General features: G+C 36.6%; 2 protein-coding genes across 2 annotated transcripts; both read right to left on the bottom strand.

Annotated features, from left to right (window-relative positions):
- Nucleotides 1–39,157: 39,157 nt before the first annotated feature.
- Nucleotides 39,158–46,684, bottom strand: LOC131150579 (tetraspanin-19-like). Its single transcript, XM_058101393.1, has 5 exons — nucleotides 46,313–46,684; nucleotides 42,112–42,211; nucleotides 41,279–41,359; nucleotides 40,422–40,526; nucleotides 39,158–39,442 (listed from the first exon to the last, which is right to left on the bottom strand). The coding sequence occupies exons 1-5, from the start codon at nucleotides 46,477–46,479 to the stop codon at nucleotides 39,191–39,193; spliced, it is 705 nt and encodes a 234-aa protein (XP_057957376.1). The 5' UTR covers nucleotides 46,480–46,684; the 3' UTR covers nucleotides 39,158–39,190.
- Nucleotides 46,685–47,612: 928 nt separating this feature from the next.
- Nucleotides 47,613–62,258, bottom strand: LOC131150578 (uncharacterized). Its single transcript, XM_058101392.1, has 7 exons — nucleotides 61,382–62,258; nucleotides 59,579–59,910; nucleotides 53,940–54,279; nucleotides 49,494–49,642; nucleotides 49,267–49,360; nucleotides 48,148–48,219; nucleotides 47,613–48,033 (listed from the first exon to the last, which is right to left on the bottom strand). The coding sequence occupies exons 1-7, from the start codon at nucleotides 61,931–61,933 to the stop codon at nucleotides 47,989–47,991; spliced, it is 1,584 nt and encodes a 527-aa protein (XP_057957375.1). The 5' UTR covers nucleotides 61,934–62,258; the 3' UTR covers nucleotides 47,613–47,988.
- Between the last annotated feature and the right edge of the window lie 9,831 nt (nucleotides 62,259–72,089).

Here is a 72,089-nt window from a genome sequence, read left to right as displayed (position 1 = left end):
AATGCATAAGATGTATGGTAATGCATGGAATGCATGACAATGCATGAAATTTAGGTGATGCATGAAATACATGGCAATGTCTGGTAATGCATGGAATGCATAGCAATATATGAAATTTAGGCAGTGCATGAAATGTATGACAATGCGTGAAAAATGCATGACAATGCATGAATCTTTTCTCTCAATGCGCTTGTGATCAATGACCTCATATTTGATCTGTACTTGAAACTTGCCGCATTTGAATGGATCGTTAACTGATCTTGGCTCAATCTTTTTGATTTATCTGACCATGGAAGTGATTTACTCGGCTCAAATAAAAATCACAAAATCTGCCCCAGTTGAATGGACCTACAGCTGATCCTGACCTTGATTTCATATTCCAATCTAATAAGAAGACGCTTGAATGGGACGTGCTGAAACTAAACTCGAAATTTGCCCCGGTTAAATTCATCTGCCACTGATCTTGACTCTATAGTTGGATTCTTTTGAATAAGCAGATTCTGACATAACATTTATCCCAGTTTGACTGCTCTTTCTCCACAAGGATCTTCTTTATAGAAATTTCTGAAGATTTTGAAACTCTTTGACTATCCATCCTCTTTTAATGCTCTAAAGAATAAGAAGGGTTTCTTTTTTTTTTCTTTTTTTCTTTTAAGGAACAAGGAATGATTATGCAATTATGATATCAACTCGCTAAATCAAAAGGCCATCTGCACTAAATAAATGTTTTACTATGTTTCAATGCTATCGTAGGAAAAGTTCATACCAGTATTCAAAAGTCATGTAACATTGATTTCCCAGCCTAGCTGACTGTTATTCTCTTCAACTTTCCCGGTTCCATCAACCCATGCTTTGATCTCAAGATGGTCTTTAAGACTCGGGACGAAACGTAGGCTTAGGGATGTAGGCTTTCAGAATAAAAGGGAAACTAAGGCTCAAATATACCACCCCAAATGATGTTTTATGCCCCCGGTTCGAGTTGAGGCGCTTTGCAAGCTGTTGACCGAACTTGTTATTTAAACAAGCTGCCTACGTACCTTTTCAGGATCAGGTCATTACGTAGTTCAGACTCAACATTGAGTCTGACAAATCATTTAAGACAACAATGTATACCAATCCGGTCAGGACTTTCATTTGGACCGTAATGTAGGCTAAGGATATGGGTTAAAGAAGAAAGGAGTTACATAAGGCTCAAAATCATCAATTTCATCCAGGGTAATTTGGTCAAAGATCACATATGTAGTAAGTCCCTTATTCTTTTTCTTCTTCCTCCTGCTTTTCTCTTTCTTTCTTTCTTTTCTTTTTTTTTTCTTTCATTCTTTTACTGCAACTTTCCCTTTTCCTTTTATAAAGGAATCTTGACTTTATTTTCATTTGAACTTCAATTGGGACGAGTCTTTAAAAACTGCCCCAGTGTGGGGTGTGGTCCTTTGACGGGATAATCAAGAAATGAATCTTTCAGGCTCAAAAGGAGTTTGCAAGGGATTTCTTCTTTGACTTTCTTCTGGGTAGCAGAAAAATGGCCTGCCATCCTTTTGGTAATGACTATTGTCTCAAATGATTTGCCAAACGCTAAGGGACCCAAACTCAGGTTGGATTTTTGGTGATCTGACTTTTAAGAAAAAGCTGGTTTAACATTCAGGCTCAATTTGGTTAACAAATGGTAAATCATTGTTTGGGTTCTTTTTAGGGATAACTGGTCGGCCAAAGAGGGTCATCCATCATTTGATCAAAACATGAGTGATTAATTGATAGGAAATTATCAGAACAGCCCCGCCACTTCGTTGAATTCCTTGGAAAGTAAAAATAATGTCTGAATTCAACGATTGTTTCATCCTTTATCATCTCTTTCTAGCTCATGAACACTGGCAATGTTACTTTCCTTATTCCAGCATGAAACATAAGCAAACAAAATTTGGCAACTGGACTCATGATGCAAATGAGATAACTAAATGCATAATTCATTTTATTGAATATAGAAAATATTCCGAGGCACTGGCGTCCACGGATTACAAAAAGCAAATAACAATGGAAAACAAAAGAACATCAACTGAAAAGGATTAGATAGTCAAAAGTTCAGCACTCCATCATTTTAGCCTTGGTGGATAACGACTGAAACCATTGATTTGGGAACCTCCTGGATATGTTAACCACTTCCTTCCTCGTGTTCGGGCAAAGGATTCCCCTGGACTCCCGGTTGCTTGTCATCGAATGCTAACCATCCAGCATCTCTTAATAATTGCACCTTATGCTTGAAGGCCCAACATCTGTCAATAGTATGGCCGGGAGACTTAGCATGGTACTCACAACGAACCCCAGGATCATACCACTGTGGAAGAGGGTTCGCAACGGGCGTCCCAGGGATTGCAGATACCATCCCCCTTTCCCGCAGCTGAGGAAATAATTCGGCATATTTCATGGGAATGGGGTCCACCCTTCGAAAGTTTCTAGTCACATTCCTATCTTGTGCTTGCTGATTCGGTGGACCAGAGTGAACAATCTGCGGCCTTGTGCCTGTATGCGCCGTTTGATTTACCATGGGCTCAAAACCAAAGTTTCTCTTGGGCCATTGGTTCCCACCTCTGGTGTACTGATTCTTCCAATTAAACTGCCCCTGTATCATTTGTGCCTCTTCTTCCTTCTTCCTATTAGTCCACCTTTTGCCCGAACCAGTTTCTGTGCCACTATCCTTGACTAGGCCTGCCTTGATATCGCTTTCAATTCTTCCTCCCGCAGCCACAATATCCATAAAATCATGGGGAGTTGCTCCCCGAAGATGTGTGCGGTAGGGGTCTTTTAATGTGCTTATGAACAAGGAGATGGCCTCTCGATCACTCACCGGGGGGTCCACTTGGATTGACATATCTCTCCACCTATAAGCATATTCTCTGAATGTTTCGGTGGATTTTTTCTCCATCTCTTGTAGAGTCATTCGATCAAGCGCCATTTCCGTCACATGACGATAGTGAGTAACAAAGGCGTTGGCCAAGTCCTTCCAAGTGCGGACCCGAGCCTTATCTTGCTGAATGTACCAACGGATGGCAGACCCGGTCAAACTGCTTTGAAAGCAATGCATCATTAGTTTTTCATCGTCTGAGTATGCGGCCATTGTTTGGCAGTACATCACTAAATGTGTTCGAGGGCACCGGGTCCCGTCAAACTTCTCAAAGTCTGGCATTTTGAACTTGGGTGGCAGGGTGACTTTCGGCACCAAGCAAAGATCATTTGGATTAATTGAATTGAAAGTATTAGAACCTTCCATTGCTTTTAAGCGCTCTTCTAATACGTCACAGCGACGCTCAGCCTCAGATTTGCTGATCCCCATATCAGAAGGTACTAATTGAGGAGTTCCTACTACTGGGAACCCCTGTGCTGGCATAGCAGGGATGAAAGGAGGCATATTTGGTGGTGGACCCCCCATGACACCAGGCGGTGGAATTGATGTTTGTCCATGATCTGGGGTGAACCCTGGGGGATGAGCGGGGTCCACATCTACTTCAGGATCAACATGCACTGCCTTTCCCTTGTTCATCAGTAACTCTAGAACCTTACTTATCTTGTCATTTATCTCTTATTGTCCTTGTTCTAGACCCAGGACTCTATTTTCCATTTGTTCACTCATTTCTCTCGCTCTTCGCCTGGTATTGTACTGATGCGTGGTGGTCTCAATTATTGCTTTATATTACTCAAACCACCTCTTTGATTAGGAACTGAAAACCAACAAACTTCCTTTTAGAATCATGAATGCATAATTATGTACTACATGAGTGAATGTGTTTTGATGCATGATCAGGATATGTAATAGGTGTTTATGTATGGATGCAATCAATGTACTTATACATATAAATAAAGACATGAGCGTGCATGCAGCCTATCATGCATGACTATGGATGAGATGAAGTGCATGAATACAATGTAACCTAAATGACAACTTAGCCAGGATTCTAGAAAAATTCCACTAATGAGAGATTTCAAGATTAACATGACCACTAATGGGCCGCGATTTCAATTCAAATCTTCCCTTAACCATTCCTTTCCTAATTAACGGTCCATGAACCTCAGGTTCTATGAAGGGTCAGATTATGTTCTGAGGTTGTGGCTGACCTAGGCTAGTCAACCTGTTGGATTTATTCAATGTGGACTTGTGGACTTTAGTGCGCACTTGGATCTCAAGTATTTTAAAATATGGGCTTCGACCTATTTCATGATGGGCTGAGGCCCTAGTTGAAAAGGAATTGGGCTTAGATTACTCGAAAAAATGTTGGCCAGAATTTTTAGGTGATAGGGTTGAAGCCCATTTTTTGAAATCTGGGTTTGACCCTCTTTGGAAATCATGTCTGGGCCAAGTTTTTACTTAGGAAAATGTCGGGCCTAGATTTGTTTTTAAAGAATTGGGCCCGATTTATTTGAAAAGGGTTGGGTCGACCCATATTTCATGATGGGCTGAGGCCCTAGTTGAAAAGGAATTGGGCTTGGATTACTTGAAAAAATGTTGGCCCGAATTTTTAGGTGATAGGGCTGAAGCCCATTTTTGGAAATCTGGGTTTGACCCTCTTTGGAAATCATGTCTGGGCCAAGTTTTTACTTAGGAAAATGTCGGGCCTAGGTTTGTTTTTAAAGAATTGGGCCCGATTTATTTGAAAAGGGTTGGGTCGACCTATATTTTAAAATGCTTGGGCCAAGTGCTTCATTGTTGAAAGGATGGGCCATGGTCTCATTATTGGGCTTTTTCAAAATACTGGCTAAGTAGTATGTAAGTCTAAAATGGATGCAGAATGCATGATATAATACAAGGTATCTCACAACATATATACAATAGACGGTATGGGGATAAGGATGTCCCAACCCAGGGTAGGTATGTATATACAGGGTTCGTCATGGCACTATCCTAGTTAAGGAAAACTATATACAAGTATGTGTGGGTAGGCTCTAACCCTATTGACAAAAGGTCCCCAGTTTGGAATCCCATCCTCCCCCATTGGGGTCCGGATAAAACCCGCACTGAGCGGAGTGGTTCGCGGGTCCCATCAAGCTCTGCCACGAAAGGACTGACGCTATTACACTCCTATCTAATCCTAGTAAGGAAAGCTCGGGTATAGAGCGTGAAAGTGTGTGAATTCAAATTTCAACCTAAGCCCACTATCCCCACATTTATTCACATGCTATAAACAATATGGAAACAAGATATCTACAGTTAATATATATATTCAAAAGATAAGGAAACACAATATTTGCAATTAATATGTTTATTCACAAAAAATTTGGAAACAAAAAATAAGGAAACAAAATATTTATGATTAGTATACAAAATATTTATAATTAATATGCTTATTTAAAATATCTACAATTAATACGCTAATTCAGAATATTTGGAAACAAAATATCTACAATTAATATTCAAAAAAATTAGGAAACAAAATATTTTTTAATTAATTAAGGATATTTACAAATTATGGAAGTAAAATATTTACAATTAATCAAAGTTATTTACAAATTATAATATTCACAAAATAAGGAGTAATTAGAAGATTTATTAAATTTGAACCTAGGAAAATTTTTAATTAATTAATGGCTCGACTCTCTAATGTCCCTAGCGGAGTCGCCAAGCTGTCGTGACGTCCCGGGAGCGCGTGTGCCCCGGGTGGCGAAATTAAAATTAATTTTAATTTTCAATTAAAAATATGAATGTCGGAGTCGCCACTAACCTTTAGTGTGGTTAGAACATGTGAGTACTACCCCGTTATGGGTAGAATGAGTCTACATTACCAGAGCTGGGGTCGGGAGTTCGGTTACGCGAGGGGAAGGTACGAGCACCCCCTACGCGCCCGTTCTTACGAACGGTACCTAATTAATTTGAAATTATCCCTAAGTTAATCTAATAAGTCTTTAAATTACTCCTTTTTATGAATGTATAAATACACATAAAATAAATAAATAAATAAATACAATATATACATATATATATTCCCTCAGAGCTTAAGGTACGTGAAGCCCGAAGGCTCATACCCCCGCAATAAAATCATAGGGATCAAAATCAATAAAATACTTAGGAAAGTACACTCCCAAATTTTGGAAACCTTATAGGATTTTTTTATAGGAAAATACTAATATGGGAGGTTTTAATGTATGGTAATAGAGTAATAAGTAACACATACCTACTAAAATACTATGAATGTCAAAATAAGTAACAAGATACCATATTACTATATACATATTAATATACTAAGGATACTATAATAAATCTCATCACATGTAAACATAATAGAAATACTATAATGTTATCACTATATATATCAAAATACTTAAAATACCATATATGCTTAGATCCTAAAAATTCTAAAAACACCATAAACAATATGAATTAATCAAAGCCCTAAGATATATACGCAATTAACATAGCAATAGGGAAAAACCCAAGGTATAGGGTAGTAATGCAACAATACTAATAATCCAAAAGATACCATATTAACAAAATCATAATAATAGTTCAAAACATACAATATTAACATGAAGTAACCGAAGCCCTAATATATTATAACAATAATACGCTACTTGTAACAATAACACAACCAATATGTATATATGTATATATATCATAGCACATAATTACCAATGATAAATGCTACTAGAATAATAAGGTGTATACATCATAATATTAATAACAATATAGGCCCTATATAACTTTAATCTAATCATAAACAATAATATCCAATAATAGGGAAGAAATCAAACCCTAAAAAGGAAATCAATGTGTAACAATATGGAAACAATAAATACACATATATGATAATATAGAAATAGTCAAGCTATGGAAATCGATACGTGATAAAATGGAAACTCTGTAAATCCAAATAAGGAAACCCTAAAAATGAATATGAAATTTAATACATACCCTAAATACAACAAAAGTATAAAGGTTAAAACAAATTCTAATTGTAACACTTCTACAAGAATAATAATGTTCATTAAATAATATGCACCACCAAAATACCAACAAGAACGTCAACTAACAAATTTTACGAACCCTACAACAATGAGAACAAATCAATTAATATTCACAATAAAAAAATATAGACATGGGTATTAAATATGAAAACAATTAAAAATATGGAGATGGGTATATATATATATATATATAAATAATTACAACCCTAAACAAATTTAAGCCTAAAATAATCGACATCCTAAAGTGAAGAAAAATCCTGCAATAAAAACAAATTGATGTTAAATATATATATATATATATATATATATATATATATATATATATATAATCTGAATTAATATTATAGCCAAAGGTGGAAAAATCCTGCAAAAAACATATTAATGTTAGATATACAAATATACAAAGCTCAATTTAAATGTACAAGAAAAATAAAAAAATAAGAAATAAATAAACTTCATGTGTATACATGCATGTGTGTGACAATGTGTGCTTGTGCTCGTGGACTACATGCAGTGGGGCTTACAGAGGGGGCCGGAGATGGGAGTCGTGGCTGGAGGGGGCTCGGTTTGCCTGGTGTGAGGCCAAATCTGCTGGTTCGTCAAGTATGGAGGCCGGGAGGTTGACTATGTTACTGGGTGGTGAGGTTGCCGTAATGGTTGTTGCGGTTCTTTTGTGATGGTCGCCGGAGATCTGGTATGGCCGGAGCTGTGCAGAGAGGGCGGCGGTCTAGTGCGGCAGGGGTACTGCTGTGGTTATGCTCTCGGGTGGTCTGCTGTGCTGTGGTGTTTCGGGTATGAGTTGCTGTGGGTGTAGACTGGATGGTGATCGGAGTGGGGATGGCTGGATTCGGCTGCTGGGACGGTTCTGGCCATAGCGTGGAGGATGGAACTGATTATGGGAGAGACAGAGGCAGAGGAGCAGCAGAGGAGTCTAGTGTCAGAGGTTGGCGATTGCAGAGGTTGGAGCTACGAGCAACGGACTGACGGCAACCGGATTCCTGTGTGCTCTGTTTTCTGTTGCTGCCCGCCGGAACTGGTGAGGGAACAGGCTGCAGGGGCTCTTCGCCGGGTGGCCGTGGGATGGATGGGAGTGTGGTGTTGGTTTGTTGCAGCAAAGGGGGTTGCTTGTGGGTGTGGGAGTCTGGCCGTGAGAAAGGGAACAGAGAGGGAGAAGCAGGAGTTGCAGAGTGGAGGGGCGGCGAAGAAGAAGAAGGAAAAGACCTAGAAGAAGAAGAAGCAGAATGAATTTTTTTTTTTTTTTTGCTGTGCGTGCTGCTATGCGCTGTGCCCCCCTTTGCTTTATAATAAAAAAAATGAAAACCCTAATACAACCTTCCTTCTTTGATTTTTTTTTTTTATTCTTTTATTCTTATGGTAATAATGAAAAAGGAAATAATAATAATAATGATAATTATCATAATAATATAAGTATCCATAAGATAATAATAATAAAAATAATACTACTATTAATAGTAAATAATAATAAATAATTATGGTAAAAATAAAAATAATAAAGATATTAAAAATAATAATAATAATAATAATAATAAGGTAATAATAATAATTATAGTAAATTAATAATAACAATAATAATAAATAATAAATAATTATAAAAGAGTAATAATAAAAATACTAATAATAAAAATAAAATAATAATAAAAAGGGAACCCCTTGTTCTATTTGGTTAGGGCAAAAATAGGGTGTCTACAATATAGCTTTAACCTCAAGTCTAAAAAACACTTCTCTCCAATGTGGGACAAATAATATAAAAAATTCAAAACCACCTTTTATGGTAAGGTGGAAGTATTCTACCAGAGTGGGACAAAAACAACAACAAATCTCCACCTTGATGATAAATTCAACAAAATTTTCAATCACCAACATTTTCTAGAGTTCCACATCATCGGCGCCTTCTAAAAATACTCAGATTTGTAGGATATTGATCAAGTCCAAACAATGTTTGAACTTGATTGTTGACACAATTTTGGTCAACATATCTGCGGGATTTTCAGTTGTAGCAATCTTCTGAAGAAGTATCTTCCCTCCATCAATAATATCCCGCATAAAATGAAACCAAACGTCGATATGCTTCGTTCGTGCATGATAGACTTGGTTCTTTGCCAAATGAATAGCACTTTGACTATTACACAACACAACAATGTGCTTCTGTACAACTCCCAAATTTTCAAGTAAACCCTGCAACCAAATAGCTTCCTTAATAGCCTCTGAAGTTGCCTTGTACTCTGCTTCTGTTGTAGACAAGGCAATGGTAGACTGTAAGGTAGATCTCCAACTCACTGGACCATTAGCAAATGTAAAAATATATCCAGTAGTTGATCAACGTTTATCCAAATCACCTGCAAAATCCGAATCCACATATCCAACAACACGTTGTTCAATAGTATTATTTTTTTCAAATACTATACCAATATCAATCGTATTCATAATACATCTCAAAATCCATTTCACAGCTTGCCAGTGTCCTTTACCCAGATCATGCATATATCTGCTCACCATACTAACAGCTTGTGAAATATCAAGTCTAGTACAAACCATTGTATACATCAGACTACCAACAGCACTTGCATAAGGAACATGTGACATATACTTACGTTCCTCATCTGATTTAGGAGATAAAGCAGCACTAAATTTGAAATGAGGAGCAAAAGGAGTGCTTACTGGTTTTGACTGCTCAGGCATGCCAAAACTCTGTACTACCTTCTTCAAATACTGTTTCTGAGACAAACTAACTCTTCCTCTCATTCTGTCTCTGCGAATCTCCATACCAAGAATCTTCTTTGCTTCACCAAGATCTTTCATCTCAAACTCTTGATTTAACTGACATTTCAATTTGTTGATTTCTTCCCTATTCTTTGAAGCTATCAACATATCATCAACATACAAGAGTAAATATATAAAAGATCCGTTTTGTAGTCTACAAAAATAAACAAAATGATCATGTTTATTTTTTATGTACTTTTAACCCATCATAAACTGATGAAAACGTTTGTACCACTGTCTTGGAGACTGTTTTAAACCGTAGAACGATTTACGCAGTTTACATACCCAATTTTCTTTTCCAACAACCTGAAATCCATCTAGCTGAGTCATATAGATTTCCTCTTCCAAATCACCATGTAAAAATGTAGTTTTTACATCGAATTGAACTAGTTCAAGATCAAATTGTGCTACCAAAGCCAATAAAATTCGAATGGAAGAATGTTTAACAACTAGAGAAAATACCTCATTATAATCAATGCCTTCCTTCTATGCGTAGCCCTTAGCTACCAATCTAGCTTTGAAGCAAACATTATTTGCACCTGGAAATCCTTTACATAAACCCAATTACAACCAATTGCTTTCTTACCCTTAGGCAATTGGGCTAGCTCCCAAGTCTAATTCTGATGAAGAGACTGCATTTCTTCATCCATTGCTTTTCTCCACTTGTCTGATTCAAAGTTCCTCATTACTTCTTTGAAAGTGTAAGGAACATTATCATCCACAACTGGAAGTGCATAGGCCACCATATTAGTATACCGAGCAGGTTTTCGAATTTCTCGTCTTGGCCTTTGAGAAACAATTGATTCTTGTTGCTGTGAAGATTCTCGAATTGAAATCTCCTCTTCTTGTACACTCTTCCCCACCATAACTGGAGAGTTAACTTGTGTAGTCTCATTTCTCACTGGGTTTCCCAAAATTGTCTCAACCTACACCTATTGTTGAGTACCACGGGTCTTCTCTTTAACTCATGACTCCTTGCGTATTGTTTTCTTCATCATCGCAAGTTCATCAAAATTTACATCTCTACTTAAAATCATTTTTTTCTTCTCTAGACACCAAAGGCAGTATCCTTTGACTCCTGCACTTATCCCCAAGAATATTGCTTTCTTGGCTCTTGGGTCCAACTTAGATTCTTTAACATGATAATAAGCCATAGTACCAAATACATGTAAAGAATCATAATCACTAGCAGGCTTTCCAGACCATGCCTCATAGGGTGTTTTTCCCCCTATTGCAAATGATGGTAGACGATTGATGAGATGATACGCATATTTAACAGCCTCAGCCCAAAACCTTTTGTCTAACCCAGCATTAGACAACATACATCGAACTTTCTCCAGTAAAGTCCGATTCATGTGCTTTGCCACCCCATTCTGCTGTGGTGTATTTCGAACTGTGAAGTGTCGAGCAATACCTTCATCCTGACATACCTTCATAAATGGGTCACTTGTGTATTCACCACCATTATCTGATCTGAGCCGTTTAATCTTTTTTCTAGTTTGAGTTTCATCTAATTTTTTCCACTTAAGGGAATTATCACACACTTCATTTTTATGCTTCATAGAACACACCCAAACTCTTCTAGAAAAATCATCAACAAAAGTGACAAAATAATGCATACCACCCAACGAAGCCGTTTTTGTGGGCCCCCATACATCTGTATGGATGTAGTCTAAAATACCTTCAGTCTGGTGGATTGCGGTGCCAAATTTCACTCCAGTTTGTTTTCCCAGAATGCAATGCTCACAAAATTCAAGTTTGCACACCTTTGCACCTTTTAACAAACCTCGCTTAGCTAATTGTTGCAAAGATTTTTCCCCTATATGTGCTAATCGCATATGCCATAACTTGGTTGTATCTGAACCCGCATCTTTCTCAGAAACAACAGCTGCTGAGCCAATAACTGTACTTCCTTGTAAATAATACAAGTTATTTTTCCTTATTCCTTTCATCACCACCAGCGCACCTGATTTAATCTTTAAGGTTCCATCTTTCAAAGTGATAGTGAACCCTTAGATTCTAAGGCACCCAATGAAATCAGATTCTTCTTTAGGCTTGGAACATACCTAACATCAGTCAAGGTCTTAATAGTTCCATCTTGACGTTTCAACTATATTGATCCTATTCCAGTTGTTTTACAAGTATTATCATTTCCCATAAAAACAACCCCACCATCTAATTCTTCAAAATTAGAAAACCATTCCCTATTGGGACACATGTGATAGGAACAACCAGAATCCAAAATCCACTCACCAATATAATGTGACGAAGATGTTCCAACAAGAGAAAAATCTGACTCACTTCCATCATCATTGGCTATATTGGCATTAGAATGTGCTTTACCCTTATTCTTCTGCTGTAATTTAGGACAATCTTTCTTCCAATGCCCTCTCTCACGACAAAAGGCGCATTCATCTTTAGCAGGTCTCCCATGAGATTTACTCCTCCCATGAGATTTACTCTTCCTTCCAAGCATATGACTTTGAGAACGTCCTATTGTTAGTGCTTCTGCTATTTCCTTATGGACCCTCTGATCCTTCTTTCTGCATTCAGTACTAATCAATGCAGTACAAACAGCATCATAAGTAACTTTATCTTTCCCATACAACAAAGTGGTGGTCAAATGTTCATACTCATCTGGGAGAGAATTCAGTAACAGTATGGCTTTATCCTCATCTTTCACCTTTTCATCCAAATTTAACAAATCAGCCAAAATTTTATTGAAAGCATTTATGTGGTCATTAATCGAAATACCTGGTTGATACTGGAAGCGAAACAATTTCTTTTTCAAATAGAGCCAATTTTCCAGACTCTTGGTCATAAATATATCTTCCAATGTCTTCCACAATTTCTTTGCAGATGTCTCCCTCATAACACAATATTTCTAATTTTTGGGGAGACACAGACGAATCGTACCACATGCCTGACAATTGATATTTTCTCAATCTCTGTCACCCATATCTACCAGTTTATCATCCAAAGCAATATCTAGTTCTTGTTGATACAAGATGTTCATTACCCCACATTGCCATATACCAAAATTATTGGTACCATCAAATTTCTCCACCTCAAACCGAGCATTAGCTATTGTCTTCGATGATGATGTCGAAGCCAAAGGGGTTGGAGTTTGTGTGGACAAAGTTTCTTCTACTGCTGCACTAGTTTCTGTCATCTTCTATATATTCAATAGCAACCAACAAAACAAAAGGCCTAGGGTGAATAGTATATACCAACAGTGTCTACTCAGTTTTATCCTATGAAATTCCGCTTTGACCAGGCCGACCTCCAGGGTGCGACTGAGCCGCAATGGTATTTGAGCACTCGCTTAGACAAGGTCTTTCTTAGGCGTCAAATGTGGAATCAAGGATCCTAACAGAGGAACACCTCCGTATCAACACTATTCAACCTAGCTCTGATACCAATTGTTGTGCCAGGCACCCCACTTGTGCCAAACGCCAATACTACAACTATTGCTATTGAATATAAAAGAAATTAAAGCAATGCAGAAACTAATAATAAAGCAATACCAAAAAAAAGACAAGAAATTAACGAGATTCGGTATAGAATTACCTACGTCCTCGGGCGCCGATGATCAATTCACTACTTCTTGACAAAGTACAACTTGGAGGTGTGTTTTACAAATGAAGAGTTGAGCTCTTTATATAGCTTCAACCTCAAGTCTAAAAAACACTTCTCTCCAATGTGGGACAAATAATATAAAAAATTCAAAACCACCTTTTATACTAAGGTGGAAGTATTCTACCAATGTGGGACAAAAAAAAAAAAAAACAACAGGTGAAGATTGCTGCAAGTGGACAGGAGTTTGCTGCCACAACACCACTGGCCATGTCATCCATCTCAACCTCTCCAATCCAATATTCTATCCATCCCCTATTGGTTATTATTATTATTATTATTATTATTATTATTATTATTATTATTATTATTATTATTATTATTATTATTATTATTATTATTATTATAGGTCATTTTCTGCTGCATACATAAGGTCTTGTTTGGGTGGGAACATAAGCGGCTCTTTGCTGCAATTGAAACATCTTTAGCAACTGGACTTGAGTCTCAATGATTTTTAGGGACTTCAGATTCCACAATTCTTTGGTTCCCTCCCCAATCTCGCTTATCTTAACCTTTCTTTTGCGGGATTTGTGGGCCCCATTCCTCCTTAACTTGGGAATCTTTCAAGCTTGCATTATCTTGATCTTGGAAGGAATTACGATTTGTACGTTACAGATGACGTAAGATGGATTTCTAATCTCTGCTCAATTGAATCCCTTGACATGATCTTTGTCAATCTTAGCTGGGCATCTAATAAATGGCTTCAGGCAATGAACATCCTCCCTTACTTATCCACGTTGCTCTTGAGTGGTTGTTCCCTCGGCCATAATCTTCCTCTTTCTCATGTCAATTTTTCTTCCCTTGTCGCTCTTGATCTCTCCTATAGCATTTACATGAATTCTTCCACATGTTTGGCTCTCTAGCTTCAAAATCAGCTCTCACATGTTTTACCACTAGCTGGGAGTCACTTAAAACTTGGAGCTTTCTCACCTCAAGTTACATTGAGAGCCGCAACCTTACCAATAAGGTTTCATACTCTGCATCATTATTTGTCATTGTGATTTTCAACCGTAGTGCATACTACACCTCAAATCCTTCTAAGGATGTAGGGATCAAACCTGCTCCCCCTACCGTTCCATTCGAAGATTCGTCCACATGCAGCACCCAAACTTCTATATCTTCCAATTTTCCAATGGTTTGCTCAACGATAAAATCAACTAGAACTTGGGCTTTGATTGCGGGCCTTGGCTTTTAAAGGATGTCAAATTCTCCTAATTCGACTAACCACTTCATCATCCTTCCTGATATCTCTGATCATTGGAGGGTTTGTCTTAAAGGCATGTTGGTTAATATGGTGACTTTGTGTGCTCGAATGTAAGGCCTCAGTTTGCTAGTTGTACAAAGAACCCCAAAAGAAGCCTTCTTTGCTGGTGAGTAGTATATCTTTGCCCGTCGTAGCACCTTGTTGGTGTAGTATATAGGTTTGTGCTGCCTGTTTTCTTCTCGGACAAGTGTTGAACTCACTGTACAACGTGTAAAAGCTAGATACAAGTATAAGTCTTCTCCAGTACCTGCCTTGGTCAAGAGGGGTGGAGAGCCAAGGTACTACTTTAGCTATGTAAAGGCTTTATCTTTCTTTTCACCCCATTGAAACTTCCCTACCTTGCATAGTGCCTGGAAGAATGGAAAACATTTATCTCTAGAGTTAGAGACAAATATGCTCAAAGATTCAACCCTTCTCATTAGAATTTGCACTTCTTTCTTAGTCTATAGGGCATGCATCTCCATCAAAGCCTGTATTTTATCAAGATTCAATTCTATCCCTCTGTGGATCACCATGAATCCCAAGAATTTTCCTACTGAAACACCGAATGTACATTTGGTTGGATTCAACCTCACCACGTACTTATGTAGCAGTTCAAATGTTCTTCCCAAATCCCCTTACATGATCATCAGATTTTAAACTTTTCACCCGCATGTCATCCACATAAGCCTCCGTAGTATTCCCCAAGTGATCCTTGAAAATCTTATTCATCAGCCACTAGTAAGTTGCTTCTGCATTTTTTAAGATAAATGACATTACACCATAGCATTACAACCATTTTTCTATGATGAAAGAAGTTTTCCTTTCGTCTTACGGATGCATGTGGATTTGATTGTAGCCTGAGTATGCATCTATTAAACTTAGGATTGCATGACCGAATCTACCAGCTGAAAAATTCATGGAAGAGGGAAGCTATCCTTGGGATATGTTTTTTTCAAATCCATGAAGTCAATGCAGGTCCACCACTTGCCGTTTGACTTCTTTACTAGTACTACTTTGCTAAGCCATTCTAGGTAGCTAACTTCCCTAATAAAGTTAGTTTTCAAGAGTTTGGTTACCACCTCATCGATTATCTTGGTTCGTTCAACAGTATGTTGTGCCAGGCACCCCACTTGTGCCAAACACCAATACTACAACTATTGCTATTGAATATATATAAGAAATTAAAGCAATGCAAAAACTAATAATAAAGAAATAAAAAGAACAAGACAATAAATTTATGAGGTTCGGTATAAAATTAACTACGTCCTCGGGCGCCGATGATCAATCCACTACTTATTGACAAAGTACAACTTTGAAGTGTATTTTACAAATGAAGAGTTTAGCTCTTTATATAGTTTCAACTTCAAGTTTAAAAAACACTTCTCTCCAATGTGGGACAAATAATATAAAAAATTCAAAACAACATTTTATACTAAGATGGGAAGTATTCTACCAATGTGGGACAAAAACAACAAATCTCCATCTTGACGATAAATTCAACAAATTTTTCAGTCACCAACATTTTCTGCAGTTCCACATCATTGGCGCCTTCCAAAATTATTCAGACTTGCAGGACATTGATCAAGTCCAAACAATGTTTGAACTTGATTGTTGTCACAATCTTGGTCAACATATGTGCGAGATTTTCAGTTGTAGCAATCTTCTGAAGAAGTATCTTCCCTCCATCAATAATATCCCACATAAAATGAAACCAAACGTCTATGTGCTTCGTTCATGCATGGTAGACTTGGTTCTTTGCCAAGTGAATAGCACTATGGCAATCATAGAATACAACCATGTGCTTCTGAACAACTCCCAAATTTTCAAGTAAACCCTGGAATCAAATAGCTTCTTTAACAGCCTCTGAAGCTGCCATATACTCTGCTTCTGTTGTAGACAAAGCAATGGTAGACTATAAGGTAGACCTCCAACTCACTGGACCATTAGCAAATGTAAAAATATATCCAGTAGTTGATCGACGTTTATCCAAATCACCTGCAAAATCCGAATCCACATATCCAACAACACGTTGACCAATAGTATTATTTTTCTCAAATACTATACCAATATCAATCGTATTCATAATATATCTCAAAATCTATTTCACAGCTTGCCAATGTCCTTTACCCAGATCATGCATATACCTGCTCACCATACTAACAGCTTGTGAAATATCGGGTCTAGTGCAAACCATTGCATACATCAGACTACCAACATCACTTGCATAAGGAACCTGTGACACGTTCCTCATCTGATTTAGGAGATAAAGTAGCACTAACTTTGAAATGAGGAGCAAGAGGAGTGCTTATTGGTTTTGACTGCTCAGACATGCCAAAACTCTATACTACCTTCTTCAAATACTGTTTTTGAGACAAACTAACTCTTCCACTCATTCTGTCTCTGCGAATCTCCATGCTAAGTATCTTCTTTGCTTCACCAAGATCTTTCATCTCAAACTCTTGATTTAACTGACTTTTCAACTTGTTGATTTCTTCCCTATTCTTTGAAGCTATCAACATATCATCAACATACAAGAGTAAATATATAAAAGATCCATTTTGTAGTCTGCGAAAATAAACACAATGATCATGTTTATTTCTAATGTACTTCTAACCCATCATAAACTGATGAAATCGTTTGTACCACTGTCTTGGAGACTGTTTCAAACCATACAACGATTTACCCAGTTTACATATCCAATTTTCTTTTCCAGCAACCTAAAATCCATCTAACTGAGTCACATAGATTTCCTCTTCCAAATCACCATGTAAAAATGCAGTTTTTACATCTAGTTGGACTAGTTCAACATCAAATTATGCTACCAAAGCCAACAAAATTCGAATGGAAGAATGTTTAACGATTGGAGAAAATACCTCTTTATAATCAATGCCTTCCTTCTATGCGTATCCCTTAGCTACCAATCTAGCTTTGAAGAGAACATTATTTGCATCTGGAAATCCTTCTTTCTTTACGTAAACTCATTTACAACCAATTGCTTTCTTACCCTTAGCCAGCTGGGCTAGCTCCTAAGTCTGATTTGATGAAGAGACAGCATTTCTTCATCCATTGCTTTTTTCCACTTGTCTAATTTAGAGTTCCTCATTGCTTCTTTAAAAGTGTAAGAATCATTATCATCCACAACTAGAAGTGCATAGGCCACCATATCAATATACAGAGCAGGTTTTCGAATTTCTTGTCTTGGCCTTTGAGAAAAAATTGATTCTTGTTGCTGTGAAGATTCTCGAATTGAAATCTCCTCTCCTTGAACACTATTCCCCACCGTAACTGGAGAGTTACCTTGTGTAGTCTCATTTCTCACTGGGTTTCCCAAAATTGTCTCAACCTCCACCTGTTGTTGAGTACCACGGGTCTTCTCTTCAACACGTGACTCCTTGCGTATTGTTTTCTTCATCATCGCAAGTTCATCAAAAGTTACATCTCTACTTAAAATCATTTTTTTCATCTCTAGACATCAAAGACGGTATCCTTTGACTCCTGCACTTATCCCCAAGAATATTGCTTTCTTGGCCCTTGGATCCAACTTAGATTCTTTAACTTGATAATAAGTCATAGTACCAAATACATGTAAAGAATCATAATCACTAGCAGGCTTTCCATACCATACCTCATAGGGTGTTTTTCCCCCTATTGCAGATGATGGTAGATGATTGACAAGATGACACGCATATCTAACAGCCTCAGCCCAATACCTTTTGTCTAACCCAGCATTAGACAACATACATCAAACTTTCTCCAGCAAAGTCTGATTCATGCACTCTGCCACCCCATTCTACTGTGGTGTATTTCGAACTGTGAAGTGTCGAGCAATACCTTCATCCTGACATACCTTCATAAACGGGTCACTCGTGTATTCACCACCATTATCCGATCTGAGCCGTTTAATCTTTTTAGCAGTTTGAGTTTCAACTAATTTTTTCCACTTAAGGAAAATATCACACACTTCATTTTTATGCTTCGTAGAATACACACAAACTCTTCTGGAAAAATCATCAACAAATGTGACAAAATAATGCATACCACCCAATGAAGCGCTTTTTGTGGGCCCCCATACATCTGTATGGATGTAGTCTAGAATACCTTCATTTTGGTGATTTGTTGTGTCAAATTTCACTCTGGTTTGTTTTCCCAGAATGCAATGCTCAAAAAATTCAAGTTTGCACACCTTTGCACCCTTTAACAAACCTCGCTTAGCTAATTGTTGCAAAGATTTTTCTCCTACATGTGCTAATCGCATATGCCATAACTTGGTTGTAACTGAACCTGCATCTTTCTCAGAAACAATAATTGCTAAGCCCATAACTGTACTACCTTCTAAATAGTACAAGTTATTTTTCCTTATTCCTTTCGTCACCACTAGTGCACTTGATTTAATCTTTAAGGTTCCATCTTTCAAAGTGATAGTAAACCCTTTAGATTCTAAGGCATCCAATGAAATCAAATTCTTCTTTAGGCTTGGAACATACCTAACATCAGTCAAGGTCTTAATAGTTCCATCTTGACATTTCAACTGTATTGATCCTATTCCAATTGTTTTACATGTATTATCATTTCCCATAAAAACAACCCCACCATCTAATTCTTCAAAATTATAAAATCATTCCCTATTGGGATACATGTGATAGGAACAACCAGAATCCAAAATCCACTCGCCAAAATAATGTGACGAAGATGTTCCAATAAGAGAAAAATCTGACTCACTTCCATCATCATTGGCTATATTGGCATTAGAATGTGCTTTGCCCTTATTTTTCTGCTGTAATTTAGTGCAGTCTTTCTTCCAATGCCCTCTCTCACGACAAAAGGTGCATTCATCTTTAGCAGGTCTCTCACAAGATTTACTCCTCCCATGAGATTTACTCTTCCTTCTAGGCATACGACTCTAAGAACGTCCCCTTATTGTTAGTGCTTCTGCTGTTTCCTTATGGACCCTCTTATCCTTCTTTCTGTATTCAGTACTAATCAATGCAGTACAAACAGCATCATAAGTAACTTTATCTTTCCCATACAACAAAGTGGTGGTCAAATGTTCATACTCATCTGGGAGAGAATTCAGTAACAGTATGGCTTTATCCTCATCTTTCACCTTTTCATCCAAATTTAACAAATCAGCCAAAATTTTATTGAAAGCATTTATGTGGTTATTAATCGAAACACCTGGTTGATACTGGAAGCGAAACAATTTCTTTTTCAAATAGAGCCAATTTTCCAGACTCTTGGTCATAAATATATCTTCCAATGTCTTCCACAATTTCTTTGCAGATGTCTCCCTCATAACACAATATTTCTAATTTTTGGGGAGACACAGACGAATCGTACCACATGCCTGACAATTGATATTTTCTCAATCTCTGTCACCCATATCTACCAGTTTATCATCCAAAGCAATATCTAGTTCTTGTTGATACAAGATGTTCATTACCCCACATTGCCATATACCAAAATTATTGGTACCATCAAATTTCTCCACCTCAAACCGAGCATTAGCTATTGTCTTCGATGATGATGTCGAAGCCAAAGGGGTTGGAGTTTGTGTGGACAAAGTTTCTTCTACTGCTGCACTAGTTTCTGTCATCTTCTATATATTCAATAGCAACCAACAAAACAAAAGGCCTAGGGTGAATAGTATGTACCAACAGTGTCTACTCAGTTTTATCCTATGAAATTCCGCTTTGACCAGGCCGACCTCCAGGGTGCGACTGAGCCGCAATGGTATTTGAGCACTCGCTTAGACAAGGTCTTTCTTAGGCGTCAAATGTGGAATCAAGGATCCTAACAGAGGAACACCTCCGTATCAACACTATTCAACCTAGCTCTGATACCAATTGTTGTGCCAGGCACCCCACTTGTGCCAAACGCCAATACTACAACTATTGCTATTGAATATAAAAGAAATTAAAGCAATGCAGAAACTAATAATAAAGCAATACCAAAAAAAAGACAAGAAATTAACGAGATTCGGTATAGAATTACCTACGTCCTCGGGCGCCGATGATCAATTCACTACTTCTTGACAAAGTACAACTTGGAGGTGTGTTTTACAAATGAAGAGTTGAGCTCTTTATATAGCTTCAACCTCAAGTCTAAAAAACACTTCTCTCCAATGTGGGACAAATAATATAAAAAATTCAAAACCACCTTTTATACTAAGGTGGAAGTATTCTACCAATGTGGGACAAAAAAAAAAAAAAACAACAGGTGAAGATTGCTGCAAGTGGACAGGAGTTTGCTGCCACAACACCACTGGCCATGTCATCCATCTCAACCTCTCCAATCCAATATTCTATCCATCCCCTATTGGTTATTATTATTATTATTATTATTATTATTATTATTATTATTATTATTATTATAGGTCATTTTCTGCTGCATACATAAGGTCTTGTTTGGGTGGGAACATAAGCGGCTCTTTGCTGCAATTGAAACATCTTCAGCAACTGGACTTGAGTCTCAATGATTTTTAGGGACTTCAGATTCCACAATTCTTTGGTTCCCTCCCCAATCTCGCTTATCTTAACCTTTCTTCTGCGGGATTTGTGGGCCCCATTCCTCCTTAACTTGGGAATCTTTCAAGCTTGCATTATCTTGATCTTGGAAGGAATTACGATTTGTACGTTACAGATGACGTAAGATGGATTTCTAATCTCTGCTCAATTGAATCCCTTGACATGATCTTTGTCAATCTTAGCTGGGCATCTAATAAATGGCTTCAGGCAATGAACATCCTCCCTTACTTATCCACGTTGCTCTTGAGTGGTTGTTCCCTCGGCCATAATCTTCCTCTTTCTCATGTCAATTTTTCTTCCCTTGTCGCTCTTGATCTCTCCTATAGCATTTACATGAATTCTTCCACATGTTTGGCTCTCTAGCTTCAAAATCAGCTCTCACATGTTTTACCACTAGCTGGGAGTCACTTAAAACTTGGAGCTTTCTCACCTCAAGTTACATTGAGAGCCGCAACCTTACCAATAAGGTTTCATACTCTGCATCATTATTTGTCATTGTGATTTTCAACCGTAGTGCATACTACACCTCAAATCCTTCTAAGGATGTAGGGATCAAACCTGCTCCCCCTACCGTTCCATTCGAAGATTCGTCCACATGCAGCACCCAAACTTCTATATCTTCCAATTTTCCAATGGTTTGCTCAACGATAAAATCAACTAGAACTTGGGCTTTGATTGCGGGCCTTGGCTTTTAAAGGATGTCAAATTCTCCTAATTCGACTAACCACTTCATCATCCTTCCTGATATCTCTGATCATTGGAGGGTTTGTCTTAAAGGCATGTTGGTTAATATGGTGACTTTGTGTGCTCGAATGTAAGGCCTCAGTTTGCTAGTTGTACAAAGAACCCCAAAAGAAGCCTTCTTTGCTGGTGAGTAGTATATCTTTGCCCGTCGTAGCACCTTGTTGGTGTAGTATATAGGTTTGTGCTGCCTGTTTTCTTCTCGGACAAGTGTTGAACTCACTGTACAACGTGTAAAAGCTAGATACAAGTATAAGTCTTCTCCAGTACCTGCCTTGGTCAAGAGGGGTGGAGAGCCAAGGTACTACTTTAGCTATGTAAAGGCTTTATCTTTCTTTTCACCCCATTGAAACTTCCCTACCTTGCATAGTGCCTGGAAGAATGGAAAACATTTATCTCTAGAGTTAGAGACAAATATGCTCAAAGATTCAACCCTTCTCATTAGAATTTGCACTTCTTTCTTAGTCTATAGGGCATGCATCTCCATCAAAGCCTGTATTTTATCAAGATTCAATTCTATCCCTCTGTGGATCACCATGAATCCCAAGAATTTTCCTACTGAAACACCGAATGTACATTTGGTTGGATTCAACCTCACCACGTACTTATGTAGCAGTTCAAATGTTCTTCCCAAATCCCCTTACATGATCATCAGATTTTAAACTTTTCACCCGCATGTCATCCACATAAGCCTCCGTAGTATTCCCCAAGTGATCCTTGAAAATCTTATTCATCAGCCACTAGTAAGTTGCTTCTGCATTTTTTAAGATAAATGACATTACACCATAGCATTACAACCATTTTTCTATGATGAAAGAAGTTTTCCTTTCGTCTTACGGATGCATGTGGATTTGATTGTAGCCTGAGTATGCATCTATTAAACTTAGGATTGCATGACCGAATCTACCAGCTGAAAAATTCATGGAAGAGGGAAGCTATCCTTGGGATATGTTTTTTTCAAATCCATGAAGTCAATGCAGGTCCACCACTTGCCGTTTGACTTCTTTACTAGTACTACTTTGCTAAGCCATTCTAGGTAGCTAACTTCCCTAATAAAGTTAGTTTTCAAGAGTTTGGTTACCACCTCATCGATTATCTTGGTTCGTTCAACAGTATGTTGTGCCAGGCACCCCACTTGTGCCAAACACCAATACTACAACTATTGCTATTGAATATATATAAGAAATTAAAGCAATGCAAAAACTAATAATAAAGAAATAAAAAGAACAAGACAATAAATTTATGAGGTTCGGTATAAAATTAACTACGTCCTCGGGCGCCGATGATCAATCCACTACTTATTGACAAAGTACAACTTTGAAGTGTATTTTACAAATGAAGAGTTTAGCTCTTTATATAGTTTCAACTTCAAGTTTAAAAAACACTTCTCTCCAATGTGGGACAAATAATATAAAAAATTCAAAACAACATTTTATACTAAGATGGGAAGTATTCTACCAATGTGGGACAAAAACAACAAATCTCCATCTTGACGATAAATTCAACAAATTTTTCAGTCACCAACATTTTCTGCAGTTCCACATCATTGGCGCCTTCCAAAATTATTCAGACTTGCAGGACATTGATCAAGTCCAAACAATGTTTGAACTTGATTGTTGTCACAATCTTGGTCAACATATGTGCGAGATTTTCAGTTGTAGCAATCTTCTGAAGAAGTATCTTCCCTCCATCAATAATATCCCACATAAAATGAAACCAAACGTCTATGTGCTTCGTTCATGCATGGTAGACTTGGTTCTTTGCCAAGTGAATAGCACTATGGCAATCATAGAATACAACCATGTGCTTCTGAACAACTCCCAAATTTTCAAGTAAACCCTGGAATCAAATAGCTTCTTTAACAGCCTCTAAAGCTGCCATATACTCTGCTTCTGTTGTAGACAAAGCAATGGTAGACTATAAGGTAGACCTCCAACTCACTGGACCATTAGCAAATGTAAAAATATATCCAGTAGTTGATCGACGTTTATCCAAATCACCTGCAAAATCCGAATCCACATATCCAACAACACGTTGACCAATAGTATTATTTTTCTCAAATACTATACCAATATCAATCGTATTCATAATATATCTCAAAATCTATTTCACAGCTTGCCAATGTCCTTTACCCAGATCATGCATATACCTGCTCACCATACTAACAGCTTGTGAAATATCGGGTCTAGTGCAAACCATTGCATACATCAGACTACCAACATCACTTGCATAAGGAACCTGTGACACGTTCCTCATCTGATTTAGGAGATAAAGTAGCACTAACTTTGAAATGAGGAGCAAGAGGAGTGCTTATTGGTTTTGACTGCTCAGACATGCCAAAACTCTATACTACCTTCTTCAAATACTGTTTTTGAGACAAACTAACTCTTCCACTCATTCTGTCTCTGCGAATCTCCATGCTAAGTATCTTCTTTGCTTCACCAAGATCTTTCATCTCAAACTCTTGATTTAACTGACTTTTCAACTTGTTGATTTCTTCCCTATTCTTTGAAGCTATCAACATATCATCAACATACAAGAGTAAATATATAAAAGATCCATTTTGTAGTCTGCGAAAATAAACACAATGATCATGTTTATTTCTAATGTACTTCTAACCCATCATAAACTGATGAAATCGTTTGTACCACTGTCTTGGAGACTGTTTCAAACCATACAACGATTTACCCAGTTTACATATCCAATTTTCTTTTCCAGCAACCTAAAATCCATCTAACTGAGTCACATAGATTTCCTCTTCCAAATCACCATGTAAAAATGCAGTTTTTACATCTAGTTGGACTAGTTCAACATCAAATTATGCTACCAAAGCCAACAAAATTCGAATGGAAGAATGTTTAACGATTGGAGAAAATACCTCTTTATAATCAATGCCTTCCTTCTATGCGTATCCCTTAGCTACCAATCTAGCTTTGAAGAGAACATTATTTGCATCTGGAAATCCTTCTTTCTTTACGTAAACTCATTTACAACCAATTGCTTTCTTACCCTTAGCCAGCTGGGCTAGCTCCTAAGTCTGATTTTGATGAAGAGACAGCATTTCTTCATCCATTGCTTTTTTCCACTTGTCTAATTTAGAGTTCCTCATTGCTTCTTTAAAAGTGTAAGAATCATTATCATCCACAACTAGAAGTGCATAGGCCACCATATCAATATACAGAGCAGGTTTTCGAATTTCTTGTCTTGGCCTTTGAGAAAAAATTGATTCTTGTTGCTGTGAAGATTCTCGAATTGAAATCTCCTCTCCTTGAACACTATTCCCCACCGTAACTGGAGAGTTACCTTGTGTAGTCTCATTTCTCACTGGGTTTCCCAAAATTGTCTCAACCTCCACCTGTTGTTGAGTACCACGGGTCTTCTCTTCAACACGTGACTCCTTGCGTATTGTTTTCTTCATCATCGCAAGTTCATCAAAAGTTACATCTCTACTTAAAATCATTTTTTTCATCTCTAGACATCAAAGACGGTATCCTTTGACTCCTGCACTTATCCCCAAGAATATTGCTTTCTTGGCCCTTGGATCCAACTTAGATTCTTTAACTTGATAATAAGTCATAGTACCAAATACATGTAAAGAATCATAATCACTAGCAGGCTTTCCATACCATACCTCATAGGGTGTTTTTCCCCCTATTGCAGATGATGGTAGATGATTGACAAGATGACACGCATATCTAACAGCCTCAGCCCAATACCTTTTGTCTAACCCAGCATTAGACAACATACATCAAACTTTCTCCAGCAAAGTCTGATTCATGCACTCTGCCACCCCATTCTACTGTGGTGTATTTCGAACTGTGAAGTGTCGAGCAATACCTTCATCCTGACATACCTTCATAAACGGGTCACTCGTGTATTCACCACCATTATCCGATCTGAGCCGTTTAATCTTTTTAGCAGTTTGAGTTTCAACTAATTTTTTCCACTTAAGGAAAATATCACACACTTCATTTTTATGCTTCGTAGAATACACACAAACTCTTCTGGAAAAATCATCAACAAATGTGACAAAATAATGCATACCACCCAATGAAGCGCTTTTTGTGGGCCCCCATACATCTGTATGGATGTAGTCTAGAATACCTTCATTTTGGTGATTTGTTGTGTCAAATTTCACTCTGGTTTGTTTTCCCAGAATGCAATGCTCAAAAAATTCAAGTTTGCACACCTTTGCACCCTTTAACAAACCTCGCTTAGCTAATTATTGCAAAGATTTTTCTCCTACATGTGCTAATCGCATATGCCATAACTTGGTTGTAACTGAACCTGCATCTTTCTCAGAAACAATAATTGCTAAGCCCATAACTGTACTACCTTCTAAATAGTACAAGTTATTTTTCCTTATTCCTTTCGTCACCACTAGTGCACTTGATTTAATCTTTAAGGTTCCATCTTTCAAAGTGATAGTAAACCCTTTAGATTCTAAGGCATCCAATGAAATCAAATTCTTCTTTAGGCTTGGAACATACCTAACATCAGTCAAGGTCTTAATAGTTCCATCTTGACATTTCAACTGTATTGATCCTATTCCAATTGTTTTACATGTATTATCATTTCCCATAAAAACAACCCCACCATCTAATTCTTCAAAATTATAAAATCATTCCCTATTGGGATACATGTGATAGGAACAACCAGAATCCAAAATCCACTCGCCAAAATAATGTGACGAAGATGTTCCAATAAGAGAAAAATCTGACTCACTTCCATCATCATTGGCTATATTGGCATTAGAATGTGCTTTGCCCTTATTTTTTCTGCTGTAATTTAGTGCAGTCTTTCTTCCAATGCCCTCTCTCACGACAAAAGGTGCATTCATCTTTAGCAGGTCTCTCACAAGATTTACTCCTCCCATGAGATTTACTCTTCCTTCTAGGCATACGACTCTAAGAACGTCCCCTTATTGTTAGTGCTTCTGCTGTTTCCTTATGGACCCTCTTATCCTTCTTTCTGTATTCAGTACTAATCAATGCAGTACAAACAGCATCATAAGTAACTTTATCTTTCCCATACAACAAAGTGGTGGTCAAATGTTCATACTCATCTGGGAGAGAATTCAGTAACAGTATGGCTTTATCCTCATCTTTCACCTTTTCATCCAAATTTAACAAATCAGCCAAAATTTTATTGAAAGCATTTATGTGGTTATTAATCGAAACACCTGGTTGATACTGGAAGCGAAACAATTTCTTTTTCAAATAGAGCCAATTTTCCAGACTCTTGGTCATAAATATATCTTCCAATGTCTTCCACAATTTCTTTGCAGATGTCTCCCTCATAACACAATATTTCTAATTTTTGGGGAGACACAGACGAATCGTACCACATGCCTGACAATTGATATTTTCTCAATCTCTGTCACCCATATCTACCAGTTTATCATCCAAAGCAATATCTAGTTCTTGTTGATACAAGATGTTCATTACCCCACATTGCCATATACCAAAATTATTGGTACCATCAAATTTCTCCACCTCAAACCGAGCATTAGCTATTGTCTTCGATGATGATGTCGAAGCCAAAGGGGTTGGAGTTTGTGTGGACAAAGTTTCTTCTACTGCTGCACTAGTTTCTGTCATCTTCTATATATTCAATAGCAACCAACAAAACAAAAGGCCTAGGGTGAATAGTATGTACCAACAGTGTCTACTCAGTTTTATCCTATGAAATTCCGCTTTGACCAGGCCGACCTCCAGGGAGCGACTTAGCTGCAATGGTCTCTGAGCACTCGCTTAGACAAGGTCTTTCTTAAGCATCGAACATGGAATCAAGGATCCTAATAGAGGAACACCTTTGTATCAACACTATTCAACCTGGCTCTAATACCAATTGTTGTGCCAGGCACCCCACTTGTGCTAAACACCAATACTACAACTATTGTTATTGAATATATAAGAAATTAAAGTAATGTAGAAACTAATAATAAAGCAATAAAAAGAACAAGACAAGAAATTTACGAGGTTCGGTATAAAATTACCTACGTCCTCGGGTGCCGATGATCAATTGTTGTGCCAGGCACCCCACTTGTGCCAAATACAAATACTACAACTATTGCTATTAAATATATAAGAACTTAAAGCAATGCAGAAACTAATAATAAAGTAATAAAAAGAACAAGACAAGAAATTTACGAGGTTCAGTATAAAATTACCTACGTCCTCGGGCGCCGATGATCAATCCACTACTTCTTGACAAAGTACAACTTTGAGGTGTATTTTACAAATGAAGAGTTGAGCTTTTATATAGCTTCAACTTCAAGTCTAAAAAACACTTCTCTCCAATGTGGGACAAATAATATAAAAAATTCAAAACAACCTTTTATACTAAGGTGGAAGTATTCTACCAATATGGGACAAAAACAACAAAGCAAAGCTCATTTTCTTCTATTTTATTGGATGGTGGCTAGGGTCCACTTGTAGTCTGTGCTTGATAACTATGGGATCAATTCCTAATGTATCATCTGCATACTCACTCAACAATCTCACAAGTCCTATTTTCAATAAGTCTGGAAACTAGGCCCCGATCTGGATGCATTTTTCCTGGTTGTCTTTTTTATTGGAGTGCTGACTAACTCCTCTTCTGGTGTGCTAATCTATGGGTATTCACCCCTCACCTCTAGGTCTTCTATGGTCAAGGCCTCCCAGCCTTTTATTTTTCCCTTCAGATCCATCAGTAACCAGTTGCATGCCACCATCTGCTCTCCTTTTATTTCTCCCACTCCATTCGAGGTGGAAAATTTGACCTTCAAATGATATGTAGAAGTTACAACCCATGTTGTGTTGAGTGCAAGGCATCCCAATATTATATTATAGATCAAAGAACAGTTTACCACCAAGAAGTTCGTTATGAAGGTGACTTGCTGTGGTGGTGTCCCCATAGTTAGCGGAAGTGTGATTGTACCTAGGGGATGAATCACGTTGTTGGCCTATCAAGGCTTATGAATCTTATTTTGATGATAAAAAAAAATCAAAGGAATTTAACATGTTTTGGTTAAAGTGATGATATTTTAGGAATCAAGCATTAGAGTTCAAGATCAAGAGTACATTGATAGCCTACATTCCAAACAAGTGATCAAAAGAAAGCTACACAGATCAAAGTTTGACAAATCTTATGATAGCTTAAAGAATATTGAAGCTCAAAGTCAGGATGGACTCAAAGAAAGACATACATTAAGACTTCACATTTAGAATGTTTAAGTCTTAAAAAAGTCTTGTGTAGTACTTCATTTAAAGTCAATATGGATGCTTTGAAGCTCGTTAGGAATGATTATAGACTTAGAGACCTATTTTTAAAACCCTGGAAAATATATTTTTCAAATTTCAAATCTAATATTCTAAGATTAAAAGCTAAAAGAGTTTTCAGAAACAAAATCTTAAAAACAGTAAAAATGCATGCTTAGGGGACTGAGTGAATTTTGTCAGGCCACTGACATTTTATATGGTTTTTAAGAAATGCAAACAAAACCGTGACAGGCGCCTCACAGATCCATATCAGGCGATTGACAGGTTTATGAGGTTGAGTCAGGCGACTGACTGAACACTCTCAGGCTCCTGACAGAGTACTGACTTTTTAAAAACGCTAGATTTTTAAAGTGACAGGCGACTAACACCTTTTTATCAGGCGAATAAGCTTCGTAAATTTTGAAACAAAGCAGTGTGGGAAAGTTTCCAAAAATGTTTGCTTGGGCTCCAAACTTTGTATAAACTTGGGAAATATTACTTTTAAAACTCTATAAATACATGGAAAACCAAAGGATTATTACACAACTACTTATAATTAGCAATCAAAGTCTCTAACTCTCATACTCTTCAAAAGCTTTCTTGCTCACTCACTCTTGCTGAAGTTCTACTGAGTTTCTGCTGACACAACTACACGGTTCTTTTGTTCTTACTGAGATTTTTCAATCTAAAGAAAAACCCAGTGATTAATTTCTTGAGCTTCAAATTCATTCTTTATTTATTTTAATTTGAAGTATATTAGTGCTCTAACTTGTACTAATCAGCTCTGTTTTGAAAGTGTCTTTGTACACAAGAATTGTTCTTGTTTCTTGTTGTTTTTTATGGTTCAGGTTGTTGAATCATTGGATTACTGAGTGTGGGGTATCGCTTGGAGAGGAGGGCTCCATCCTATTTGAAGGAGTGTATAAACGGTTTGCTCCGCCCGGTTAAAGGAGTGGTATAGTGCAATCCTTGGGTGGTGTACCTAAGGCGAGGACGTAAGCGGGTATAGCTGAACCTTGTAAAAATCTCGGTGTCACTATCTTCCCTACTCTTTAAATTTCAGCACATATATACTGCATGGATGCTTATTTAATTTGCTGAAAATCATCTTTTGTTTTGGAATTGCGGAAACCTTAAAAAAGGGAGTATGTCGATTGAATCTTGCTAAAACCTTCTAAGGGAGTACGTTCATTAAATAGGTCGTTCATCAGCTATAGCTCAACATCAAAAGACCGAATCTTGGAAACTTGCTAGAATTGTTATAGCAATTCACATTGTGAAGCATTATCTTGATTGATTGAATTGTCCTATTAAGTTTTAAATAAATTTGCTGAATGAAATATTGAGAAACTTGCAAAACATTAAACTTGATATACTCGTCTATAAAGAGTTAAATTAAGTTGTGTCGTGACTGAATTTGTGATTGAAAATCAAACCATACATGTGTGATTGTTGAATCCAAAAATTAGTTGAGAAAGAATTTACAAAAAGTGCGTAAAAGAAATTTTTAAATTCCAATTCACCCCTCCTCTTGGGAATACACCTTACTTTTTACACATCTCCTCTAAGTCTGACTAAATGCATTGAGACAGACTTTAGGAAGTTCCCTTCCCATCTTCATTTCATGCAAAACCAACCAAAATATTATGTCAATCAAACTTCCATTGTCTATCAGTTTTCTTCTTACCCTAATAATTGGCAACAAGTAGTGATACCACCAAAGCATCATTGTTTGGTTGTTGTACACCTTCCATATCTTCCTCCATGACGGTAATGATCTCCTTATGCTTCTGCTTTTTTCTATTACATTGTTGATCCTCAGCTAGAAAAACCTTCTTTGCATATCTTTTCCTTACTCCCCTGTTATCCCCTCTACTAGCTGGTCCTCCAAAAATCACAGCAATTTCTCCTACAACGTGTTCTACTTTTTGCTTAACCCCTGGTTTTTTGTGGGTGTGCTTCATCTCGGCGATCACTCCTTTTTTTATAAATTTTTTTAAGTATCCCCTTCTTATTAAAGCTTCCATTTCATTTTTCAAGGGGACGCACTCTTCTGTGTCGTGCCTATCATCCCTATGGAATTTGCAAAATTTTGAGGTACTCCTTTTGTATGGTGGAGTTTGCATGGGTTCTAAGTAGAAGATATAATTGTTCTCCCCTATGTACATTAGCACATGGGTTCGAAAGAGTTAGTATCTTATGCTTTCCTTACTAGTTGCAACGATTCAACTACTTTTCAAGAGGCAGTGCATGGCCAAGAGAAAGATAGGTGGATGGGTGCGATGATTGAGAAGATGGAATCACTACATAAGAACCAAACTTGGCATTTGGTGGAGCTTTCAAATGGAAAGAGACCAATAGGTTACAAATGGGTATATAGGAAGAAAAAGGCAATTTCAGACAAGGAAGGAGAGAAATTCAAGGTACAGTTGGTGGAAAAAGGATACTCATAGAAGAAGGGTATAGATTATGCATGTGATCTTTTCTCCAGTGGTCTGACATACTTCTATCATAATTGTGTTGGGGTTGGTAGCCCATTATGATCTTCATTTGGAACAAATGGACGTGAAGACGGCATTTCTTCATGGTGACTTCGAGGAACAAATCTACATGGTACAGCCGAAGGGATTCATTGAATCGGGAAAAGAAAATTTTGTTTGTAGGTTAAAGAAATCTCTTTATGGGCTGAAACAGTCTCCAAGGCAATGATATAAACAGTTTGATTCTTACATGATCAAGATTGGCTACAAAAGGTGTGAGTATGACTGCTGCGTATATGTGAACAAGCTTGAGGATGACTCTCTTATTTTCTTGTTATTGTACGTCGATAACATGTTAATAGCTGCGAAGGATTTAACTGAGGTGAATCAGTTAAAGGACTTATTGTATAAGGAATTTGACATGAAGGATCTTGATTCAGCCAAGAAAATACTTGGGATGAAGATTTTCCTTGACAGAACTGCAGGGAGGTTATCGTTATTGTCGCGACGTCCCGGGAGCGCGTGTACCCCGGGCGGCAAAATAAAAATTAATTTTAATTTTCAAGAAAAAATAGGAAATATCAGAGTCGCCACTAACCTTTTAGTGTGGTTAGAACACATGATTACTACCCCGTTAGGGGTAGAAGGGGTCTACGTTACTAGAGCTGGGGTCGGGAGTTCGGTTACACAAGAGGAAGGTACGAGCACCCCCTACGCGCCTGTTCTTACGAACGGTACCTAATTAATTTAGAATTATCCTTAAGTTAATCTAAAAAGTTTTTAAAATTACTCATCCAGTAAATTTATTAATACACGTGCAAAGTGAATAAATAAATAAATAAATAAATAAGTAAATAAATAATACAAAAATATGTAAAATCTAAATATTTACATATTCCCTCAGAACTAAAGGTACGTGAAGCTCAAAGGCTCATACCCCAGCATTAAAATCACAGGGATAATAATTAAGAAAATACACTCCCAAATTTTGAAATTGTATATAAAAATTTTATAGGAAAATACTAGTATGGGAGGTTTTAATATATATTAATAAGATAATAAACTAAGAAATTAAATTACCATAATACATGTAATAATAATAGGGATACATATATGCTAAAAGATTACAAATATCAAAGTAAGTAATGAAATACCATGATACTATATATATTAAGACACTAAAGATACTATATAAAAATAATAATAATAATAATAATAATAATAATAATAATAATAATAATAATTAATACTAAATATATCGAGATACTAAAAGTAATTAATACTAAATATATTAAAATACCAAAAATAATTAACATAAATGTATTAAGATACTAAAAAAAATAATTAATACTAAATATATTAAGATGCTGAAAATAATTAATACTAAACACATTAAGATACCAAAAATAATTAATATTAAATGTATTAAGATATTAAAAATAATTAATACTGAATATATTAAGATACCAAAAATAATTAGTACTAAATATTTTAAGATAAAACAAAAAAAATATCACAATACATAATTATAATACCATAACAACTACATGTAATAAAGGAAACCCTAAAAATACCTAAAATAATGTAAACTGATCAAAACCCTAAAATATATATACATGGAAACACGTAAAGCCCTAAAATTAATATGTAAATATACAATACTACATATGGAAACAAATCAATCCTAAAATTAATATACCAAATACAATAATAAGTATGGGAGCAACTAATGCAATTAAGGAGACAAATCAACCCTAAAACTAATATGCAAAACCATTAATGAAATTGGGAAACAATCCAATCCTACAATTAATGTGCAAGCTATACAATATGAAGACAAATCAATTCTAAAATTAGTAGGTACTTACACGATTATGAAGATGACACCAAGATAATGAAATTATAGAATCACTTAAGATCAATATACATGTAATCTCTAAAGTTAGTATACAAGCCATATAGAAATAAATTAAATCTTAGACGTAGAAACCAATCGAAACTCTAAACATGCTTAAATAATAATAAAACATAATTACAACCCTAAATAGTAATATACTATTTATTAAATAAATATATGACAATAAGAAAATTAAAACTTTAACAATAATATTCAATCAACCATAATGTTACCTATTTAACATATGTACAATTCAAAATTTTAAAATTGAAACCAACCCCAACAAATAAAAAGGAAACCTACAAAAATGAGAGAAAACCAATTAGTATTTACAGTAATTATCACAAAAAAAAATTTAAACAAACATCACTGCGATTAAATGAGATTGTGAACATAATATTTAAAAATTTAACATATATATAACAAAAAGACTAAATGCGAATATTAACTACATACTACGACAAATAATATATTAATATAAACACCTATACAATGAAGTCTTATGCTTTAAATATTAAAACGAGTCAAAATAAGAAAAGAAAAAGAAAAATAAATAAATAAATTCATTAATTAATAAATAAACAAATGAACATCAAATATATATATAAAACGTGAATAAATATTATTACGAAAAGATGAAAAACAAAAAAAAATAATCCAATGTAAACGTGGCCGTGATGGAAGTAGATGGCCGGAGAGGGATCACTGGAGAGACTAGGAGATCAGCCAAGCGTGCCGGCAATGACAAAAACAGAGGAGGTCGTGATCTGGTTGTGCTGGCGTGAGGGTGGTTGCAGGGGATGGAGAAGATGGTTGCGGCATCATGGGGTCGTGGCCGTGAGTAGCAACGGGTGCGTTTGTAGGAGTCTGCTGTGGGGGTGATCGGTGTAGCAGGGGAGGCCACTGGTGTTGGCCGTGGGAGGCTGAGGTGGCTTGCAGGGGATGGAGAAGATGGTTGTGGCGTCGTGGAGTCGTGGCCGTGAGAGGATAAAGGTTGCAGAGGAGGGTCTCGGGTCTCGGTTGCTGATGTCTGGTGGTGCAGAGGGTGGTTATTGCTGGGATGGTGCTCAGGCTGCTGCTGAAAGCTGGCCAGAGCTGGGAGAATGAGAGATGGAAGAGGACGGGAGAGGGGAGAGAGTGACGGAGAGGGGGCGCTGCTGCGTGGAGAGGAGAGGGTTTTTTTTTTTTTATGTTTCTTTTTTTTGGTCTCCGCTGCCTATTGTGTGTGCGCCCCCCGCTTGGTTGTGGGAAGGAGCCTTTAAATAGGCTCCAACCCCAAAACCCTAGGCCAAAATAATAAATAATAAATAATAATAATTATTATTATTATTAAAAATACTAATAAAAAAATAATGATAATAATATTTAAAGATAATAAAAATATTAATAATAATAGAAAATAATAATAATAATAATAATAATAATAATAATAATAATATTTTGCCTGGGTAAAAATGGGGTGTCTACAGTTATCTCAGGGCAATTATGTACAGAAGGTGTTAGAGAGGTTTAGCATGGCTAATGCAAGACCGGTATGTACACCTCTAGCGAATCATTTCAAGTTGTCTACTGTAGATTGCCCACATACGGATGAGGAAATTCGGGACATGTCAAAGGTCTTCTATGCTAGTGCTGTGGGGAGTTTGATGTATGTCATGGTGTGTACGAGGCCAAATTCGGCTCATGAAATGAGCGTGGTAAGTTTCTTTCTAATCCAGGAAGGCAACATTGGGAAGCCGTCAAATGGATACTTAGATACTTATGGGATACATTAGGATATGGCATCATGTTCGACAAGCAACAGGAGTGTCCTTTCGTTATGGGGTTTGTTGATGCTAATTATGCTGAAGATATGAAAGACAGAAGGTCTACAACGGGATATGTGTTTACCTTTGTAGGAGGACCGGTATGTTGGAGATCCATGGTACAGTTTCTGGTAGCATTATCCACGACTGAAGCGGAATATATAGCAGTTGCCGAAGCTGCAAAGGAAGCCTTATGGCTTACTGGTTTAGTCAGAGAGCTAGGGTTGCAGTAAGATGGAGTGGTGCTACATTATGATAGTTTGAGTTTCATTTACTTGGCAAAGAATCAGATATACTATCCTAGAACCAAGCACATTGATGTGAGGTTCCATAGGGTTCGGGAATTAATTGCTTCGGGTGAGCTTGTGTTGGAGAAAGTTCACACGTCTGAAAATGCAGCAGATATTCTGACGAAATTAGTTACTTCAGAGAAGTTCAAGCATTGCTTGGACTTACTTCATGTCTCCAAGTGATAGAAGCAAGACATACCCAACCAAACGTTTTCAAGTTCAAGGTAGATAAGTTAAACATGTTTTTTAGGATTCTCCTAAGGGGCGTATAATCGCCAAGGTGGAGATTGTTGTTTGTCACTCTTATATTTTGTTTTTTTCCTAAGCAAAGAAGGAAGAAGGAAAAACATGATGGGGCAGCACAGCAGGGGTCATCGACGAGTGCCCTGTGCTCGTCAACGAGGAGATAGCAAGGACTCGTCGACGAGTGTCCTGTGTTCGTCGACGAGAAGATCCTGAAAGGCCCAAAAGTTCAGAGTATTTGAGATACCGAGAGCAGAAAAATGGGATCGTCGACGAGTGGATAGATTTGTCCATGAATATTCTTGGTCTCATCGATGAGTCCCCTGTTCTCGTTGACGAGAAGTTCTGGGCTGCAAGCAGTTCTTTGAATTTTGAATTTGAACATCAGGATGGTTGGGTAAACGGTAGGAAACATCTGAGAGAGTGTTATATATGTCATTATGGGCATGTATTGAGAGTGTGTGTGATCATTTGAGAAGTGTATTGTGTACTTTGCCGAACCACGTAAATCTTGTTGTTGTTCTTGTTCTGGTTGTGTTATTTACTTGTGTTTATTCCACTGTGCATCTTAATTATTCGATCCATATCACAACAGATGCCAGTTGGTTAAGCCAAGTCTGCAAATTAGCCCCCTATTATTGTGTCCATAATAGAAAAGAGGGAATGCTTTCACTATATGTTTGGTACATAAGAATAGAGTGGAATCTAAATTATCACTTTATTTTTCCTTCAATTTTTTCATTCCATTCCATATCTTGAACCAAACATGATAATAATGACATGATGTTTATTATTACTATTACTATAATCATTATAATTGTTATTTCCATCAACTCAATGATAGCATCGGAAGAGCCCATAGGTGGGCTTGATACACATGAGTGAACACCAATTTGACACAAAAGCTTAAGCCTATTGGATCTTGAGCCCAACCATGTATATAAGCACCCATCATCCACTCAAATTTTTCCATGTGGGACAAGCTCACAAGTGGAATTCTCAACAATCTTCCTCCCCCCTCCCCCCTTTTTATGAGTTCCAACTGCTCCCCCTTAAACGGAAACCATCTCCTTTATGAGAGTAAGTCTAATTCCCCAACAGTTGCTCAAGTGAGCCTTACCACTAGCGTACATGCCTCAGATTGCATTCCACGTGCCTCCGAACCAATCCTACCTCTCATTTCTTAACCCTATTCAAATCCATCCCAGGCCTAGATAATCATTATTGGCCTCGGTCACACACTTGGTCCTCCAACTGTTAGCATATTAGGAGAATTGGCTTCAAGTCTCGACTTTTATGATGTTACTCACTCAAAGTTACAAATTGTTGGCCCTGATACCACTCGATAGCACTAGAGGAGCTCATGAGCGGGCTTGATACACATTGGTGAATACCAACTTGACTCAAAAGTTTAAGTCTATTAGGTCATGGGCCCAACCATGTAAATATTGTATTGTGCGTGTGATTAATTTCTTTTTCTTTGGCGTGTTTTTTTCCTCTATTTTGTTTTTCACAAGTTTTGTTTTTGGAATTTCGTGATAATTTCCCTACACTCAATAGCAAGTTGCACAAGCAAAACTTGTGCTAGGGTTAGGGTGTTGCCATTTATGAATAGGCTCCTAATGCAAGTCTTTGAGTTGGTCTTTGCAACTTGCCAATGGACAAGTTGGTGTTAGATTAGAGGGTCCATGAAGTTTCATGCTTTTGGGTAGATCACTACTTAATTGGATCATCTTAGAACTCCTTCCCCTTTGGCTTCTAATTTTGATTCAAGTAGCAGTGGCTCTGGTCTTGAGTCGCCACTTGAACTTGATTCTTTCTAAGGCGTGTTGAAATTTTTTCTAAAAATAATTTATTTATAGATTTTCAAAGTCTTCCATTTATGAAATCTCTAAAGCATTCATGAGTAGTATTTAATGCTATGTGGGTTTGTCTCACATTGGAAAGAGTGGAAAAGGAAAAGTCATTAATAAATGATACGGTGGAATAATCTCTTAAAGTTGGTTAAGAGATAGTACTACTGTATACTCTAGTGCACCCTAGGACGGTGCTTCGCAGTGTCCGCATACGTGCGCGTGGCGTGGGCTGTAGGGTGCAATTAGTTGGCGCACAAGCACTTAGCAATATGCTTGTATCATTGTAAGATCATAACCATTGATCATGATCAGATGGCATAAAATTAATTTTATATTTTTTATAAGATCAAGTGGTACGATCTAAACCATATAAATAATCTAACGGTCAGAATAATTGATTTTCCAGAATGTCACGACTAAGGTGCGACCAGGAGACCTTGGAAGTGCAATCAGGTCTACTGAACACAAAGAAAGAATTAAATATATTTTAGACTGTGTCAACCAAGGCTTGACAAGGGTGGGACTAGGTTGATGCCTAGTCGACTTCAGAAATTTGCTTTGCGAATGGCTATTAATGAAACAAATTTGAACAGATGTAACCTTTCGAAAAAGGCATAATTATGTCTATTTAAAGACATAATTTACTCCTTGAATATAAAAATATTCAATCATTCTCTCTTTCTCTTATAAGGCTTTCACAAATTATATTTTATTCAATCTTGAGTTATGTTTTCTACAAAAATAGAATTAAGAAATTTGTTCAGATGACTACAAAGGTGTTTATGATCATTTTTTCGTTTGTGTATAACGCAAACTAATTACAGATTATATTTTGGGCTTCATTATATCCTAGAAACATATTTGCTGACTCAATACACACCGATATGGTGGGGGCAAATAATGTTTTAAGGAAAACGACATTGTAACTTGTCTTTAAGCGTTTTCTATTCTACAGCATTTTATACATTTGATATTCTACAGGGCGTCACAAAAAACATTCTTGTTGAAGATTTGATATTCTACAGGGCGTCACAAAAAACATTCTTGCTGAAGAGAGATTCTCTTCTCTTGTTTTTAGTATGTGACTGCCCAAATAAACTGTCATCTCTTCATGCGTGGAGATGAGACCACATGCATTCTTGCCTTCCCCAGATGGCATGGGAGCTTCGTGCTCTGACTTGAGGTAATGACGAAAAATTATTGCCATGTGATCTAGAGGTCAAAGATTTGAGGCATGGGAATAGCCTCTTGTAAAAAGGTAAGATAAGGTTGCGTCCTATAGATCCATCGTGGTTCGTCCGTTCCCCAGACCCCGCATATACGAGAGCTTTGTACACCAAGCTGCCATTTTCTTTTTCTTTTTATTTTTTTTAATTGTAATGACTGAAGGTTACAGCATCACCTGCCTTCTCATATAATCAATGGGCTGCATCACTTTTTGAATTATTGAAGCAACAACTAAGAAACTGTGAAAAAAAGAGACTTCCATATTTATCAACAAGAATTTAAGTACAAACAATTCTTCTTTGAATCTGCATTCTGAGAAATTGATGAATTTGTGAGAGGAAGCTTCTGGGTGTATTCCCTCCTGGTGAAACATCAAACTTTCTATTGTTTTGGCTCAGGTCAACTGGTAGAGGTGAGTTGGGTATCACCAAAAAAGATTGATCAAGAGCAGGTGGATTTGGAAGGTCTGAACGAGGCCTTGGCTCAGTGCCTACAGCCCAAAGAATATTTGCAGGCACACCAACATTGACCTGGAAAAGGGCAAGGTATCATTTAGTTTAAGGAAAGATGAAACCTAATAGCTAGTAACATGCTCATTTCTAAGAATGTCTTTCCCTCTTTGGGATGACTTATGTGATTTTTTTTCATTCAAATAATTTACATTTTCATTTGGATCCAAAGTCACATAAATTGCTATGAAAAATTAGTCATTTGAGTTTATAGATAACTTGTTTTTATCATATATTCATCCCAAAACCTGCTAATTTGAGGTACTTCAAATGTATTTTCTGAGGACCCTTTACAAAGTAAACAACATAAAATTTATGTTTTCATAGAATTTCTAGAAACTAAAGTTAATAATTGTGTATTGCATCTAAAAAGCACATAGCACATGGTTGAACTGTTGAACCTATTCAAAACAATTATACAGATACGTGGTTTTAGTTCTCAGTCTTGAATACCATTTATTTGTCAAATCAGAAATACATGCTTTTGAACAAAGGCAGAACATTTTTATATCGTTGCAGATTTCTTTTGGAAAGAATTTCCCAATGTTTAACCAGATCCAAAAACCAGTAACTTCTCCAGGAAAATGCTTTTTCCCCGGAAGAAATAAGGGAAGGAAGTCCAGCCAAAAAAAAAAAAGGATCGAAGCAAGCACAAACTGTTTTCAAGAAAAAGAATTGCTGCAGAGGGGTTAGCTTGCATCATAGCAAGGGTTTTTTTTTATTTGAATTAATTTGCATAAAAATTGCTCCCAACAATGCTTGTCCTGCTCTTTCCAACTACAGCAAGTGTTTCTGAGTTTGACCAATTATCCCTTCATTCATGATATTACAATCATAAAGGAAGAGATTCACACTTAAAAACTATGCAAGAAGACTACTCAAAATCTATTATCAGATATTTGTCTTTCTTGAAGTTTTAGTTGGTGTAGATGAATTTTGAGTGTATGAAATTGTTGTTCCCTGATTTTGCACAAAATATAAGTAAAACCCGGAGGATTACCTGTGCCACCACGACCAATAGCACAATCAAGCGACACATTTTCAGGTGGAAGATAATGAATCTCTGAAATTTTTCGTGGTGCTCATCAATGTACTTGGTAAGTTGCTGTCACAAGGGAGACCAAGGGAGGAAAGTAAGCTACAAAAGAATACCAACACATTTAAATGCTAAGAGGGAATGAGGGTGCATTAGGAAGCAACTTCATAAAAGAATGACTAGCAATCACCATCACTGCAGTATGTTGAGCCTTTATTCTCTTTCTTCTTCTCTTTTTGGATAAGAGGTGAATATTAATAGTTAATAAGATTGGATTAGATCATTCGAATTACTCAATTTAGGAGGAAGAGCATGCCAAAAATCAAATCTTAGTTGGATGAGATTTACCAGCAGATACAAACTTTTTGTCTCCCTCTCTCTCTTTTTTCCAAACATTACCGTAACTATTGAAAGAACTTGTTACTACATGGCTAAGATATGTTAGGTGATTTTTGGTGACTAGAATACCAATCATATGATGATTTTTTTCATCGGTGAAGGATTTAGTGGTTTTCATCCTTATTTTTTATACTCACACAAAATCTAAGGAAGCCAATCGCTCCAGGCAATAACGTTCAACATAAAAAAAAAAATTTCGAACTTGGTAATGTATTCCTTTTTAACATTTTCGTTAGAGCAGGTGGCATCTCTTTCTATTGTAGTCACTCCTAAAGAAATTTGTTTAGGGTAATTGAGCAATGATACAATCCAGAAACAAAGTTTGATAACCTTATAATCCACACTGCATTCATTCTTTTACTACTTTTATTATGATATTACCAAACAAACATAATAGATGCAACAAGCTTAAGAAGACATACTGATTCCCAGTCTATCTTGAAGAAAATTGTGACAATCACTCCGATTTGGATGAAAAGAAGGGAGTATATGGAAACAATATACTTGGAAAATGTCAAGGATTATGCCGTGAAAAATTGAAAACTAAAAAAATAAGATAAATACTATATTAAATTTAATTTTAAAAAAAAAAATTAGCTCAATTTGCCCATATGGAAATCATTTCCTGAAAATTAGTTATGCATGTTTTTATCTTCATGCTGGACCAAAATGGCGAAAGCAACTTCTGCCTTTCTTTACACCCACACACACATGCACAAAATATATGTATGCACAAAGTATAATGCAGAATTTGGCCATATTATGGGAAAGATTACTGACAAATTATTTGTTTTCCAGCAAGCTTAGCGATTCAAACACAAATTTGTTGACAGGAAATGATTTCCATATGCACCAACAAAACCTTAATGGTCAGTATGGAAATTGAAAAATATGAGAGAAAATAAAGGAAAATATATATTAAAAAAAATCCACTTTTTCATGTTTGGTTAGCAAGGAAAGTGAAAAAGAAAATAATATATATATATAATTAATTAATGAATAATTTTTTTATTTTATACATGATTTTATACTTGATAAACATTTAATTTTTCTTAATTCTTAGCTGTGCTAAAATAAATATTTATTTGTAATTCTATTTGATGCGGAGAGAAAATATAATAAAAAATATATTTCCCTCTTATTTTCCTTTCTTCAAACAAATTCCTTGATCCAAACAGTTTGTGAAGATTCTATCCTTTTCTCTTCTTAATGATGCAAAAAAGGAGGCAGTTGAGCAGTTCATTTGAAAGGATACGATGCATAGGATAGAATTACTGATACAGTTGGCAACCATGTGGCCAGAGAGTGTGCTCAGGCACACAACAATTCCCACACCTAAACATGTGTAGATGAACCTGAGGAGTAAAATCTATATATCAGTTACTCAGAAATACAATGCTAACTAGCCGAAAACCAAGTTTGACATGTCCAAAATGAAATGCAGAGGAAGTTCTCCTTGCCAGGTATGTTCTAAAAAAGAAAAGAAAACAGGAGAAAGAGGAAAGTGGAACTCTTCTTAAACATGCAATTTTGGTTGCTTTTGTTTATTTTATTTATTTATTTACATACACTACCTTCTTTCATGAACTAAAAATCAATCAAAAGTTAATCAATTGTTGTTAGGAACCTATGAGCATCCAGATCAAAGTCACACCAAGAAATTTACATGGTTCGGTCAATAACTACCTACGTCCATGGAGCACACACCAAAATTCACTAACTCACCGGAAAATGTTACAATTTTCTCTCTCTCTCTCTCTCTCTCTCTCTTCCTCCCTTCTTCCTCTCAGCTCTCCTGAGCTTCTCTGTGCTCACTTTGCACTGTAGTGTGCTATATGATACACTTTCCACAGCCCTCTTTATATAGGCTTGGAATTTACATCATAATTAAATACAAATCAATCAAATTAATCACAATTGGAAGTTTAAAATGAAGAGATTAATTGAGATATAATTCCACGCGTTTTCTGACTCAGCAACGCATCATCTCCTGGCTTTCTTCTGGCTCCATCTCTAACTATCTTCCACTTGGAGACAGAGACACCTTCTCAACCAGAGTATCATGAATAAATGATGTACTCATAATATGTGTTTTCAAGCATAAAGACCAACTGAAGTTGAACACAACTTCTACTTCTTTGTAGTCGCCATCTTCCTGTCTGCTCGATTCCTGCGGACTAATTTGATAGCTGTCATCTTCACAACTGGTGTAAAAATGTCAGTGTAGTCAATCCCTTTCTGCTCGAAGTCTTTGACTACCAACCGAGACTTGTACCTTTTGGAGCCGTCATGCTCCTCTTCAATTCTATACACCCACTTGTTGTGAAGGCCTTTAGGCAACTTCCACGTTCTGTTGGAGGTGAGGGACTTCATCTCATCCTTCATCGCAAGCTCCCACTTGCTCGTATCTACCACCCGACATGCTTCATCATAGCATTCAGGCTCTCCTCCATCTATAGGAAGTAAGTAATCAATATACCTTCTATCTGGTATATGGGACCGAGTAGATCTCCTAAGCTCCGGAGCTGGAGTAGGAGACGGTGGTGCGACAATTTGCTCCACTGGTTCCTCCACCTGAGGATTCTCGGTATTTTGCCCAACACATTTTGAGTGGACCAATTCTAGTCCCTTCTTCTTTGGAGCATAGGTGTTTATCTAGAAACTAATTCTGTTTAGTTTCCTGACTATACAATCCTCACATATGTCAACCTGCACTGACTGTAGACCACTCAATTTTTCCTTTGAGTGCATCACCCTGAGTCCCTTCTCGCTCATGTGATCAAGTCGTTGGTGCCAGATGTTACTGTCATCATTTCCTGCAGCAACTGAAATAGACATAGAGGCACTGGAGGTTAGAAAAAGTGTTCCGCTTTTCTTACCTCGCGCAATCATTAGTACACCCTTTGAGACTTTCCATTTATAGCCAATGAATTTCATTGTGTATCCCTCATTTGCTAGCTGACCAACTGAAATCAAATTCTTTCTCAGGTATGGAATATACCTGACATCCTTCAGTTTCCATACTGACCCATTTATATTGATCTTCACAACTCCCTTACCGGTTACGTCTCAAGGTTGATCGTTGCCAAGGTACACCTTACCAAAATTACCTGGTGTGTACTCCTCTAGGCAATCTCTGCAGCATGTGGCAAGAAATAAGGCTCCGAAGTCTAAGACTCAAGACTCCTGCTTGCTTTCCAAAGAGCAGATCAACATCTCATCATTCTCAGAAGCAATATTTGCTTCTGTCTTTTCCCTCGTCTCGAATTCTTTCTTCTGACTCTTGCACTGGTTCTTGTAATGACTAGTCTTTCCACAGTGCTCTGAGAACCTATGTCCTGAGTACCTCTGGGATTTCAGGATTTAGACTCTCTGGGCCTAGATCTGCCTCGGTTGTTTAATCGTCCATGCCTGTTTCCTCTGCCTCGACTCTCCATGTTCAAGGTTGAACTCGAAGTGAAACCATGGTTAGACTGCATTCTTATCTCCTCCGTCAAAATCATACTGACGACCACATCATATCCAAGTTTCGATTTTCCTACGGAGCTACTGATGACAGTAACGACACCATTCCAACTTTCAGGCAATTGACTGAGAATTAGTAAGGCCCAAATCTCATTATCAAATGTTATCCCGACTAAGGCGAGTTGATAAGACAACTTATTGAAGTTATTCAAATGCTTGCTGAAACTCTCACCTGCAAACATGTTCATCATAAATAGTCTTTTCATAAGATGTACCTTATTTGCGGCTGAAGGCTGCTCGTACATATTAGAGAGCGCATCCATTAGAGACTTTGTGGATGTTATATGCTTGATATTGAACGCCATAGATTTTGACAATGTCATTCTGATGACTCCAGGGGCTTTTCAATCAAACAGCTCCCACTTGTCCTCATTTATGGATGTGGGCTTACCCTTCAACAGTAAGTGCAATTCCTTTCCAAACAAATAGTCTTCTATCTGCATCTTCCAGAAATCGAAATTGTTCCCGTTGAACATTTCGATTTTTGGGCTCTTTTCATTCAAAATCTCGATTTGCTAATCTAGAGATGGAATTAGCTCAAATGGATAGCACGGTTGGATCCAGAATGATCAAAAATCTTAGAAATGGTTCGAGTCGCTCAAAAAACGGACCCAAAACGACTCCGAAAAGTTAAGTCAAAGTTTGATCAAACCTTGTCAAACTTGGTCAAGCTTGCTAACGTGGCACTATTGACGTGGCACCTCCGCTGACGTGATAGAGGTGGGACCTACTGCTGACATGGCAAAGTGGGACCCACCTGGTGACGTGGCCCTAACGTGGCGGGGTGGGGCCCACTGATGCCGTGGCGGATGGCGTGGTGGGACCTGCTAACGTGGCGAAGCTGCGTGGCCGGTTCTGAAAAGGCGGGTCGGATCCGGGTCGTGAAGTCGGATCTCAGGTTCACCCGGGTCTAAGAGTTTTTCCGGGTCAGGTCGAGGCGGTTTTGGCGAGGAAGACGCGTGCGGCGCGTCGCCGGCGCATGGAGAGACGTCTTTCTTCAGCAAGGCGCATGTGGGCGTGCGTAGGCTTATCTGAACTCCGTTCGAGCTCCAGCAGACACCCTTCTCTTTGTCTCGGCAAGCTGAATGAGATGGTGGCCTCAAAACACAGTTTTGATCTACTAGACAAAGCTCTAAATTTCAGGATCACTTCCAATCTGGCTTTTCTGCTCCAACCGGGCTCTGATACAACTTGTTAGGAACCTGTGAGCATCCAGATCAAAGTGACACCAAGAAATTTACGTGGTTCGGTCAATAATGACCTACGTCCACGGAGCACACACCAAAATTCACTAACTCACCGGAAAATGTTACAATTCTCTGTCTCTCTCTTCCTCCCTTCTTCCTCTCAGCTCTCCTGCTCTCCTGAGCTTCTCTGTGCTCACTCTGCACTATACTATGCTATATGATACACTTTCCACAGCTCTCTTTATATAGGCTTGGAATTTACATCATAATTAAATACAAATCAATCAAATTAATCACAATTGGAAGTTTAAAATGGAGAGATTAATTGAGATATAATTCTATGCGTTTTCTAACTCAGCAACGCGTCATCTCTTGGCTGTCTTCTAGATCCATCTCTAACAATTGCGTTGTAAACCAACATTAGCATAGCACATCACGTCATTACATGCACTGAATTCTCTCTCCGTTCTTTACAATCTGAATCCCTCAATCTCCACTTGATGATCAATAACATATACATAGAATTTCAGTCATTCATTTTTTTTTTTTACCTAACTACTTCTTTTAAGCAGTGCTTTCATCTTTTTTGCAAAAATATTTCCACGTTCCATGCAAATAATAAAATCCGTATTCCGGAGTATACCAGAAGTAGTACACAAATTCACTGGAAAACACAAATCCGAGATTTAATGAAGTTTCAAAATTTGGGTGTGTGTGTGTAGATAAAACAAGTGAATTGAGTACCATGGGTGTGGAAGAGAAAACATAGAAGGCAGCTCAGCAATCCCTTCCTTCCACTTCTTGAGGAGCCAGAGTGAGTATACTATCATTCCAACCCCAAAGACATTCACTATGAAGTTGACTGTCCTGAGAGAGCTGTGCAAGCAACACCCTGTGCGGCCCCGTGCCATTGCTACAACTCTAGCTTGTTCTACAATTCAGGATTCGGTAAACAGCTGTACTGTGTTTGAAACCACACTTTCTCGTCAAACATCTTCACCTGTTTTGAATAGACTAAAGCATGTAAATTTGTGGTTCCCCAAGGGAAGGTTGGGTGGTTTGAATTTTGCACGTGTTTAATTAATGGCCACAGGGGTGAACTCATGTGGGCAATTCCTGCATTATTGAGAGAAGAAAGGGTTGGAGCCTGTTGAATGTTCTATAGCTGGACATATTGTGCCATCACATGCTCAAGACACCTAACATTCAAGTATATAGTCACGAAAAGCATCCTTGCACTGGCAGATGTTATTTGCACCCAGAGGATAAGAATAGAAGAAAAATTGCATGTTAAAATTTAGAACGATCAGTCTCTGTTTGAATACTGGGAGGGGGGAGGAATAGGCACGAGACAGAAGTCCAATTATCTATCCTAGACTCGATCAGTAGGCATCCAATGAACCAAAAATAAAAGGGAAACAATTGCAAATATTTCACTAGGTAATGCAGTAGATTTCTGAAAATACCGGATCCGAAAATCACTCACTAGATTTCTTGTGTTAAACTGATGAGAAAAATATTTATTATCTGCAATTCAGGAACATGAATTTTAGATCTTGAATTTAAATTCAAATAAGTTTGAGTAAATATTAATATAATTTTCCATTACATTTTATCCACATCTATACCAACTCACATCCAAAGTCACAGGTCTCCAGAGCCTATGATGCATGTACCTTGTTTTAGCCTCGCACCAAGCAATAGTGTCAAATTAATTTTACTTGGGTGTTGGAAAGGCCATCAAGTAGCCTCTTCGGGCTTGGAATCTCTGAAACTTCTGGCATGTTAGGCAGGTTTATTTCAAATTAAGGACTTCAATAATGAAGAAATCAACACTTTGAGAGAAGGCTGCAACTTGTAAAAGACGTTAGCCCAGAGGGACAATTCTACTGACCCAATAGCCCCTGATTGATTAAATCGTCCCAAGTAGTTGGACTCCTTTGAATGAGTACCAACAGCTCTCTTCCATATCACAATGATCAATTATCGCTGGAGAAGTCATGTATCAAATTAATAGCATTCAATAATATCCAAAAATAATGCATAGAGACACAGAAGCTACTACCATTATAATGATAGATTTAAATTTACACAAAGAAGACGCAGAAATACAGAAGTATGTTATCCGACACTTTTGAATGAATCAGATAAATCAAGATCCAGCAGCCCAGCATCTGCAACAGTAATCCCCATCATAGATAGGCGGTGACCTCTTGACAGCAGTGCGCTTCTATTCAAGTTCACATTTCTACTGAGAAAAACAAAAATGGAAATTGCAAAACTATGCCAAGATTTCACTAACCAACAAAATGGCATAAATATTAAAAATATAATTCTCTGCTGACTACCAAACTAAACAACTGGGAAGGAGGGAAGATGATGATGATATGGGTGAATCTATGAGCGTCAAAAGAACCAACTCAGTCCAGCTTTACCCTGTCCATATCATTTATCACCCCTTCGAGCTGCAGAATAATATCATAACACAGGTTATTTAAAATTTTAAAACATGAGAAACAGCTACCTTATTAACAATAAAAGTAAATAAATATTAAATAATAAGTAAGAAGAGGCAATACCTTAACAATCTGACGCAAGAAGTAATCACCATACCGCTTAGCAGGTTTGAATTCGACTACATGAATCATGTCCTGCAACATCAACAGGGTGACTCAAATATGTTAGTGGATTGTGTTGTGGCCCATGGTGCATAAGGGCTCCCCTATTCCATATATATATATATATTACCAAAAAAAATTTTTTTTTAAAAATGAATGCTTCAAATGTGGAATTCAAATAAAAGAACAGTATGTACACAAAATTCATGAATGTTAGTAGAAATGGCTAAGGATGGCTAGGTTGCCATTTTACTCTGATGTAAGGTCAAATCTCTAATCACTAATTACCCAAACCCATGGGGTTCAGTGCTCCAAGTTGTCTAAAAATCATAATCTGATTCAAGCCAACTAACCAACTTGAGCTTGATGATGAACCTTCCAAACAAGCATTTAGGCATTGTTTTAAACTTGGAAACTGATTATGAAAGGAAAGAAAATTTCAAAGGTACGTCCTTTTTTGGATATTGAAGAAAACGAGAGATTAAATAATATATAATAAATCAATAACCAAGAGGATTTGTCCTGATGCCATTATACTTCGATTTTTCTTGACTTCTAGTCATGTTTAATTAAGTTCTCACTCTATTTGAAATAGACACAAATTGAGGAAAACGAGAAATAAAATTAATATATAATAAATCAATAACCAATAACTTTTTTTCCCACATACCATTAGCCTTTGATTTTTCTTTAACTTCTAGTCATGTTTGATTAAATTTTTGTTCTATTTGAGTTAGAAAGAAAATACATTGGAAAATTAGTCTCCTTATTTTCTTTTACTTTCCTTTCCCTCACAAAATCTGTTCAGTTGTGGAAATGAGTTTTTAAATTTCCATTTTTTCAGTTTTTGGAAGAATTACAAAACTGCCACCTTGCCCAGTTTCCCAATATTATGGTAAACTTGGAAAACCATTTTTTATTCTCTTGCAAATTATATGAATGTCAGAAGATTGGAAAACATAGTGGCATTTTTTGTGATTCTATGAAACACTGAAAGTGGAAAATGAACACTGTTTTCTACAACTGAATGGGCCATTTAGTTCTCAACAAACCTAGAAGCAAAAATCAGAATAGACATACATCATCAATGTAGAACTCAATATCAGCATTGGATATTATTTTTCCATCACTGTCAACAGAATGCGTTTTGTGCTTGTATGTCATCAAAATTGTCCTGTAACACATGAATAAGAGGAGCTCAGATGATCACTATTAAGTTTGCTGAAAAAAGAAAAAAAAAAAAATTAATACTACCAGTAAGTGGGAAAAAAATGCAAGTAAAAGATAACTCATATAAAGCCAATAACCTTAGAGTAGGTTCATCCACTTCCATGTAACTTGCAAGCTTCGCTAGTGAAATGGTTGAATAAACTTTCAAGAAGGCCCGAACACCTGATAATAACTGTTGCTGCTTGACTTCATAAAGGAACAGCTTCAACTGGAGCCTATAGGCATCCTGGAAAAGACAAATGTCATTATACAAATTATCAGAGAGAGATAGATTGTCTGCTGAAATTTATGCTAGAAATGAAGCAGTTGAATGATCACTACTGTCTCAAGGATGCACACAAACACAAAACCGAGCAAATCATGTTTACCCTGGGAAATACAAATCTCTCATTTCAAATGTTGCAAATACTGAATGAGCAATGGATATGGTACATGAAGTACTGAATAAGCTATGGAATTATCGCACATGAAAATCCTAGATGTAATAAGCATTGCTTGCTGAATACATGATCAAACTGATCCTTGTCAGCAAGCCAGCTAGGCTATAACTTGTTCAAGAATATCTGACTCCATCCCTATGAGCCATTAAATCCTCATATAATGCTCATGATAGGAGTATTACTTTATAGAGAGTTAGCAACTGAACAATGTGCTAGTTATTGGATCCAAATAATCTGGCTTCTAAAATTTCTCACTCCCTTGTATTCATAAACTTTTCATGAAACAACAGTAACAAGAAGAAAGCCTCAGGTAACACAGCATGGGATTGGCTATATAAATTATTTTCCACCATTCTACATAATTTAGGCAACATCCTACAAAAGATAAGAGGATCACAAAATCCTTCAAATTGCCTAAATCCATATTTTTCAAGGTCTGCACCTCTCCAAAAGTTGAAGCGCAATCAATTCCTTCCAACTGCCTAAATCCATATTTTTCAAGATCCACCCCCTCTCCACCCTACATCTATTTCTCAAACAAATCACTCTTTCTCAATGGTGCACCACATGTTCTACATTACAAATGCCCAAACCATCTTAGACATCTTGTTTTCTTAACATGCTTCTCATAAGTTGTGCCTAACATGTATCCTTAAATGAACACATGCTTTCCCTTTTAACATTCTCATTCCTGCCATCTCATATGCACCTGGAAGCCAGTGTTGGTGTCCGGCATGTGCTAGATAACGACACATACCCAACACTCCCCGACATGTATGCAACATGTGTCGGAAATTAGTTAACTTATTTTTAATTTCAGACACAGCTGAGACATTTTCTGAGACACAGTGAGGACACCTCTGAGACACTTTTGCACCAAAACACAGCATTTTGTTCCCACCATTAATCCTGTTAGGAAACCAAAAAGGATTAGAAGTCGAGAGACAGATAAAGAAGCTCTTTGGCATCAGAGTGGTTGGTCTTTAGCACCACAGCACCAACCTTGTAGAACACCATTGGACCTCCCAGGCCCATAATCCCCCCCCCCTCTCTCTCTCTCTCTCTCTCTCTATAGCCATAGATAGTTCGCCACTCTGTTAACCTGTTTTATTTTTCAAAAAATTCTTGATGAGCCATACCCATTTCCCACCATCAGCCATGCCCTTGAGCTGTTTCATTGTTATTGGACCAATATTCTGTAATATTAATGCAGATGATAAGTGTAGATTGTACAATGTGTAATTGATAATTTTGCATCAATGGTGTGTATATTTCAGTTTGAATCAAAATTACCACAATATTTGCCATCTAAAAGGGAGAACATGCCTGTGTGTGCCTGTGTGTGTATATATATTAATTAATGTATCCTTACCAGGTTGTATCTTCAGTTTTTAGAAATTGTTGTTTTGCTGTGTCAGAGTTATATGGTATCCACACCTCATGTTGGTACCCCTGCTTCCTAGATAGAAGATAAAAGCAGATTTATAGATAGGAGAAGAGAGGAGAAAAGAAACTATAATGCCCATTTCTTTCCCTCAAGTTTGGATCTCCTCTCCATTCATCTCAAGATTGGGGAGAAACTTAAGTCCCCTTCCTATCTATTTTCTCTCACGCCTCTCCACAGTTTTTTTCCTCCCCTTCTCACAAAGGAACCAAACAAGAGCAGTGGAGAGAAATGCCTTAAGGTGCTGTTTGGGAGCAGGGATTTCAAGGCTTGGATTTGGATTTGAGTAAATTTGAAACAAAGTCAATATAATTTATGCTACATTTTGTCCAAATCTACACAAATCCAAATCCAAGGTCCAAATTCCATGTTCCCAGACACAGGTTAAGTTTCTTTGCTCTTCTCATTAAAAAGCCAAATGAGATAAATGACTGAAGTTTCTTGTCTTTCCATTTTTCTCCAACCAAAGATAAAATCACTAGGGAGAAACCCCATCAAGAAGAATGACAAACAAGACAGAATTTTGTCTCCTATCCTATACATTGTGTGCAAAGCAAACACTAAAACAATTGAATCTATTTTCCCAATGCTTATATGTATTCTCCTTTGGGTGCTGGGCCTGTTGGTTCTTTCTAACACTACAGAAAATCTGGATTGTCCTGAGTAATTTTCTTCGTTGGCAACAAAGAAATGGATCTTTTTAATGTGATTCCTTAACTGTTGAAAGGTTACTTCAAGAAAACAAATACCCCAAAAAAAAAAATCCAGACAGAATAGTCTGATCATTTTACTTATGTTAGGAAAATTAAATAGAATGATGAAAATTTGTCCATTTTATAGGATTCTAAGATATTTAAAAAAAAAATCCATGTGTAAACAATATTCCTAAAGATGGAAGGGAGTTATTATCTCCCCCACAGTTGTTAGAATCTCATGATTCCCAATTCGATTCATACAATTCGTATCAATTCTGCACTAAATTGATTCAAACCTTACTGGTGAATGGAAAAACACTTGAAGTGTTGCCAAATCTATCAAATTTACCTCATGAATCTAATGAATCAATCCGAACACGGTTCTGGACCTATCATATCTTGACAGGCTCAACTAGGTTAAAATCCCAAAAGCAACATTTTTTTTATTGCTTTTGTTTTTACACAATTACATTCCATTCCTTGTCTGCATCAGTTTTGTGCTAGAAAAAAGGAGAAAACAGAACTTCAGGTCTAATGTTGCCTCCACAAAACCATTCTTCGCTCTTGAGGAGTAGTGTTCTACCATTGAGAAAGAGCAGAACACTCATCAGCTAAGGTGGTACTCATGTTTCATTGTGTTTTGAAGATTCAAAAGTTGGTTTTTCGAGTAGTTTGTTCATTCATTATCATTTTTTCATGTTAATTATTTCTTCTTTCAAATTCAAGAAAGAATATGAATGAAATAGTAATTTTTTTAATTGCTGATTAACAATGAAAGTTCAGAGCCTGTTTGGTAACATTGTCGTTTTCTGTCTGTGTTTCTGTTTCTCAACAGTGAAGAAACATATTATAAAAGCGTGTTTGTTTAGGGCTTATTTGGTGTTGTCGTTGTTCTCTATTTCTCCACAGAGAAAAAACAGATTATAAAAATACATTTATTTATGTTGTTAGTTTTCTGTTTCTGTTGCCAATTTTTATTTGTTTGTCAAAAAACTGAAAACCAAATTTTATGGTTTTCAATTGTCTTGGCAACATGTTGCCAAAAATTTTAATATCCAAAAAATCCAAAAATAGTTCTTTTTGGATTAAATTATTCATTTTATACACTCTAAAATTAAAATAAAAAATAAATGATCATCTGATTTTAAATATAATTAAAATAAAAATATACATAAATTTCAAAAAAATAATAATAAAACAAATTACAAACTACTTTTACTATTTTCCAACTATCAAGTCCAATAAAATTTTTATTGTAAAATATGTTTTGAAAGTAAATCAATTAAGTAAAATTATTATAATAACTTTTTTTTATTATAGTAATTTTTTTAATATGTATTGATGTATTATTTGTAAATTTATTATTTTAATTATATTCTTATAATATTAGTTGATTTAAATATGAAAATGAGCATTTTTTAATTCAATTTTTAATTTGTATTAGTTTTATAAATGTTAACCAAATAGGTTGCTGGTTTATAATTTCTAGTTTCTGCTTTTGGTTTTTGAATTTCATTTCTAGTTTTCGTTTCTCTAATTTTTGACAGTGATACCAAACGAACCCTCGTTTTTTTTGGTATTATTTCTTCTTGATTCCTTTCCCAAAACATCACAAAAGTTCATTTTTTTATTATTAATATTTCTCGACTCATTCCCTTTTTTTATTATCCAAATTTAAATGTATTTTACTATTTTGCCTGCCTTTGTAGATCAACATTCAACACATGCATGTCATTTAGAATAGAATTTGGAACTTTGTACAGACCAGTCTGAATCATACAATTCGATTCAATTAAATTCAATTCTTGAATCTGGATTCCCAAAATTGGATTTCAATTCACGATTCAAATCTTGATTTGAACTATGCTCCCCCATTCTCAGAGACCCCAATATGAGTTGGCATCCTATAAACAAAAAGACTCGAATAACATGCTACATGCATACCTGGTTGTAATTTACTAGTGGCTCCTCAAAAATTGGAGCTGAAGGGGTAATGAATTTAGGACACGCGTATGAAAAGAGCTCGTCATAGAGTGAAAATGCCTCATCATCATATCTCTGCATCCTTAGCATCTTCTCACCATACTTCTCTCGTAATTGAGAGTTCACAGTCTCCTCAACTAGCTTCACCTGGGGGCATAGAGAGAGGCAAATTGCCAGCAAGGCATACATCTGCTCATTCTTCTTTAGTATCTGCTCATACTGTGGAGACTTTTGATGATATTGTTTGGTCTTGTAGATGTATAGGAGAATCTTATTGAATTCACGAATTGCCTCCACATATCTGTAAAAGGCTAATGAATGCATTAAGCTAAGAAAATATAAGCAAACAAGATACTATCAACACAAAATATAATTTCACAGCAGTTGAATTAGCATTTATTAAATATATTTTTTTAAAAAAAAAAAAAAACAACAACAACAGTGGGTAGGGGTGAAGGGAGAGGAAGTTGAGTATAACCACCTAGTTGCAAAGAGAGATGGTACAACAACAACAACAAAACCAAGCTTTAGTCACATTAGGTGGGGTCGGCTATATAAATCTTTTTCCGCCAATTTATGCGATTATGGACCATTTCTTTTGATAGATTCAAGGATATTAAATCCTTACTCACTATCTTCTCCCAAGTTATTTTAGGTTTACCCCTACCCCTTATTGCCCCCCACAATAACTAAGTCACTCTTCCTCACAGGTGCACTATGTGGCCTACGTTGCAAGTGTCCATACTATCTGAGTCGTCCCTCCCTTATCTTATCTTCTATAGGAGCTACACCTAACTTACCACGAATATGTTCATTCCTTAATTTATCTTTTAATGTTATACCACTCATTCATCTAAGCATTCTCATCTCGATAACTTTTACTTTTTGGATATTACGTTTCTTCGTTGCCCAACATTCCGATCCATATAGCATTGCTGGTCTTATAGCTGTCCTATAAAACTTCCCTTTCAATTATAAGGGTATTTTACGATCACAGAGCACACTTGAAGCATTTCTCCATTTTACCCAACCTGCTTTAACTCTATGCATTACATCATCTTCAATTTCTCCTTCAGCATGCATAATAGATCCAAGGTATCAAAATCTACAAGTGCTATTTATTTCTTCAACATCAAGTTTAACTTTGTCCCCAATATTCCTCCTATCATTACTAAAATTAAATTTCATATATTTCGTCTTATTTCTACTTATCCTAAAGCCTCTAGATTCCAAAACTTCTCTCCATAATTCTAACTCAGCTTCTACTTTGTCCTTAGTTTCATCAATTAATACAATATCATCTGCAAACAACATACACCATGGAACCTCTTTTTGAATACTCTCAGTCAATTGGTCTATCACTAAAGCAAAAAAATAAAGACTCAAAACAGATCTTTGATCTACACCTATGGTGATTGGAAATTCTCTAGGTGCTCCATCTATAGTCCTTACACTAGTCATTACTCCATCGTACATATCCTTAATGACATCGGTATACCTACTACATACACCTATTTTTCTAAAACCCACCATAGAACTTCCCTAGGTATCCTATCATATGCTTTCTCAAGGTCAATCAAAATCATATGCAAGTCTCTCTTCTTTTCCCTAAACTTTTCTATTAATCTTCTTAAAAGATAAATAGCTTTTATGGTAGATCTCCCAGGCATAAAACCAAATTGATTTTCTGAGACCTTTGTTTCTAACCTTAATTTTTTGTTCAACTACCCTTTCCCATAATTTCATCGTATGACTCATAAGTTTAATTCCATGATAGTTATTACAATTTTGAATATCTCCTTTATTTTTGTATATAGGTATTAAAGTGTTTTTCCTTCATTCATCTGGCATTTTCTTAGTTTTTACAATTGTATTAAATGAATTAGTTAACCATATAATTTCATTATCACCTAAGCATTTCCAAACTTCAATTGGGATGCTATCTGGTCCGAAAGCTTTCCTATTTTTCATCTTTTTTAGTGCAAACTTAACTTTGTTAACTCTAATTTTGCAAATAAATCTCATATTTTTAGTCTTTTCCTTATTTAACAATTCTAAGTTTAAGTCTTCTATTTGGTTTTAATTAAACAACTTACTAAAGTAACTTCACTATCTTTCTTTAATGTCTTCATCCTTTCGCCATCTTTCTTTAATGTCTTTATCCATAACCAAAACAATATCATCCTCACTTTTTATACATTTTACATTTCCTAAGTCCTTCCTCTTCCTTTCTTTAACTTTAGCAAGTTTAAATATATCTCTTTCCCCTTCTATTGTACCTAATCTATCATACAAACTATTAAATGATCTATATTTAGCTTCACTAACGGTATTTTTTGCATCTTTTCTTGCCTCTTTATATTTTTCAAAGTTATCTTTGTTTCTACATTTTTGCCACGTTTTATACCAAATTCTTTTTGTCTTTATGATTTTTTGTACATTTTTATCCCACCACCAACTCTTGCAAAGAGAGATGGTGAAAATGAAAATTTAGACAAGGAGCACCACTACAAAATATCATAAAAATGGAGGAACTAAACTGTTGATTACCCACTTCTCCTCGTATTTCTAGGGTTGTACAAGAAGTTACCATCTTCCCTTCAATGCATATGTGTTTTACGATTTACTGTTTGTGATATATATTTTTCCAACTTCAGCTATAACTTAAATTTTCACCCAAAATTAAAGAGAAAACAAAATAAAATAAAACACTCTGCATGCACTTCCCTTCAGATATCAAATTGGACTCCTGTTGGTATAAAATTTAAATCAGTATACTGGAAAGAGTTGGAGCAAGAGCAGCAGTTGGGAAAAAAAAATAGCATACAACTTCACCTTTTTTTAGGAAAATTTGTTCCCTTGATGAAAGATTTTGTGATTGAGGAAATCTCGTCTCCCCCTTCATTGGCTAAAAATATTCTCTTCATGATCGAAATATCTTTTTCCCTTTTTTTTGGGGTGTGTGTGTGTCGGGGGAGGGTTTGGATTTGGTTCTGCACTTTCTTTAAGAACAGAACTTACCTCAAAAAAAGTACCTATTTTTTAATGCAAATCATGCATGTAAACACAGAAACTGCTGTTTTATTTTATTCACACAACCAGTAAAATAAGAAGAAATTTGTGTGTTTGTCTAACACCCAATAGCCATCATAAGCTAATAGCAAGACTTCACAAAATAACCCCAGTAATCTTAGTTAAAAGCTAAGAATTTACAAATCTACAATAGAAAGACACCTATACAAACTAAAGCAGCCTTTTTTCTCCACTAAGATAATAATAATAATAAGAAATATAACAACACTAGCCTCATCATCCACAGCAACAAAGTAGTCATTTTGACTCACCAATTCATAAACACAACAGTACGAACAACAAATTTTCATCCCAAAGTAATCATCCCGTATTTCATCCATGACAAAAGGCCTTCCAAATGAAACAACAATGCTTCTCTTGTAATGGCACACTCAATCTGACCTTCCACCGAAGGTTTATCCCCACTTTAAGCTCAAAAGATACCACAAAATTAAAAGATTCACTCTTGGAAATTCTACCAAAACTGTCCTCTAGGGCATTGAGTAAAAGAATAAAGAGTTCACACCATCTTCTTTAACAATCCTGACCTTCAGTTTTGACTCCTGCTAGCCTCCAATTTTGCCAAAATTTTCATCCAATCCCTTCAAATGTTCCTTGCTTTAAGTCTTCTCCAAAAATGTTTTGATTGCTTTTAAAATGCTCACTTAAGAGATGTTATGGCCAATTCATAGTTTTGTTGTTTAATTATAACCTTCAAAGCCACTATTCTTCACTGAAATTGAAGTCTCCCCCAAACAGACCACTTAACAGCTTTCCTCAGAGAAGTGACAGAAATTTTTAAAGGGTTCTGTTAAATAATATTAGAATTTAGAAAAGTGAGAGAAACAAACAAATGATGCATGACAAAAGTAATAATATGCCTCAAAACACTTTAAAAACAGTAGAGAAGCAAATACCTATCCAAATCCCACAGGCCTCAAAATCAAACCTTGCCAATTTCCACCAGCTCTCACAAAACACAATGTGCTGCACCCAAGTGCAGAAACAATGGAAGAAAAGATATAGTTGACTATTTATAGTATAGATATGCAAAAACGTGACAATAAAGAGTAACCAAATTTCTTAAATTTACCCAGTCAATGCTCAAAGGTATATAAGCCTAGATAGTTCTCCTGGATCTAAGTAGGAAAATCCTTAAAATATGAAGAGGAAGTGAATCTAACATGTCCACATCTAACTGAAATTCTTGTAAATTCAATCAGAAGAAGCTAAAAAAAGGATATCCATTAGATCAGAGAGCCAGAATGACAAGACATGTCAATGACTAGTAATTTTTGAGAGACATGCCAACCCTTCTCAAGAGAAGCCTAAAAAAGAAGTACATGTCTAAACACCAAGCAGAAGTTTTAGAATCAAAATAAACTTTACATATTATGACTCTTAAATACATCTTCATTGACTATTTTATACCAATCATGGCACTACTCTCTTTTCTAAATTTTTAGCAAGGCACAAAGATGGGACGAGCCCAAATACAAATACTTGGAAAGGGAAAAGAAAAAAAGATCTTAGCTAGCATGTACAAACAAGATCTTAGCTAGCATGTACATCCATATCCCACTTACAAGTATAACAAGAAGTTGAATTTTTAACCATCTTCCCTTGAGCCTAACAAGGGAGGTTTTGTCTCCTCGAAAGGCTCTTCTATTTCGCTCCTCTACACAATCCAAAAAGTAGTGAGGGGGATCGGCTGTGCAGTTTTTTCCTTTCTTTACAAGCTTCGATTCCAAACCAGGCCCACAATTCTTGAGTAATAAAACCAACCTTCATCCAAGAGAGAATCACAACAGTACTGCCTCCAAAAGTTCCTTAGCCCATTTACAATAAGGAGATGACCAACCGATTCTCCATCATGACAATATTATCAGGAAATCACTTCATGTGGGTCAAAGCACTGTAACATTAGTTAATTAAGAACCTTTGCTGAAAAGCATCCATCTTCACTAGATGAATTAAGCATCTCTCCTGAACATGAAGCTCATTCAAATTTCCAAAAGAACTCATGGTAAAAGGTGTTATTCTCGAATTTAAAAAATATGCAAATATTTTTTTCTGATATTTGATGAGAAACCCTGAAAATTCATAAACAACTTACTTTTTCATGAGTGTCTACTTAACAAAATAATGCCAGTCAATTTCCCTAACAAAAAATTTAGCTAAATGATTTAAAAACAGAAAGCAAAATGCCAATTCATTCACAAATTAAATGCAATGGATTTTCAGATTTTCCTCGTCTTTTTCCCCGCAAAGTAGTAAATGAAGATTTTCAAGCCAAGGATGTGCATGCAAAACACGAGACACACACACACACACACACACATATGTTTGCAAAACATATATATAGACTTGCACGCGTTATAAACAGTTACGGAGATAATATCACTATGGCTTTCTGAAGAATATGGGGGCAGATAATTTCACATCACAATGAAAAATGATAATAGAAAATGTCCAAACACACAGTAACCAGTCAAAGCAGCATACGTAGGCATAGTAAAGCAGCATACCTCCTCAGCATAAGATTGGCAAATCCATAATGATATATTGTGGTAATGTGGCTTCCAATAACACTTGTATAAACACCTTGTTGACTTATGTCAATAGGTAGCAAGCACTTCAGACCAGTATGGTAATCACCCAACAGACAATGAACTCGCAACAATCCCACCATGCTAAAATACCCTAAAACCTTGAGGACATTACTTCCACCATTGTAATCATACCCATCAGTGGCAGTAAACTGCTCAAGGCCTTCCTTCTCCTGCTCAAGGATTTGGATGATTGTGGACTTCTCAACAAGTGCTTGCAAGTAGTTGAGCACACCATACACATTCCAAGCCTGGAAAAGAGTAAAATAACCAAATGTTGCAATCAAATAAAACTAGAAAACATTACAGCTTGGACATGCAATTTTAGAAAAGGGAAGAGAAAATATTTGTAGGGCCAATGCAAGAGGGCGAAACAGCACCATTTTATTCATGTTTTTCAAATTTTAAAACTGAAAAATAATTAAATATTCATACCAATATATATCATTCTATAAAAACAGCAAATTAGCAGGTAAGATGTTTACTTGCCCAAGAATGCTTCGGGTGGGCACCCAACACTTTGGCTTTTGGACTTACTTTCCTGGCAGATGCATGAGTTAAAACATAAAAGCTAGGCACCTTCAGGAGGAAAATAAGCAAAAGTTGTTGCATAACAAAGCAAAAGTCCACATCCTGCTGCTCTAAATCATCATCACAGCAAAAGCTGAAATTTCTAGTTGATCAATCTGCTCACTTCTGCTTTAATTTGGCCAGTCAGGTATCATTGGGAGTGTCTATTTCTTCGATGAGAGTACATTACCCCCACCCACATCCACCCAAAATGGTGGCACGCTCCAGCCCCTGGCTCATATCATCCATTTACCTCCTTCCACTCCCTCAAACAAACTTCCCGGTTTGAGAAGTCTCTAGGGGCAGTTTGGAGCCATTTCTATTTTCTGTTTTTGCTGTAGTATATTGAAGACACATGTGGCAACAAGGCATCTGTCTGCACTGCTAGTTTCAATTTTGTTGTCGGTTCTCAGTTGTGACAAAAACTGAAAACCAAATTTCATGATTTTCAATTGTTGTGACAACTTATAGCCATAGAACAAGAATTTGCTTTTGTGTATTAAAACATTTTGTACATAATTCTTTAATGAAAAAAAAAAATTAAAATAAAATTCCGATGGATATTTAAATAGACCCTTCATAGGCTCTCCTGTTTCTTTCCTTCCAAACAAACCAGACGAAGGCTCTCCTCTCCTCTGTACTACCTCGGATAATTAATTAAAATGATTCTAATTAAATCTTATTCTGATTATAACTTTTTACTCTTTTTTTTTTTTGCATTTTCATTATTCTAATTGTATTTTTTAATTGCAATTTTCTGTATGGACAAAATTGATCACCTAATTAGCTTTTAAATTTGTTTTAGTTTTGCAAACAAAAACAAGAAGGTCGTCATTTTTCAGTCTTTAGCTTTTATTTTGGTTTTTAGGTTTTGTTTTGATAATTTTTTACAGTGATATGACCTCTCTCGTTATCTTTACTACAAGCAATGAAAATGAATTCCTCTTTCATGAGTTCATCCGTTGCATAATCCACATTCCTCTACATTGTCAAATCCATTTCCTTTTTCTCTTGATATTTTCATCGAACGGTAAGAAAAATAAATCTCTTTTTGCTTTGCTCACCTTTCTCATCGATTAAGATATTAGTATAAGATCAGAATTTAGCTCAATTTGCTTGTGAACAAGAAAAATGTTATATCAAAACACCAACCTGATCAAACTGCCTAAGAAGGGCGATCTCCTGCTCAGTTTTGCTCTTCATTTTTGCACGGTACTGACAAAATGACTGGAACTGGTACACAAATTCATCCACCATGTCCCACAGCCACTGGTTCGGCAATTGCATGTTAACAACTCCATGCAGCACCACCTGAAACAAGCTACAGTAATTGTCCCAAGAATCAATCCTCTGCTTCAACGTTGGCGACAACCTCGCATAGAGATGCCGAAACCACATCTCGCGATAAAGCAAGCAGAAGACGTGATCATTGTCCACATACTGCGCGACGGCGTCGACAGAGGGCCAGGGGCTCTCCTTGAACATGCGGTCGCTTAGGGTTTGAAAGGAGCCTTCGTACATCTGGTGAATCTCGTATACGTTCTTCTCGCGAATGTGGCGGTAGAGGTGGCCGACGAAGCTCTTGACGGAATCCGGGACGAAGTTAGGGTCGTAGCCTAGATCTTGCGTCTGCGCATGGTGGTGGTGGGAGCGGTGCGAATCGTCGTAGCCTGGGGTTTCTTCGTAATCGTACGACGCCGCCATGGCTGAAGCTTCCTCCCTCTCTCTTTCTCTCTGGTGTGTGTGTGTGAGGTCGCTGCCCTGAGCCTAGGGTTTTAGAGAAGGAGAGAGAAGGAATGAGAGGTTGTGTTAAGCCTAAGGGTTCTACTGGACTATTCGTTTTGGGTTATACGGAAATGGATCCATACTTGGATATGGATTCAAACAAACTTCAAACTTCAAAGTAGTGACATTGGATGTGCAGTTGAAAAACTAAAATACAATGGTTCCTTCAAAAACTAAAATATGGAACAAGAAATCAGTTAATTTTTTTTAGTTGACAGTTCAGTAATATATGTTCATGTATTATAAACATATGAATATATATTATATATTATATATTATATATTATATAAACAAGTGGTTACATATGAATAATGTTATATAAAATATTTTAGTAATTCTTAATAAAGTTTAAATTGTTATAAAATATGCTGAAAAATAAATAGGAAAATACATAAATAGAGACGAGACAAAAATTTACATGGTTCGGCTATGCCTACTCCACGAGCGGATGGGATCAAAACTTCATTATCACGAGAGAAATTACAATATAATATGAAACCGACCTTATACAAAATATCTTTATATTCTTTTTATCTCTTTTTCACTTTATCTCCCATCTTCTTTTATCCTCATTATATGTTTACATGAAAGCATCAAATGTGTGTCCAAAATGAGAATGGGAGGGTGTTCTTTTATAGGATAATATGGATAGTAAGCATTTATTGAAGGAAAAATCTAAGGGGTGAAAGATGGGGTGATATACGCTTTATTAGTACAAACATATGAGGCAAGTTCACATGGGACATGAATTAGTGCAGATATATGGGGCAGGTTCAAAGTAGACATAGGGGATATCCACCTATGTTTCATATCATATTTCATAATACTCCCCCTTTGGATGTCACCCATATATTAACTCATTCTGTTAAAATCTTTAAAATGTCTTATTCTGATAAAATGAACTAATTTCTTGAATGTTGTAGTAGGTAAAACTTTGGTGAACAAATCTACTAAATTATCACTTGATCGGATCTCCTGAACATCTATATCACCATTCTTCTAGAGTTCATGTGTATAGAAGAATTTTGGAGAGATATGTTTTAGTCTGTCAACTTTTGTGTATCTATCTCTTAGTTAAACTATACATGCAACATTGTCTTTGTATAAAATTATTGGAATATCCTTGATTGATTGAAGACCACAATTTGCTTGGATATGAGAAATTATTGATCTAAGTCACACACATTCTCTACTAGTTTCATGAAATTATTGATCTAATCATCTGCTTTACTGATTTCCAAGATATAACAGTTTTTCCGTAAAGAAATACATATCCAGTTTGAGATTTAGCATTGTGAAGATCAGATAGATATCCAGTATCTGCATATCCTACTAATTGAGATTTGGAATTAAATGAGTAGAATAGACTCAAATCAGATGTACCTCTTAAATAGCACAGAATGTGCTTAATTTCATTCTAGTGCCGCCGAGTAGAAGCAGAGTTGTATCTTGCTAGCAGATTTACAGAATATGTAATTTCGGATCTTGTATCATTGGCCAGATACATTAGAGAGCCGATAGCACTTAAATATGGTACTTCAAGACCAAGTAATTCCTCCCTCTCATCATGAGGTTCAAATGGATCCTTCTTAATATCAAGTGATCGCACCATCATTGGAGATCCCAAATGATGAACTTTGTCCATATAAAATTGCCTTAATACCTTTTCGGTATATTTAGATTGATGAACAAGAATTCCGCCATTTACATGTTCAATCTATAAGCCAAAACAATATTTTGTCTTTCCTAAATCTTTCATCTCAAATTCCATCACTAAATAATTAGCAACTTTAGTGAGCTTTTCAGGAGTCCCAACTAAATTCAAATTATTAACATAAATAACAATTATAGCAAATCTAAATTCTGATCCTTTAATAAAAACGCATGGACAAATTGGATCTATTGACTGTACGAGTCCAATCCAGTTTTTGATAATGACAAATCACTTGATATTTGATCTGTGCATTGAGTTTGTGACCAGGACTTGCACTGAGTATGCATGGAAAGATAACGAGTTATAGATGCCATAAATTAAAGCTTATACATGTTAGAAAGTACCATGGAACTTAAAGAGTATGAGAATCAAAATGCAAGCGGCAAAGTTCAAGAATGTCTTAGGAATGGGTATTTAGAACTCATATATCTACATTTTCGTATGATTTATCTTGAAGCTCAATATAACTTAGAATGATTTTAAAATTCATGCATTTCATGTACATCATTAGAGTACTTACATGGGCTTAGAAATGTGTTTAAAATTGTGAAAACTTGTTTTGTAAAAGGCCCAAGCAAAGAATCAAAGTAGAATTTTAAATTGGAAATGAATATGTGTGAAAAAGGGACTTCGGTAGCCTGAAGTTAACCTCAGGCGCCTGAAGAATTTCTTCGGTAGCCTAAAGATTAAGTTCGGTAGCCTGAAGAATTAAATGGGAAAGACAGAATCTGGCAGAGGTACCTCGGTCGCCTGACCTTGGAACCTCAAGCGCTTGAATTTGACACTTTAGGAGCCTGAAGTCAAGGTCGGTTGTCTGAACTTGCGGGAAAACCTAAAAATCAGTTCTTTATTAAAAAGACACGCGAGGTATCTTATTGATCCAACGGCTGAGATCAATTCTAACGATAATATACTATATATTATGAATATCTAAACCCTAGAAGAGAGAGACACACACAAGAAAGAGAAGAACACACCTTGTTGCAAGTTTGTTAATTATCTACTCTTAGTGCTATTCGTTTGCCTATACATCAATCGCATATCTTCAAGCTTGGGCAAATCAATTCCAATTTTCAAAAGGAACTTGTTTACTCTACTGTACTTTAATCTAGTATTGAGGTTTGATCTTTCAAGTTATTAGTCTTGTGATTTTTGCATATCATCTCATTGTTTGTTTCTTGATTAGTATTGAAAAGTATTGATCTTGAGTGTGCTTTTTGTACAAAAATTAATTTTCTAAGAGAACATTACTTGAGAAAGTTTATCTAACTTGGTAGATTAAATTTTGGTTCAAGAGTATATAAATATACATATATTGTCTCAAAGGGCTTCTTATTAAAAAACCTAGTTTTTGATTAAAAGAGTGATCTTGAAAGTATCTTTATATATATCAAGTTTTTTGAACTAGATCGTTATTTGTTTTATGGTGTGTGACTCATTGAAAGGTTTGATTCAAGTGTGTGGTTTCTAAAAGGATCTATCTTTAGATACATTAGAATTTGATTGAATACCCTTGATACTTATAAATATAATTTTAATTGAAGGATATTTTTCTGCAAATTAATATACTCAGTTTTGTGGTTGAGTTCTTGAAATAAAACTTTGTAATTTTGATTGAGTGTTTATTCAAGACAAAGTTTTTGCCAACAAGTTCACTTCAATTATATAAGTTTGCATTTTTGCAAAGTGAACCAAGAACCCTAAATTATTCCAAAACGTTTTGAATTTATTTTTACTTAAAAGTTTTGGTTAAAAAGGGATTTGTGTGTTGAGGCATACCATACATAAAACGATTTTATCGTTTTCATTCATTTACGAGCTTCAAGTTATATCATATGTCAATGTTTTAGGAATTTGAATTGTACTCACCAACTTTTGTTAGAAGCATTGTTTTTTAGTGTATTTTCCAGATTCTATTGTATACACCGTTTGATATGTGAACTGGTGTGAGATGAGAGAGTTGTATCTCTTGTAAGCAGCGGAGTAAAAGGAAGTTGTGCCTTTTGTAAGCAACGGATTGTAAGGGAAGCTCCGTCCCACTTTAAGGAGCAGGGTTAGTGAATCCTTGAGTGGTTGCTCAAGGCGAGGACGTAGGTTAGGTAGGCTGAACCTCGTAAAATCGTGGTTGCATTCTCTCTTCCCTTATCTTTTTATTTTCCGCATCGTATTTCAATTTCCAGCTTGCTTGTGTTTGTTGAATAATTTCAAACCAACTTGATAAGTGACTAGTTAAACTTAGATATAGGGATTGATTGGTAAATAGGTTTCAAAGAATTTTTTTTTTAAATACCCAGTTCACCCCCTCCCCCCTCCTTTTGGGATTACACCTTAATCAACAAGATCATTTATGAATCCTTCTTTCACAAGGTACTCACTTAAACAATTATACCAATGCATCTAGATTGTTTTAGTTCATATAAAGAACGTTAGAATTTAATTGAATATAAATTTATGGGTTTTGGTTCAGGAAATTTAAATCTTTAGGGATTTTCATATAAATTTCGTTATCTAATGATCCATATAAGTATGTTGTTACTATGTCCATAAGACGCATGCTCAGTCATTCAATGACTGTTAGCCCAACTAAAAATCTGAAAGTGATTCCATCCATTACATTATAGGAGAATATGTCTCATTATAATTAATTTCGGGTCCTGCAAGAAACTTTGTACCACAAGCCTTACTTTATATTGAGTATTTTCATGATTTTCATTTCACTTGGACACAAATACCCATTTGTATCCAACGGGTTAGACATCTTCTGATGTTTGTACTACAGGTTCAAAAACTTTTCTTTTTTATAAAGAGTTTAATTCTGATGTGATAGTCTCTTTCCTTTTTGGTCAATCACTTCTATTTTAACATTCATTAACTAATTTTAGTTCATGATCCTCATTACTTTTGTTAATGTCAGTAGCTACTGCATATGCAAATGTGTTGTTGACAACAACTTTATTTCTATCCCATACTTCCCCTGTGTAATGAATTGAGATCTTATTATTTTTTTCAGGTATCTGTCCCTTTTCAAGGGATGTCTTTTTAGGAGTTTTCTCTTCAAGAGATTCCTTTTTAGGAGGTTCCTCTTCAAAAGTTTCCACAATATGGATTTCATTTTCAGGAGAAACGGGTTTGTGAATGTCGAATGGATTATCCACCTCTGTAACCTCTTCTATAGTGTTTACAGATTCCAATCTTCTCCTTTTGGGAGTTTTATTTTTTGCACCACTAGGTCTTCCACACTTAACTTGTGGTTTAGGTTCATTGACCGACTGTTGTCCTTTAGGGACATTAATACATACTGGAATATTTGCAGTAAGTATATGAGATTTTATTATGGCCTTGGTATCTACAAAAGAATCTGGTAATTGATTTTCAATCCTTTGCAAATGGATAATCTTCTGAACTTCAAGTTCACTTTGATTTGTGCGAGAACCTAAATGAGATAAACTTATGGCATTCCATGTAATTTCTTGTTGTGCTTTAAGCATTAATTTTGCTCCCCCTAATGAAGGGAATATTGTTTCATCAAAATGACAATCTTGAAACTGTGTTTTAAACAAATCACCTGTTAAATGTTCAAGATATCTAATAATAGAAAGGGAATCAAAACTAACATAGATACCAAGCTTACATTGAGGACCCATTTTAGTTCTTTGTGGAGGGGCAATAGGAACATATACTGCACAACCAAAAGTTCTTAAATAAGAAATATCAGGTTGTTGCCCAGAAACTAATTATATGGGTGAAAATTTATTATAAGCAGTTGGTCTTATACGGACTAAACATACAACATGACGAATAACATGTCTCCAAACAGATAAAGGCAATTTAGTTCTCATAATCATAAATCTAGCAATGAGTTGAAGTCTTTTAATAAAAGATTCAGCTAAACCATTTTGTGTATGGTTATGAGCAACGGGATGTTCAATATCTATTCCAAGTGACATGTAATAGTTATCAAAAGTTTATGATATAAATTCACCAGCATTATCCAAACGAATTGATTTAATTGGATAATCGGGAAAATGAGCTCGTAATCTATTTAGTTGAGAAAGAAGTCTAGCAAAAGTAATATTATGAGTAGAAAGTAAAGAAACATGTGACCATCTAATTGATGCATCAATTAAGACCATAAAATATATAAATGGTCCAGATGGTGGATGTATTGGTCTGCATATATCACCATGAATTCTTTGTAAGAAACTAGGTGATTCAAGACTTACTTTTGAAACAGATGGTTTCACAATTAATTTTCCTTGAGAGCAAGGAGTACACATGAAATCATTTGATAAAAGAATCTTCTAGTTCTTTAGTGGATGACCATGTGAATTCATTATGATTTTACGCATCATTACATATCCAGGATGTCCAAGACGATCATACCAAAGTGTAAATAACTTTAGGTCATTGCATGTCACGCCCCGAACCCAAAAATGGGACCTAGGGGTGAAAATGTATCTAACCTATCCCTGTATCTTACAAATCATCCAAAGATACAGTACAATGAATGAGGGTCCAACCCCATGGGGTTCTTAAGCACCCTATACACATCTATACACAACAGAATAACTGTAGCGGAAAAAGTCATTCTATACATACATGGTACCATACCAGAGTTTATACAAAGGAGTCAAACTCCCCAAAACAGTACAATTCCAAATGGCAGTCAAAACTCTCAAAAGACAACCACGCATAAACATAGACTTACCCAGGTACCTCCCACCAATCACCAACCACTACGCTCCTACACTTAGAAGCTAGTTCTAGTTACCCGAAGGACTTGAAAAATATGTACGTATAGCAGGGGTGAGACACCGCTCAGTAAGGAAGAATATAGGTTATATCGGTGTGTGGCATTCGAGTGTTATCATGAAACACAATACATACATAGTTAAATGCAATTCCAGTACTACTTTTAACACAGTGCATACAAGCACACACACACACATGATCAAATCCGGTGTCGTCACACCCCTCGGCCCGAAGCCGGCCCGCGATACCAGGTGTCCAGCCCGTAGCCGACCCACAGTATCCGGGGTCCCCGGTACATGGCAAGTACCAAACTCCCATGGCATCATACTGGTACAATCTTGTGGATCCACACCCTTCGATGATCAGCCGGTAAGGCTCACGCCCTCGGATATATAGCTGGACACTCTTTCCAAACATGGTCTAGCGATTTCATACGCCCACAGATATAGAACCGGACACTCTCAGTACCTGGGACAACTCAGAACCCAGTTCCAATTGCATTCCACAAAACACAACTATGCATGCTCATATAACCAAACATGTCACACCTATTTGGTAATCTAAAATCATGGTTTTCCAAATGCATACAGTTTAAATAAAGTCAAGGCACGACCATCCCTATCACACAGTATAAATCAACATATACATACAATTTTTCCAACAAAACCAGGGATGCAACCCAATACCCCCTTTTTTTCCAAGCTATAATCATGAAAAACTCATATTTTTCCCCGTTAGATCCCCCTAAATGAGTAGTCAAAACACGCACAGGACCGTGGATCACAATTCCACTAAGTCTGATTTCGAAAATAACCGACATAAACTGATTTCCCTTACCTTTTCCCCAAATGACAAAACCCAAACTCCAAGGCCCCTAAATAGTGAACCAAGTTCCAAAACCTGCAACATACAGTATAGAATATACTCACGACTCCATTCTCTACAAAACTACTAAAACAGAATCGAAAATCAAGTCCTATCTCGATTTTACGCCAAAACCCAAAAATGGCCGAATCGAAAATCCGATCCATAGAACTTGTAAAGAATCCTTACACGATCCTCATGATAACCTCGGATTAACAATTCTTGCTTCCTATGGTGAAGAAATCTAGAGAGATGGAGAGCAGGTTGAGTTTCTAGAGAGATAGAGAGAAATGAGATTTCTTAGCTAAGAAGTAATGAAAATTTCTATTTATAGTACCCTTGCTTGGCAGCTCTCATTGACGAATTGCGCCCTCGTCGACAAGCCCCTGTATTCTTCTCGTCGACGAGACCATGACCTCGTCGACGAGCCTGGGATTTTCAGATTTTTGAAACCCCTCAGCTTCTCCTCATCGACGAGCCCCCTGAAACTTTTCGCCGAGTTTTCTTAAAACTTCGTTGACGAACTCTGGATTCGTCAATAAGGCCTGCTTAATTACCTTTTTCCCCCTCTCTTAATTAATTAAACCCATATTTCACGGTTCGGGTTCTTACAACCTCCCCTCCTTACAAAAATTTTGTCCTCGAAATTTGTCATCTCTCGTTCACAAACTCAACATACTAGCAAATACATATACGCAATTCCAGCAAGAAATTGACGACTGCTACAACGCAACCCCATCACAATATATACATACCCTCACTTATGGCGGAGGAACACCGTGGTTACATATACAAACTGTTTCAAGAGTTCACAAAACACACACTCCCGATGACTAACCACCTATTCCGACCCAAAGTAGGATATAATACATATACTCAGAACAACTGTGGATACTTCTGGCGTATTTCCATTTCCAGTTCCCAAGAAGCTTCCTCAACCTCGTGGTTTCGCCATAATACCTTTACTAACGGTATTTCTTTGATATGAAGCTTCTAAACTTTACAGTCCAAAATTTGAATAGGTATCTCCTCATACGCTAAAGTATCCTCAATCTCCATATCCTCGTAACTAATAACATGTGAAGGATCCAACAAATACCTTCTCAACATGGATACGTGAAACACATCGTGGATCCTCGAGAGTGCTGGGGGTAGTGCAATCCTGTAGGCTACCGAACCCACCCGTTCAAGAATCTCGAATGGTCCGGTATACCTCGGGCTCAACTTGCCCTTCTTCCCAAACCTCATCACCCCTTTCATCAGGGCGATTCTCAGAAATACTTACCCCCCACCTCAAACTCTAACTCACAGCGGCGAATATCTGTATAACTCTTCTGCCGACTCTGAGTTGATTTAATCCTCTCTCAGATTAAACCCACCTTCTCAGATGCCTACTGAACAAGTCCAGGCCCTAATACTTGACGTTCACCAACCTTATCCCAATACAAAGGAGATTGACACCTCCGACCATACAAAGCCTCGAACGGTGCCATCTCGATACTAGCCTGGATGCTGTTATTATAAGTGAACTCTACTAGTGGCATAAACTCTATCCAGATGCCACCGAAGTCTAATACACAAGCTCGCAACATATCTTCTAAGATTTGTATTGTCCTCTCTGACTGTCCATCAGTTTGGGGGTGAAACTCTGTACTAAAAGTAAGCTTTGTCCCTAATGTTTCCTGCAAGTTTGACCAGAATCGAGAAGTAAACCTCAAATCTTGTTCTAATACAATGGACACCAGTACTCTATGCATCCTCACAATCTCCTGCACATACATGTTTGCTAGCCTATTCAAAGGATAGCTAACCTTTATCGTTATGAAATGAGCAGACTTCATCAATCTATCCACGATCACCCAAATGGCATTCTGCCCGTGAAGAGCTATTGGCAATTCGGTAACGAAATCCATGGAAATATGCTCCTATTTCCACACCGAAATAGGCAAAGGCTGCAACTGCCCTACCGACCTCTAATGTTCAGTTTTCACCTACTGACACGTCAGACACTACTCCACGAACTGAGCAATTTGCCTCTTCATACCACTCCACCAGAAGGTCTCGCTCAAGTCCCGATACATCTTTGTACTACTAAGATGTACCATATACAACGAATGATGCGCTTCCTCCAGAATCGTCCTTCTGATCCCATCATCGTTCGAAACACACAACCTGGTCCCAAACCTCAATACACCTCCCTCAGAGATGTTAGACTTTGTAGTCAACTCCTGCTATACCTTCTCCATAACCTCAGCTAACTCTGCATCACTAGCCTGCACGGCTTTTATACGCTCAAACAAAGTTGGTTGGACCACCAAACTAGCAAAGAAAGTCTGATGATCCCAAGATATATACCCGAGCTCTCTAAATCCTATCTGATGTGATGCTGAGTTACAAATGCAGATACAGTCACAGGTTCCGACTTCCAACTCAATGCATCAGTCACCACATTAGCTTTTCCCAGGTGATAACTGATCATGCAATCATAGTCCTTGATCAACTCAAGTCACCGTCTCTGCCTCATATTTAACTCCTTCTGTGTGAAGAAATACCTGAGGCTTTTGTGGTCAGTATAGATCTCACACACCATACAAGTAGTGTGGTCAGATCTTCAGTGCATAAACAACAGCAGCTAACTCCAGATTGTGCATAGGGTAATTCTTCTCGTAGTCTTTTAGTTGCCAAGAAGCATAAGCAAATACCTTACCCTGCTGCATAGGCACACACCCCAGACCCTTCAAAGAC

Source organism: Malania oleifera, chromosome 3, assembly GCF_029873635.1.
Source record: "Malania oleifera isolate guangnan ecotype guangnan chromosome 3, ASM2987363v1, whole genome shotgun sequence".
NCBI classification, from domain to species: domain Eukaryota; kingdom Viridiplantae; phylum Streptophyta; class Magnoliopsida; order Santalales; family Ximeniaceae; genus Malania; species Malania oleifera.
This window is presented reverse-complemented; position numbering and strand designations above follow the sequence as displayed.

Excerpts from the sequence above, each read along its gene's own strand:
- LOC131150579 (XM_058101393.1), bottom strand. The coding sequence starts at position 46,479 with ATGGCACGGGGCCGCACAGGGTGTTGCTTGCACAGCTCTCTCAGGACA. Across the intron at positions 42,212-46,312 it reads TTTTCTCTTCCACACCCATG|GTTCATCTACACATGTTTAG; the intron begins GTACTCAATTCA and ends TTTACTCCTCAG. Across the intron at positions 41,360-42,111 it reads GTAATTCTATCCTATGCATC|TATATTGTTTCCATATACTC; the intron begins GTATCCTTTCAA and ends ACATTTTCCAAG.
- LOC131150578 (XM_058101392.1), bottom strand. The coding sequence starts at position 61,933 with ATGGCGGCGTCGTACGATTACGAAGAAACCCCAGGCTACGACGATTCG. Across the intron at positions 54,280-59,578 it reads GCCAATCTTATGCTGAGGAG|ATATGTGGAGGCAATTCGTG; the intron begins GTATGCTGCTTT and ends AGCCTTTTACAG. Across the intron at positions 49,643-53,939 it reads CACTAGTAAATTACAACCAG|GATGCCTATAGGCTCCAGTT; the intron begins GTATGCATGTAG and ends TGTCTTTTCCAG.